The 72,089-nt window shown below is 45.3% G+C and overlaps 1 protein-coding gene across 1 annotated transcript; it reads left to right on the top strand.

The window, feature by feature from the left end:
• The first annotated feature begins 14,268 nt into the window (after window positions 1–14,268).
• MAVS (mitochondrial antiviral signaling protein) lies at window positions 14,269–38,474 on the top strand. The gene is made up of 6 exons (XM_063425751.1): window positions 14,269–14,352; window positions 30,990–31,114; window positions 32,246–32,426; window positions 34,418–35,103; window positions 36,131–36,613; window positions 37,660–38,474. Exons 2-6 carry the CDS (start codon window positions 30,998–31,000, stop codon window positions 38,437–38,439), a joined length of 2,247 nt encoding a protein of 748 aa, XP_063281821.1. The 5' UTR covers window positions 14,269–14,352; window positions 30,990–30,997; the 3' UTR covers window positions 38,440–38,474.
• The last annotated feature ends 33,615 nt before the right edge of the window (window positions 38,475–72,089 follow it).

Genomic DNA, 72,089 nt, shown 5'->3' on the forward strand with positions numbered 1-72,089 from the left:
AAGGTGGTTCTAAAGTCCCCACAACTTGCTGTTTACTAAACAAAGCCCTGCTGCCTGGAAAGCAGTGGGAAAAAAAATGTTATATATGTTGTTATTGTAGTCAACATACTGTGATTATTTTTCAGGAGCTAAGGACGTGTAAATTTAAGGTTGCAATAGCCAAACCCAGAAAAAATAGGGGGCTTCCTGGATTAAAATGGACCACTGATCCGGTATCTGATGCTGGATGTCCTCACGCTCTGCATGAAGACACCCAGCATCAGATTTTTCCACACTGGAAGCATTGATTCAATGGGGAGGTCTAATGTGCACCTGGCATTCGCGGGATGGAGGAGAACATTGGTGCTGGGATAAGATAAGCAGAGGGAAGGGGGAGGCAGAGGGAGCTATAGTGCCAGGAATGAAGCTTTATATTCCTGGCACTTATAGTTTCCCTTTGACAGGATTGCAATGCCCTTGTTCCAAGGGATTAATTACTATGAGAAAACACTTACCTAACATAATAAAGAAAAAACAACAAAGCGAGAGTGAACTGAAACTGAAAGCATTGCTGACTTAGAAAATCTTACCATTTCAGTATTTTTTTTACCCTTATTTGAAATTAACTTTAAATTCACTTTGAATTCTCACTTTGGTGAATAACTCTAGAACTCTGTAAAATGTAACAATTCTCTTTGGACAGGTCCCTCTTCACCTATAGTGATGTCGCGAACATAAAATTTTCGGTTCGCGAATCGCGAACACGAACTTCCACAAACATTTGCGAACCGGGCGAACCGCCATAGACTTCAATGGGCAGGCAAATTTTAAAACCCTCAGGGACTCTTTCTGGCCACAATAGTGATGGAAAAGTTGTTTCAAGGGGACTAACACCTGGACTTTGGCATGCCGGAGGGGGATCCATGGCAAAACTCCCATGGAAAATTACACAGTTAATGCAGAGTCTGGTTTTAATCCATAAAGGGCATAAATCACCTAACATTCCTAAATCACAATGGATATGGATTGACACCTGACATATGACATATTGACCCCTTGACATATGGATTGACACCTGTCCTCAGAGCCCCTGATACACACTGACACAGAGCAGAATAGGGACTGTTCCCCCTACATAGGGTCACTTGGCAGATATGGATTGACACCTGTCCTCAGGGACCATGATACACACTGACACAGAACAGAATATGGACTGTTCCTCCTACATAGGGTCACTTGGCAGATATGGATTGACACCTGTCCTCAGGGACCCTGATACACAGGGGCGGACTGAGAACCCTCAGGGCCCACGGGCAAAATAAATCAAGGGCCCCCTTACAGGCCCCACCCATGCTCCGTAGCAAGCCCCACCCTTGTCCCGCCTCCAGCCACACCCTACACAATCTTTAGACACAAGGAACAAAAGTGCAATAATCCCCTCAAGGCCCCAGTAGAGACTACAATTGAGGGCTAATGGGCCATGGAGGGGGGGTCTTTCTAGCAGAGGCTATCTCAGTGTTATTTAGAGAGTGTTAGAAAGAATCTACTCGAGCCCCATTAGAGACAACAATGGAGTCTAATGGGGGCCTGGAGGGGGGTCTCTCCAACACTCTGGTTCCTATTTACAATATAGCAACACAACATAGCTTGCTGATACCTAGGCCAAGTTGGCTCCTCCTACCTTAATTACTGTTGCTGGAAGGCTGTGGGCTTGCTGGCTGCGGCTGGCAGGCTGTGGCTTCCCGGCAGGCTGTGGGCTTGCTGGCTACTGCCGGCAGGCTGTGGGCTTGCTGGCTACTGCCGTCAGGCTGTGGGCTTGCTGGCTGTAAGCCTGTGGCTTGTTGTAAGTCTGTGGGCTGGCTACTGGCCTGTGGCTGGCTGCTGGCCTGGCTGGCCTGTGGGCTGGCTAACTGGTGGCTTGGTTGGCTTGTGGGCTGGCTGGCTACGGGGGCACTTGTAGATTATTTAAAGAAATAATCCATGCACAATAACCACTGCTGCTCTGTGTAGTGGTTATGGTGCCAGGAGGGCCAGGACCCCCTCCCAGAGTAAGTAGTCAAACCGTTTAAGAACAGTTTGAAAACTTACCTGGGGTCTGCTGGGATATGGGGCTGTAGTAGGGTATAGGAGCAGTGGTGCAATGTGTGAGGGGTGCAGTGTGTGTGAAAGGTTCAGTGTGTGTGTGTGTGTGTGTGTGAACATATAGGGTGTGTGTGGCAATGTTAGTATGGGGGGCTGTGTATGGGGGTCTGTGTATGTGTGTGTGTGAGGCAATGTGTGTAAATGTGTAGGGTGTGTGTGGGGACAGTGTGTGTGTATGGGGGGCAGTGAGTGAATGTGTATGGTGTGTGTGTGGGGGGGCAGTGTTTGTATGGGGCTAGAGTTCACTCTCACTACTACGACCACCAGGAATCCCTGGTGGTCGCAGTGTTGAGAGTGAACTCTAGCCCGTAGCTCCAGGGCTAGAGTTCACTCTTGCGAGAGCCGGAGCGTTGCCGTCAGGGCCGGCCTCAGGCATTTGGGCGCCCTGTGCAAAAAATCTTCACAGCGCCCCCCCTTCCCATCCCCCTCTCCCCCACTCCTTACCCCTTCCCACACACCCTGTCACACACACACACACGCAGACAGTCACACACGCGCAGACAGTCTCACACACACACACACAGTCAGACACACACACTCACTCACAGACACACACTAACAGACACAGACACACACTAACATACACAGACACACACTAACATACACAGACACACACTAACATTCACACACACACACTAACATACACACACACACACTAACATACACACACACACACTAACATACACACACACTAACAGACACACACTAACAGACACACACTAACATACACACTAACAGACACACACTAACATACACACTAACAGACACAGACACACACTGACATACACACACACACACTAACATACACACACTAACATACACACATACTCACCCACATTAACACATTTTTTAACATTTATTTAGACCCCCCCCAGCCTCCTTACCTTTGGGAATGCTGGGGGGGTCTCTTCCTCCCTGGTGGTCCAGTGGCTGCTGGGCTGGGTGGGCGGCGTTGGCGGCGGCTGGCGAGGGAGCACTTCCTCTGAGCTGTATGCTCAGCTCCCTCGCGCGCTGCAGAGTGAGGCTGGGAGCCGGAATATGACGTCATATTCCGGCTCCCAGCCTCACTCTGCGGCGCGCGAGGGAGCTGAGCATACAGCTCAGAGGAAGTGCTCCCTCGCCAGCCGCCCGCCAGCGCCGCCCGACCGCCCAGCAGCCAGGCATGTCTGTTAGCCGCAAGGCTAACAAGACATTTGCCTTGGGCATTTGGGGGCGGCTTTTTTTGCCGCCCCCTGGAAAATGCCGCCCAAGGCAAATGTCTTGTTAGCATTGCGGCTAACAGACATGCCGTGTGAGCTATGCGGCCGCAGGGCGCCCCCTGCACCATGGCGCCCTGTGCGGCCGCACAGCTCGCACACCCCTAAGGCCGGCCCTGGTTGCCGTGGTAACTGCGGCAACGCTCTGTGCTTGCGTGAGAAGGACCAAGAGAAGCTGCAGGCTAAGCTCCCGGGTCCTCTCTTCTTCCCTCCCTGCCAGCTGCCCTCACGGTGCCTGCAGAGATCGGCTGGGGCGATCCACCAATTATATATACAGCCCTACTGTGTGCCTTTTTGTCTCCCCCAGTCCCTCTGTATGTTTCTTTCTCCCCCTCACTGCTCCTCTGTGTCCATGTCTCCCCTCTCCTTCCCAGTCTCTCTTCCCCCTCTGCCTCTTTCTCCCCCTCCCCTTGTGGGTCTCTCTCCTTTCTCCCTGTGTCTCTCGTCCCCTCTGTCTCTTTCTCCCCCCTTTCCCTGTTTCTCTCTCTACCCCACATCTCTAGTCCCCTCTGTCTCTTTCTCCTCCCTTTCCCTGTGTCTCTCTCTACCCCACATCTCTCGTCCCCTCTGTCTCTTTCTCCCCCCCTTTCCATGTGTCTCTCTCTACCCCACATCTCTCATCCCCTCTCTCTTTCTCCCCCTTTCCCTGTGTCTCTCTCTACCCCACATCTCTCGTCCCCTCTGTCTCTCTCCCCCTTTCCCTGTGTCTCTCTCTACCCCACATCTCTCGTCCCCTCTGTCTCTTTCTCCCCCTTTCCCTGTGTCTCTCTCTACCCCACATCTCTCGTCCCCTGTCTCTTTCTCCCCCCTTTCCCTGTGTCTCTCTCTACCCCACATCTCTCGTCCCCTGTCTCTTTCTCCCCTTTTCCCTGTGTCTCTCTCTACCCCACATATCTCTTCCCCTCTGTCTCTTTCTCCCCCCTTTCCCTGTGGCTCTCTCTACCCCACATCTCTCATCCCCTGTCTTTTTCTCCCCCCTTTCCCTGTGTCTCTCTCTACCCCACATCTCTCGTCCCCTGTCTCTTTCTCCCCCCTTTCCCTGTGTGTCTCTCTCTCTACCCCACATCTCTCGTCCCCTGTCTCTTTCTCCCCCCTTTCCCTGTGTGTCTCTCTCTCTACCCCACATCTCTCGTCCCCTCTGTCTCTTTCTCCCCCCTTTCCCTGTGTCTCTCCCTACCCCACATCTCTCTTCCCCTCTGTCTCTTTCTCCCCCCTCCACCATCTCTCTATTCCCCTTCTTTCTCCCCCTGTGTCTCACTCTCCCCCCCTCTGTCTCTTTCCTTCCCCTCCCCCTGTCTCTCTATTTTCCCACTGTCTGTTTCTTCCCCTGCCTCTATCTTTTCCCCCTCTCTGTTTTATTTTTCCCCCTCCCATTTACCAAGAGAAGACTGAAGGGGCCGGGTACATGCTGGAGCCGCCGGGCCGGGTGGCAACCTCGCCGGTCCGGCGGCACTCCTGTCAGTCTGTCAGTAACGCTGAGGACGGAAGGAGGGGAGGAGCATGTCTCTCTCACATGCTCCTTTGCGGTTCCCACATCCTGTGCTGGGAATTGTGGGAACCGCAAAGGAGCATGTGAGAGAGACATGCTCCTCCCCTCCTTCCGTCCTCAGCGTTACTGACAGCCTGACAGGAGTGCCGCCGGACCGGCGAGGCTGCCACCCGGCCCGGCGGCTCCAGCATGTACCCGGCCCCTTCAGTGTGCCACCGGACCGGCCACCCGGTGGCACTTACATGCACAGATGCCGAGGCCGCGGTGGGGCAATCCGGCCCTGCCGCCGGGCCCCCTGATGGCGGCGGGCCCCCCTCCCAGCCGGGCCCTCGGACCATGTCCGAAGTGCCCGACTGGTCAGTCCGCCCCTGCTGATACACACTGAAACAGAGCAGAATAGGGACTGTTCCCCCTACATAGGGTCACTTGGCAGATATGGATTGACACCTGTCCTCAGGGACCCTGATAAACACTGACACAGAGCAGAATAGGGACTGTTCCTCCTACATAGGGTACCTTGGCAGATATGGATTGACACCTGTCCTCAGAGACCCTGATACACACTGACACAGAGCAGAATAGGGACTATTCCCCTACATAGGGTCACTTGACAGATATGGATTGACACCTGTCCTCAGAGACCCTGATACACACTGACACAGAGCAGAATAGGGACTGTTTCACCTACATAGGGTCACTTGGCAGATATGGATTCACACCTATCCTAATGATCCCTGATACACACTGACACAGAGCAGAATAGGGACTGTTCCCCCTACATAGGGTCACTTGGCAGATATGGATTGACACCTGTCCTCAGGGACCCTTATATACACTGACACAGAGCAGAATAGGGACTGTTCCCCCTACATAGGGTCACTTGGCAGATATGGATTGACACCTTGCCTCAGGGACCCTGATACACACTGACACAGAGCAGAATAGGGACAGTTCCCCCTACATAGGGTCACTTGGCAGATATGGATTGACACCTGTCCTCAGGGACCCTGATACACACTGACACAGAGCAGAATAGGGACTGCTCCCCCTACATTAGGTCACTTGGCAGATATGGATTGACACCTGTCCTCAGGGACCTTGATACACACTGACACAGAGCAGAATAGGGACTGTTCCTCCTACATAGGGTCACTTGGCAGATATGGATTGACACCTGTCCTCAGAGACCCTGATACACACTGACACAGAGCAGAATAGGGACTGTTTCCCCTACATAGGGTCACTTGACAGATATGGATTGACACCTGTCCTCAGAGACCCTGATACACACTGACACAGAGCAGAATAGGGACTGTTCCACCTACATAGGGTCACTTGGCAGATATGGATTGACACCTATCCTAATGATCCCTGATACACACTGACACAGAGCAGAAAAGGGACTGTTCCCCCTACATAGGGTCACTTGGCAGATATGGATTGACACCTCTCATCAGGGACCCTTATACACACTGACACAGAGCAGAATAGGGACTGTTCCTCCTACATAGGGTCACTTGGCAGATATGGATTGACACCTGTCCTCAGGGACCCTGATACACACTGACACAGAGCAGAATAGGGACTGTTCCCCCTACATAGGGTCACTTGGCAGATATGGATTGACACCTGTCCTCAGAGACCCTGATGCACACTGACACAGAGCAGAATAGGGACTGTTCCCCCTACATAGGGTCACTTGGCAGATATGGATTGACACCTGTCCTCAGAGACCCTGATACACACTGACATAGAGCAGAATAAGGACTGTTCCCCCTACATAGGGTCACTTGGCAGATATGGATTGACACCTATCCTAATGATCCCTGATACACACTGACACAGAGCAGAATAGGGACTGTTCCCCCTACATAGGGTCACTTGTCATATATGGATTGACATCTGTCCTCGGGGACCCTGATATACACTGACACAGAGCAGAATAGGGACTGTTCCTCCTACATAGGGTCACTTGGCAGATATGGATTGACACCTGTCCTCAGGGACCCTTATACACACTGACACAGAGCAGAATAGGGACTGTTCCCCCTACCTAGTGTCACTTGGCAGATATGGATTGACACCTTGCCTCAGGGACCCTGATACACACTGACACAGAGCAGAATAGGGCCTGTTCCCCCTACATAGGGTCACTTGGCAGATATGGATTGACACCTGTCCTCAGAGACCCTGATACACACTGACACAGAGCAGAATAGGGACTGTTCCCCCTACATAGGGTCACTTGGCAGATATGGATTGACACCTGTCCTCAGAGACCCTGATACACACTGACACAGAGCAGAATAGGGACTGTTCCCACTACATAGGGTCACTTGGCAGATATGGATTGACACCGGTCCTCAGAGACCCTGATACACACTGACACAGAGCAGAACAGGGACTGTTCCCCCTACATAGGGTCACTTGGCAGATATGGATTGACACCTGTCCTCAGGGACCCTGATACACACTGACACAGAGCAGAATATGGACTGTTCCTCCTACATAGGGTCACCATTTTTAGCCCCAGTCAGCTCATCTCATCAGGCATTTTTAGTCGAATGTATCGCCCACTGTCAGTCCCTTCGGGATCCATCCCTCATTCATCTTAATAAAGGTGAGGTAATATAGACTTTTTTGACCTAGGTGACTTCTCTTCTCAGTGACAATACCTCCTGCTGCACTGAAGGTCCTTTCTGACAGGACACTTGAAGCGGGGCAGGCCAGAAGTTCTATCGCAAATTGGGATAGCTCAGGCCACAGGTCAAGCCTGCACACCCAGTAGTGAAGGGGTTCATCGCTCCTCAGAGTGTCAATATCTGCAGTTAAGGCGAGGTAGTCTTCTACCTGTCGGTTGAGTCGTTCTCTGAGGGTGGATCCCGAAGGGCTGTGACGATGCGTAGGACTTAAAAAGCTCTGCATGTCCTCCACCAACAACACGTCTTTAAAGCGTCCTGTCCTTGCCGGCGTGGTCGTGGGAGGAGGAGGATTACTTTCACCTCTTCCCCTGTTAGATTCCCGTTGTGCTGTGACATCACCCTTATACGCTGTGTAAAGCATACTTTTTAATTTATTTTGCAAATGCTGATCCCTTTCCGACTTGTTGTAATTTGGTAACATTTAAGCCACTTTCTGCTTATACCGGGGGTCTAGTAGCGTGGACACCCAGTACAGGTGATTCTCCTTCAGACTTTTTATACGAGGGTTCCTCAACAGGCACGACATGTTGAAAGACCCCATTTGCACAAGGTTGGATGCCGAGGTACTCATGTCCCGTTCCTCCTCCTCAATGATCTCAATGAAGGTATGTTCTTCCCCCCAGCCACGTACAACACCACGGGTACCAGACAGGTGACAACGAGCACCCTGGGATGCCTGTTGTGGTTGGTCTTCCTCCTCCTCCTCAAAGCCACATTCCTCCTCTGACTCCTCTTCCTCACAATCCTCTTCCAGCATTGCCGCAGGTCCAGCAAGCGATGCTGAAAAGGCTGTTTCTGGTGGTAATGGTGACCACAACTCTTCCTCTTCCTCTTCACGCTCATCTACGGCCTGATCCAGCACTCTTCGCAGGGCACGCTCCAGGAAGAAAACAAATGGTATGATGTCGCTGATGGTGCCTTCGGTGCGACTGACTAGGTTTGTCACCTCCTCAACAGGATGCATGAGCCTACAGGCATTGCGCATGAGCGTCCAGTAACGTGGCAAAAAAATTCCCAGCTCCCCAGAGGCTGTCCTAGCACCCCGGTCATACAAATATTCATTAATGGCTTTTTCTTGTTGGAGCAGGCGGTCGACGATTAGGAGTGTTGAATTCCAACATTTCGGGATGTCGCAAATCAAGCACCTCACTGGCATGTTGTTTCGCCGCTGGATATCTGCAAAGTGCGCCATCGCCGTGTAGGAACGCCTGAAGTGGCCACACACCTTCCTGGCCTGCTTCAGGACGTCCTGTAAGCCTGTGTACTTATGCACAAAGCGTTGTACAATCAGATTACACACATGTGCCATGCACGGCACATGTGTCAACTTGCCCAACTTCAATGCCGCCAACAAATTTGTTCCGTTGTCACAAACCACTTTGCCAATATCCAGTTGCTGCGGAGTCAGACACTTTTCCACCTGTGCGTTCAGGGCGGACAGGAGTGCTTGTCCGGTGTGACTCTCTGCTTTCAAGCAAGTCAAACCCAAGATGGCTTGACACTGCCGTATCCGGGATGTGGAATAGTACCTGGGGAGCTGGGGGGTGCCAGTGATGTGGAGCAAGACGCAGCAGCAGAAGAGGACTCAGCCGAGGACGTTATGGAAGAGGATGGAGTAGGAGGAGTAGAGGAGGTGGCAGCAGGCCTGCCTGCAAGTCGTGGCGGTGTCACCAACTCCTCTGCAGAGCCACGCATTCCATGCTTGGCAGCCGTCAGCAGGTTTACCCAATGTGCAGTGTAGGTGATATACCTGCCCTGACCATGCTTTGCAGACCAGGTATCAGTGGTCAGATGGACCCTTGCCCCAACACTGTGTGCCAGACATGCCATTACTTCCTTTTGCACAGTCGAGTACAGGTTGGGGATTGCCTTTTGTGCAAAGAAATTTTGTCCGGGTACCTTCCACTGCGGTGTCCCAATAGCCACAAATTTTTTGAATGCCTCAGACTCCACCAGCTTGTATGGTAAAAGCTGTCGGGCTAATAGTTCAGACAAGCCAGCTGTCAGACGCTGGGCAAGGGGGTGACTTTCTGACATTGGCTTCTTACGCTCAAACATGTCCTTGACAGACACCTGACTGTGGGCAGATGAGCGGGAACTGCTCAAGGCGAGAGATGGAGTGGCAGATGGTTGAGAGGGGGCAAGGAGGACAGCAGTGGTTGACGTGGCTGAAGATACTGGACCAGGAGGAGGATGGCGGCTTTGAGTTTGTGTGCTGCTTGTACTCATGTTTTGATCCCATAGGCATTTGTGATGTGCGATCATGTGCCTACGCAAAGCAGTTGTACCTAGGTGGGTGTTGGACTTCCCACGACTCAGTTTCTTTTGGCACAGGTTGCAAATGGAATCCTTGTTGTCAGAGGCAGACACACCAAAAAAATTCCACACTGCTGAGCTCTGCAATGACGGCATTCTGGTGGTGGACACAGCATGCGTTGATTGGCGTGCTGTCGGGCTGACCCCGGGTGCCGATGCATGCTGTCTGACTGTGCCACTAGCTCCTTGCGATGACCTCCCCCTGCTTCCAACTCGTCTCCTCCTCCTCCTCTCTGTCTCCCCATCTGAACTTTCGCCCTGTTCTTCTTCTTGCCGAGCGGGCACCCACGTGACATCCATGGACGCATCGTCATCATCAACCGCTTCACTTGTATCTGACAACTCAGCAAAGGAAGCATCAGCGGGTACAACATCATCATCATCACACCGTACGTCCATGTGTGTAATGCTGCCTGCCTGAGACATATCCCTGTTATCTACATCCTCTGGCAATAATGGTTGCGCATCACTCATTTCTTCAAACGGATGTGTAAATAACTCCTCTGACATACCAAGTGAAGCGGCTGTGGTGCTAGTGTTGGTGGTGGCGGCAGGCGGGTGAGTGGTATCTTGAGAGGTGCCCGAAGCTAAGCTGGAGGAGGATGGTGCGTCAAGGTTCCGAACGGAAGCTGTAGAAGATTGGGTGTCCTGTGTTAGCCAGTCAACTATGTCCTCAGAACTTTTCAAGTATGTGGCACTAGAAAAAGTGCAGAGGCGGGCTACAAAATTAATAAAAGGAATGGAACATATCAGCTATGAAGAAAGGTTAACAAATTTAAACCTATTTAGTTTAGAAAAACGTCGCCTGAGAGGGGATATGATAACATTATACAAATACATTCGAGGCCAATACAAACCATTGTGTGGAAATCTATTCACAAACCGGACTTTACATAGGACACGAGGTAATGTGTTTAGACTAGAAGAAAGAAGATTTTGTCTAAGGCACATGAAAGGTTTTTTTACTGTAAGAACAATCAGGATGTGGAATTCTCTGCCTGAAGTAGTGGTTTTATCAGAGTCCATACAGATGTTCAAACAGCTACTAGATGCATACTTGCAAAAACAGAATATTCAAGGATATAATCTTTCAATGTAGGGTAATAACTGCTTGATCCAAGGATAAATCTGACTGACATTCTGGGGTCAAGAGGAAATTTTTTTCCTAGCTTGTTGCAAAATTGGAAGTGCTTCAAACTGGGTTTTTTTTTTTTGCCTTCTTTTGGATCAACAGCAAAAAAAATATGTGAGTAAGGCTGAACTTGATGGACGCAAGTCTCTTTTCAGCTATGTAACTATGTAACTATGTATGTGGCCTCTGAAAACTGGGAATTATTCTAGGGCAAAAGGGAATCACAGCACCACGACCACGATGGCCCCTGCGGGGTGGCCTGCCTCTGCCTGTCATTTTTTTTGGATTAGTGGTACTATGCGTGCAAGCTACTGTGAGACCAGATATGAGTGGCACTGTGCAGTGGCAGAGGTTGGCAGAGTACACGCTGTAGGCCTGACACACCCGCTTGAAGACAACTAACTGCTATTCAATCTATAACAGTGAAAAAAGTTTTTTGGTTTTAAATGCACGCTATTGTGACACCAGATATGAGTGTCAATGTGCACTTGCAGAGGTTGGCAGAGTACACGCTGTAGGCCTGACACACCCGCTTGAAGACAACTAACTGCTATTCAATCTATAACAGTGAGTAAAGTTTTGGGGTTTTAAATGCACGCTATTGTGACACCAGATATGAGTGTCAATGTGCACTTGCAGAGGTTGGCAGACTACACGCTGTAGGCCTGACACACCCGCATGAAGACAACTAACTGCTATTCAATCTATAACAGTGAAATAAGTTTTTTGTTTTTAAATGCACGCTATTGTGACACCAGATATTAGTGGCAATGTGCACTGGCAGAGGTTGGCAGAGTACACGCTGTAGGCCTGACACACCCGCTTGAAGACAAGTAACTGCTATTCAATCTATAACAGTGAAAAAAGGTTTTGGGTTTTTAAATGCACGCTATTGTGACACCAGATATGAGTGGCACTGTGCACTGGCAGAGTACACGCTGTTGGCCTGACACACAGATGCTTGCAGACAACTAACTGCTATTCAATCTATAACAGTGAAAAAAGTTTTTTGGTTTTAAATGCACGCTATTGTGACACCAGATATGAGTGGCAATGTGCACTTGCAGAGGTTGGCAGAGTAAACGCTGTAGGCCTGACACACCCGCTTGAAGACAACTAACTGCTATTCAATCTATAACAGTGAAAAAAGTTTTTTGTTTTTAAATGCACGCTATTGTGCCACCACATATGAGTGGCACTGTGCACTGGCAGAGTACACGCTGTTGGCCTGACACACAGACGCTTGCAGACAACTAACTGCTAATTAATCTATTACAGTGAAAAAAATGTTTTTGTTTTTTAAATGCAAGCTGTTGTGACACCAGATATGAGTGGTGGCACTGGGCAAGTGGGCACAGTATCCACTGTGAGCCTGACACACAGACGCTTGCAGACAACTAACTGCTATTCAATCTATTACAGTGAAAAAAAAGTTTGTGTTTTTAAATGCACGCTATTGTGCCACCGGATATGAGTGGCACAGTGCACTGGCAGAGTAAGCGCTGTTGGCCTGACACACAGACGCTTGCAGACAACTAACTGCTAATTAATCTATTACAGTGAAAACATTTTTTGTTTTTAAATGCAAGCTATTGTGACACCAGATATGAGTGGTGGCACTGGGCACAGTATCCACTGTGAGCCTGACACACAGACGCTTGCAGAGAACTAACTGCTATTCAATCTATTACAGTGAAAAAAAAGTTTTGGGGTTTTTAAATGCACGCTATTATGCCACCAGATATGAGTGGCACGGTGCACTGGTAGAGTACACGCTGTTGGCCTGACACACAGACGCTTGCAGACAACTAACTGCTATTCAATCTATTACAGTGAAAAAAAAGTTTTTGGGTTTTTAAATGCACGCTATTGTGCCACCAGATATGAGTGGCCCAGTGCACTGGCAGAGTACACGCTGTTGGCCTGACACACAGACGCTTGCAGACAACTAACTGCTAATTAATCTATTACAGTGAAAAAAAAATGTGTTTTTAAATGCAAGCTATTGTGACACCAGATATGAGTGGTGGCACTGGGCACAGTATCCACTGTGAGCCTGACACACAGACGCTTGCAGAGAACTAACTGCTATTCAATCTATTACAGTGAAAAAAAAGTTTTGGGGTTTTTAAATGCACGCTATTATGCCACCAGATATGAGTGGCACGGTGCACTGGTAGAGTACACGCTGTTGGCCTGACACACAGACGCTTGCAGACAACTAACTGCTAATTAATCTATTACAGTGAAAAAAAAAAATTGTTTTTAAATGCAAGCTATTGTGACACCAGATATGAGTGGTGGCACTGGGCAAGTGGTCACAGTATCCACTGTGAGCCTGACACAGAAGCTGGCAGGCAGGCAGGAAGGCAACTGCAATAAGATTACACAAAAAAAAAGCAGACTGATGTTCTAGCCCTAAAAAGGGCTTTTTGGGGTGTTGTCCTTACAGCAGAGATCAGATGAGTCCTTCAGGACTGTAGTGGACACTGAATACACTAGCCTAGCTATTCATTTCCCTATCAAATGAGCAGCAGCTACACTTTCCCTCCTCTATCTAAGAATGCAGCTTCAGAATGAATCTAAAATGGATGCTGTAGAGGAGGTGGGAGGGCCTGGAAGGGAGGGTCTGCTGCTGATTGGCTGGAATGTGTCTGCTGACTGTGAGGCACAGGGTCAAAGTTTACTCAATGATGACGAATAGGGGGCGGATCGAACCGCGAATGTGTTCGCCCGCCGTGGCGAACACGAACACGCTATGTTCGCCGGGAACTATTCGCCAGCGAACAGTTCGGTACATCACTATTCACCTACTGTCACCGAATGTCATACGTGTTTTGTTCTAATTGGATGTTTGTCTTGTTTATCTAGCGTACAGCTCTGCAGAATGCGTTAGCGCCATGTAAATAAATGCAATCATTGTATTTCTCCACAATATACACGGTTTCACAAATGAATCCCACAGAACTGATCTGGGTTATGGCTGACTAGCCAGAATGGTCTATAAATCTGGAATCCTCAGCTACGTGTGTCTGTGCCTGGAAGCTCTCCTTGAGAAATTCAATACAGCTGGCACAGGATCAGAGTACAGTGTGTTCTGTGTGATAATATAACTAGTAGGGGGGAGGAGTGAGTGACAGTTCTATTTAGCCAGTGGTTTACTTGGGGTGTTTCCACCCATTGCAGATTCACCCATTCAAATAAAAGATCATTTTAAAGGCGGGCCCAGGGTCTGCGATACAGTCATGAAAAAGCAAAGCAGGAAGTGTTGAAGAAAATAGGAAGCAAAGGGGATACTGTGTATCTGTTGAGCCTGCTTACCAAGAAATACAATAAGTAAGTAACAGAGATACTTTGCTGCAATTTCCAATAACATAATCTGCTGGAAGTTATGGGGTTAAACGGCCTTTTGGATTAGGGCCTTTAGGAGCGTAGCTTGGCGCAGGCTGATAACATTCTTGTAACAAAATAAAAATCGCTCCTTTACTTTACAAGCTCTGATTATTCACAGAATTCACAGAATGCGTTTTTTTTTAAATATTTTTTTATTATATGCTATTCCAGCAAAGCCTCTCAGTTTCAGACAATCCCTGGAGCTTCCCCTTCTGTGAATTACAACTATCATCACTCTTTGCCAGCCCAAAACTCTCCATGGCTCCCCTGATCCTTTCTACCTTTTCTAATAAACGCCATTATTTTCCGTTTATACGTGCATTGCATGTGCAGGCATAGAGCCATTTCAGTTTCTTGTATCACTTATGAAAACTTTTCCCATAAGGCTAAACCCCTTCACGACAAGAGTTTAAGTAAATACAATGATATCGTTACAGTGTGGGCATGGCATCTGACATTATTATTATTATTTTATTATTTATATAGCGCCATCAGATTCTGTAGCGCTGTACAATGGGACATGAAAGGGTTAAGAGAAAAGCATGGTTAATTCATTAAACTGAGAACCACGTAGAATTGTCCAATGAAGCAGCCAAATTTCATTTTATGATATACTTACTAAATCCTGAATTGTTGCAAATTATAAACCCGGATTGCAAATTGTAAGCAAACATAGGGGGTTTGGGAAAATTGTCCAGCTTCTCTATAGTCACAATTTAAGCCCTAATTTTCAATCCATATTTCAATTTCCTACCTTTTGAAACGTTTAGTGAATAATCTCTTATTTTTTACTACTTTTTTACTGTTTAGCTGTTTTGGACAGACAAAATGACTATGAGAAGCATATTTTATTCTTTTTTTTTTTAACGTACTCAAGTATATTTAAATATCTAGTTATCATTTCCCCTTTCTCATGAATGCTTTAAAATTTACAGTAATTACCAATCAGTATTTTTTTTTTATTAATTTTGATAAAATTGCACTTTGTATCTCATTTCCTGCTTACTTTGAGTTTGAAAATAAATATTAAAGGAAAAGTGTTGTTTCTGGTCCAAATGCTATGTGAAAGATGACAACTTTGGCTCTTTTTTTTTTTCAATTGGGCATAGTGTAGATATATTGATAATAGATTTATCGCACAGAGTGGCAATATTTTATCTTTGACACTGGTCCACAGCCTTACTTACCTGATCCTGACTCCCACAGAGTCTACTTTTACAGGGATTTCTGGTTCCACAGTGCCGTACAGGCATGCCAGCACGTGGTCTTAGGTACCAACCAAGGTTCTTGGTCCCCTGCTGCAACTATCGTCCTTCTCAGCCCAGGCGGTATGCTTGTCTGACTGAGACACGTTGTAAAGCAGGATATGTTAGAAAGCAGAGTCCCAGCCATCCTGGATTCCAACTGGTATTGGCTGCCTGGTGGTGGCTCACTGCAGCCTCCTGTCTGGGTTAATGCTGGGAGTTGGAAGCAGTGTGGGAAGGCTGATAGGGAGTGTGACTTTAATGGCACTCTATTTTAAATGTTCTGAAAAAACAGGCATTTTCACACTTAAATGGATACAAAGCTGTATTCCTGGCACTATCGCTCCTCCTGCCTCCCCCCTACCTGGCGCCCCCCTGCCTGGGTGAATAAAGGATTAAAAACCCTTTATTTGCTCTGCTTATCCCATCGCTGACAACCTGCGACGAGAGGGTGCTAATGCGATTGCGCTGCAAATGGGATGCACATTAGACCTCCCCATGAGAGACAGCCATTGGAGGCGGACTAAGAGCTGCAATGTAAACGTTGCTGTTTTCATGAAACTGCAATGGTTAACATTCCAGCATTAAGTGCAAAAGGGACACTGCACCCAGACCACTTCAATAAGCTGCCTATAGTGTCTCTCTAATTCTACTATGTTTCAATTGCTTTAATCCTGATTTTTCTCCTTAACTACTGGTGTACGAACCCTTAGCATTTTGTCTGACCTTAACATTGGATCGCTTGCTGAAGTGCTTTATGTTTGCATCATGTGTCTTTTTTCATTTTGTAAAAAGAGATGATTTCTGTAGAAATCAGCACTTTTATAAATTAACCTTGTTACACCTCCCTGGCTGTGAACCAGACAGAAAGCCCTGTTACTTCCTGGTTGTTTAACTCAATGAAGCTCCATGAAGCTAAGCTAGCTCAAGAGGATGGCAATTGATCAGAGCATCTGCCTTGCAAAGACTTTGTAATGGGCTGTAATACAGCTCATTGTGAAGCCTGTAACCGGACAGCCACAGAGAATGTGTGCTGAGGAAGGTGGGAAGGGCTTGCAGGAGCTGCAGACAGAAGATCTGCAGCTATCACTAGCCATAATTCCACATACCCCAAGGAAAAGATGCAAAGCAAATTATTATCCTTTCAAGGTGACAAATGTCAAGGATTACTAACACGATATGATTGACAGTCTGCCTCGGAATGTAGAAGTAACTATGCCAGCTCTTTCTAAGATTGCTCGCAGTATAAACAACATTTTAAGAAACAACAAACAGGGGGATTCCCGTTTAGAATTTCCTCAAAACTAAATACCATTACAGCCCGCATTACCTAATTTTCTATAAAATGTTATAAAAATCAGCCTGGATTCATGTTGTTTGAATAGCAAAGGCTGCTCTCTTCAGTTACATTATACACTCCTGTAGGCCCAGAATTCCCCCACCTCTTCCAAACTGATAGAAAAAGCACAAAGTGTGTGGGTGTGTAGTGCATAAATGTCTGTGTGTATGTATTTCTAAGTATGTGTTTGTGTATAGTGTGTATGTACAGTGAGTGTAGCCGTATACGTGTTTGGGTAACTGTGTTTTCATTAGTGTGTGTAATCGTGTGGGTAGTAGTAGTATCTCCCCCAATGCTGGGCATAACCCGCAAAGACATTAAAGGGACACTATAGGCACCAAAACAACTTTAGTGTAATGTATAGATTAGGTATATAGACATGCCTTTCATATAGATTATGCCTTTTGTATAGATTATGCCTCTTAATGTATAGATTATGCCTTTTGCACTCTCATTGCCTATAGTATCCATTTAATAATCAGCCCCTCCTCCCCCCCTCCCTCCCCTCCCCCCCCCCCACCATCACCAAGAAAATCGACAAGTAAAATGAGAAGGTAGGGAATGGGATCATCACTTAGATACATCTTTGATTTACTAAAATAGACTTTGTCTGTCATAGGGATCAATCCCAATAAGGGTTTCTTAGTTATTTGCACAATTCTTGTCCTTATACACTGCTTAGATACATCAGTACAAGACATAATTAATAGTCTAAGCAGTCAATGTATAGGTAGTAGGGTTGTTTTACCCAAGTAGTGATCCCATTCCCTTCTTCCTCATTTTACCGTTTGTTTAAATTTTGGCTGCCCAACTGCAGTATGTGGACATTGTGTGGGTAACAGTGGGGGCAGCCAAGTGTGCATGTGTAACAGTGTGTCCAGTAGTATGGGTAACAGTGTGTGTATGTAACAGTGTGTGCAGCAGTAAGGGTGGCAGGGTGTTTGTGTAACAGTATGGGTAACAGTATGTGTGTGTTACAGTTTATGCAGCAGTATGGGTAACAGTGTGTGCAGTAGTAAGGGTGGCAGGGTGTTTGTGTAACAGTATGGGTAACAGTATGTGTGTGTAACAGTTTATGCAGCAGTATGGGTAACAGTGTGTGTGTGTAACAGTGTGTGCAGCAGTAAGGGTGGCAGGGTGTTTGTGTAACAGTATGGGTAACAGTGTGTATGTGTAACAGTGTGTGCAGCAGTAAGGGTAGCAGTGTGTTTGTGTAACAGTATGGGTAACAGTGTGTGTCTGTAACAGTGTGTGCAGCAGTATGGGTACCAGTGTGTATGTGACCTTTGATTTGAGTTGTCCAGTCCTCTCCTCTCTCCCTCCTGCACATCACGGTGTTCAGTCTGAGGGCGTGGGGTCATACACAGATTGCTGTTTACAGGCTGAGGGGGCAAAGCAATGCACAGATTACAGTGTTCAGTCTGAGGGGGCGGGGCCCTATACAGATCACTGTGTTTAGTGTGAAGGGGCGGTGCTCTACACAGATCACTGTGTTTGGTGTGAAGGGGCGGAGCCATTCACAGATCATGGTGTTCATTCTGAGGGGGCGGGGCCCTATACAGATCACTGTGTTTAGTGTGAAGGGGCGGTGCTCTACACAGTTGACTGTGTTCAGTCTGAGGGGGCGGAGCCATGCACAGATCACGGTGTTCATTTTGAGGGGCGGGGCCATGCACAGATCACTGTGTTCAGTCGGAGGGGGCGGGACCATGCACACATCAGGCTTCACAGACTGAATACAACAATCCCAGAGTCCTGCAGCAGATTCAGGGCAGGAGCTTGGGAAGGGGATTTTAACAGGCAGAGTTGGTGTCCCCTACAGGACAGGTGCCTACTCTGGCTATTGAGAAATCCATCCATACTATACTCTTAACCCTATCCTGCCTACCAAAATCCTTCTTTAACACATTTTTGGATATTGATCCATGTAAATACAGTGTGGGAAATAGTAAAACTATATTTGTAAAAGTCATCATATAATCCTTTTTTTGTTCTTTTAAATGTAATATTTAAAGCTAAATTTTGCAATTCAGCTGTCAATTTACTACTATGGACATTTCAGTGAATACACTCCCAAGGTTAATCATGCAATGCAGTAATGATGGATTGCTTGGGTTCAGTGAAACAAATGGAGCCGTGCAATTGCCACAGTGAATTTGAAAGTAGTGTTTCCGATTGCACAGAGCGACACAATACATTGGTGCTGTGTAAACAAAACTAATTATGTCCCCTGTGATTACAAATTCTCAAGGTTATTCCCTAAACAGGCAAGGCTAAGCAACAAGAATGAGAAAGAAGACTGGGCAAGAAGGACCCTTACACCCTTTCTCTCTAAGGTTGGGTTCATTCAACCCAACTTTCCTGGACAGTCATGATGTGTGGATGTCTCCTACTGACATCCACACTTTTCTCATGTGTCTTACTTCTCAGACAGCAGGGAAAATGCAGAAAATGCATAGTATGCGTGCCTCATCAGATGCATACAAGAAGATGTCCCCATCTTAAAGGACCACTCTAGGCACCCAGACCACTTCAGCTTAATGAAGTGGTCTGGGTGCCAGGTCCAGCTAGGGTTAACTAATTGTTTTATAAACATAGCAGTTTCAGAGAAACTGCTATGTTTACCAATTAGTTAAGCCTTCCCCCTAATCCTCTAGTGGCTGTCTCACTGACAGCCGCTAGAGGCGCTTGCGTGATTCTCACTGTGAAAATCACAGTGAGAGCACGCAAGCGTCCATAGGAAAGCATTATGAATGCTTTCCTATGTGACCGGCTGAATGCGCGCGCAGCTCTTGCCGCGCGTGCGCATTCAGCCGACGGGGAGGAACGGAGGCGGAGAGGAGGAGGAGAGCTCCCCGCCCAGCGCTGGAAAAAGGTAAGTTTTTACCCCTTTCCCCTTTCCAGAGCCGGGCGGGAGGGGGTCCCTGAGGGTGGGGGCACCCTCAGGGCACTCTAGTGCCAGGAAAACGAGTGTGCTTTCCTGGCACTAGAGTGGTCCTTTAATGCTAAGTGGAGACTCAGACTTCTATCTTGCTGCTTGGACCCCAGCTTGGGAACACCAACAAAGACAGCCTCAACTGCAATTATCGAAATGTAAATACCTTTATTTCTTGATTATCAAAAAAGACACAGACTGTAGACCACAGGGTGAACATCAAGGTGAGGAAATATGAGACCACCTTCTAGTGCCATTCATGCTTGATAGCACTTCAGCTGAGACAAAGAGGACACGGATACATACGAGATGAGGCTTGCCTGACAGGGTGTTGTGATTGGTTGGCTTACAAATCAACCAATCAAGAGGCTTTGAATTCATGTTTTAAAGTGTGAGAATGAAGATCTGCCCTGCATTGAAATGTCACGTGGCATAGAGCCCTCAAAGGGCAAAACAGAATCTAATTTTGCTGCAACTGTTATTCTTTTTTTTTTTTAATTTGGGTCTTTTTTTATTTTTAAACCAGGTTATAATGGATTTTTTTGTCTTCATTGAGGCCCCATTATGATACGGGTTAGTGAATAACACCGAGAATGCTGTGTGCAAAGGTCATCTTTCCCTTGAATTTGTTGCCTTGGAGCTAAAAACATTATATAAAACATAACTCAACGCGGTTTGTCCCAGCTTGCCTTGTATTCCTAGATTTATTTTCTCATTATCATGTACATCTACCTTAAATAGCTGCTCAGCACATACGAACTGATAAGTAATAGCTATTTGAAATGAAGTTTTACTGATAAAAAAATACATGTAAGTACATGCAATGCACTTTATATATAGGTATTTGTCTGGTTTTTGGTGGCTTTTTTCATTGTTTCATTCAGTTGATATTACTTTTTTCTTTTGCAAACACTAAAATATATTAGCAATGAAACAGGTAATGTTTGAACAGGTATCTACTACCAGAGGGGATTACCGGTACCTGGTATATGGTGACGTGTTGGTGCATACAGACCTGTTAGAGTTAACTAACCATTTGATAATAAAATGCTGTATAATCTATACACTTTGGAACATGATTAAGTTATATATAGATATTCCATTTTAGCTTCTAGCTGCTCCTTTCAGAAAAGTCTACACATCAATGAAGGTCAGTTGCAGAAGCCATAAAGGGAAAATCTGCCACAATATCTCATTTTATATCTAAAAGCTAAATCTGAGGTTGTATTAGGCAATGTCTCAGCTTTACAGAGGATGGAGATGCTCCACTGGAAACCTTGTCCTTGTCTTGTTTCTACATTTTGTGTAATTTCCCTTTCAATATGACATTCCGATGACATTCAAAGTTTCTTCTTTTGTTTTTCAAGGCGTGTGGTTCAAGGCTCATGCACTCTCTTTTGTCTCCAAGCACTGATACATTTATAGGTAATCCTGCCAATAGTTTTGCTCCCAAATTACTGTATGTTGCCATTATTTCCGATAAGTAGATGTATTACTTCTTTAACCCCTTAAGGACACATGACATTAGTGACATGTCATGATTCCCTTTTATTCCAGAGGTTTGGTCCTTATGGGGTTAAACTTTGTTTTTTGCATACAGATTTCCCCTGTATTCACCCAAGATGCATAACAGAACGAACGTGGCTTGGACAACGATTCACTCCTGATTCTGATCTCCCCCAGCAGTAAAGAAAGAATGAACATTAAAATAACACTAGACACCAAAAACTAAAATAATTGCTATGGAGGACCAAAAAAGCATAATTAAAACTTTATTACTTATAAAACCAACTTGTGAAAACACATATATATCTAGAATCCATATATATACACATTATATTATGATAAATATTCCTGTTCTTAAAAAGGGTAAATGTGACGATAAGATAAATCGCCAAATATAGAAAAAAAATACAGTACACTGGCTGGAAATTAAAATGAAAATGTAAATTATATTAATAGTTTAGATCACAAGGTCAAAAATATGCTTGACTCTATACTACTGAAAACTAGTCCCTAGATGGCGCAATACCAACCAACAGCACTAAGGCTAGGCAACAGCATGAAATAAAAGGATGAATGAGAACATACTGTTCAATTAGAAGAAACTCGTATTATAAGTTCTTCTTGGTTCGAAAACACAGCTATATTTTGGAAGATATGAGAAATACAAAAGAGAGTTGAAACTGAGATAAAAAGTAGTAGAATAACAGAAGAAATAGGCTACTAGATGCTAAATAAAGAAATAACTAGACATGTGCAATTCGTTTCGGTCCGAATTGAAATTCGGCAGAATTTCGGGTAATTAGGACATTCGGGTGCTTCCGACTGTCCGAATAGTTGAATTGCCGAAGTGCAGAAGTGCCGAATTGCCAAAGTCCCGAAGTGCCAAAATTACTGAATTTCCGAAGTGTAGTAGTGCCGAAGTGCCGAAGTGCCGAAGTGCCGAAGTGCCGAAGTTTCCGAAGTTCCGAGGTGTCAAAGTGCCGAAGTTCCAAAGCACAGTATTGCCTAAGTACTAATATACTTACCCAGTTAAAGAAGAAGAATGTTACACTGTATACAATATCAAATAAAAAGTATACAAACATAGCCAGGATTCAGCTGTAAGCATTTGCAACACTTACAACAATCAAGTAACACACATTCATATAAAATGTAAGTTACTTGGCCAGTCAATGTAATGACAGGAATGAATAAGTAGATAACTCCCTAATTCCCACGGTATTAGGAAGCTATCTACTAAAAGGCTTAAAGACCTAAATTGATCTTTCAGCCAAATTTACTAATACTAAGTAAAGATTACTTAGTATTAGTAAATTATGCCCCTACTCGCTATACCGCGAGTAGGGGCATGTCTATTAAACAGTGAGCAGCCTCAGTGAGCAGCCTCCCCCCTGGCCCCCACCCCTGACCGGTATGTGGGGGCCCTAAACCAGAATAAGGGGGAGGGACCTAATGTCGTCCCCCTGGTCTCCACCCTTGAGCGGTGGGAGGGCGCCCTAAACACAAATTGGGGGGGACCTAATGTCCTCCCCCTGGCCCCCACCCCTCAGCGGTGGGTGGGGGCCCTAAACACAAATTGGGGGGGACCTAATGTCCTCCCCCTGGCCCCCACCCCTGAGCGGTGGGTGGGGGCCCTAAACAAAAATAAGGGGGGGGACCTAATGTCCTCCCCCCTGGCCCCCACCCCTGAGCGGTGGGTGGGGGCCCTAAATGCAAATGGGGGGGACCTAATGTCCTCCTCCCTGGCCCCCACCCCTGAGCGGCGGGTGGGGGCCCTAAATACATATTTAACCCCTCTCCCCCCGGGTGACTAGGGGTCCCCAAACCCCTAGTCACCCCCTCCCCCAAAAAATAAACTCCTATCTACCCCCCTCAGCCTAAAAATAATGAGGTGGGACCTTTAACTAAATACCTGTAAAAATAACAATAAACTTACCATTCGATGGTTTCTTTCTTCTAAAATCTTCTTTTTTCAGCCCCAAAAAAGGCCAAATAAAAATCCATAATAACCGACGCAATAAAAAAACAAAACAAAAAACGAGCGCCCCCCAAAAAATGCATCTTCACCCATGGAGGGCTCCGCGCAGACTGAGCTCTGCAGGGCGGGGGAAGGCTTATAATCCATCTTCACCCACGGAGGGCTCCGCGCAGACTGAGCTCTGCAGGGCGGGGCAAGGCTTATAAAGCCTTGCCCCGCCCTGCAATTAGGCTCAGAGCACTCTGATTGGTGGGTTTAAGCCATCCAATCAGAGTGCTCTGACAGGTACCGTATATACTCGAGTATAAGCCGAGTTTTTCAGCCCATTTTTTGGGCTGAAAAACCCCAACTCGGCTTATACTCGAGTCAAGGTCTGTATTATGGCAATTTACATTGCCATAATACAGACTGGGGGAGAGGGGGGCTGGCAGAGCTGTAACTTACCTGTCCTGCAGCTCCTGTCAGCTCTCTCCTCCTCCGCGCCGTCCGTTCAGCACCTCGGTCAGCTCCCAGTGTAAATCTCGCGAGAGCCGCGGCTCTCGCGAGACTTACACTGGGAGCTGACAGAGGGAGCTGCACGGACGGCGCAGAGGAGGAGAGAGCTGACAGGAGCTGCAGAACAGGTAAGTTACAGCTCTGCCAGCACCCCTCTCCCCCCCACTGAACTGCCACTGGACCACCAGGGAAGGAGAGCCCCCCTCCCTGCCATGTATCAAGCAGGGAGGGGGGACGAAAAATAAATAAAAATATAAATAAAATAAGAAATAATAATAATAATAATAAAAAAAATAATAATAAAAAAAGGGGGGTATAAGGACCACTGTGGGAGGGGGGGGGGGGTATAAGGACCACTATGGGAGGGAGGGGGTGGGATAAGGACCACTATGGGAGGGAGGGGGGGTATAAGGACCGCTATGGGAGGGAGGGGGGGGGATAAGGACCACTATGGAAGGGAGGGGGGATAAGGACCACTATCGGAGGGAGGGGGGTGGGATAAGGACCACTATGGGAGGGAGGGGGGGAGAAAAGGAACACTATGGGAGGGAGGGGGGGATAAGGACCACTATGGGAGGGAGGAAGGGGGGGGATAAGGACCACTATGGGAGGGAGGGGGGGATAAGGATCACTAGGGGAGGGGAGGGGGAAGTAAGGACCACTAGGGGAGGGGGAAGTAAGGACCACTAGGGGAGGGGAGGGTAAGGACCACTAGGGGAGGGGTGAGTCAGGACCACTGGGGGAGGGGGGTGAAGGAACACGGGGGTGGGGAGGTAAGGACCACTGAGGGAGGAGGAGGGGAGGTCAGGACATATGGGGGGGGGCAAATATCCTTGCACCGGCCCTGCACACACTGCATTCATACACTGCATTCATACACACACTGCATTCATACACACACTGCATTCATACACACACTGCACTCATACACACACACACTGCACTCACACACACTGCATTCATACACACACACACTGCATTCATACACACACACACTGCACTCATACACACACTGCACTCATACACACACTGCACTCATACACACGCTGCACTCATACACACGCTGCACTCATACACACACACGCTGCACTCATACACACACTGCACTCATACACACACGCTGCACTCATACACACACACGCTGCACTCATACGCACACACTGCATTCATTATACACACACTGTAAATAAAATTCAATTAATATATTTTTTTTAGGATCTAATTTTATTTAGAAATTTACCAGTAGCTGCTGCATTTCCCACCCTAGTCTTATACTCGAGTCAATAAGTTTTCCCAGTTTTTTGGGGAAAAATTAGGGGCCTCGGCTTATATTCGGGTCGGCTTATACTCGAGTATATACGGTAAATGAAGAGACTGACAGGTAAGTCTCTACATTTACCTGTCACAGCACTCTGATTGGTTGGTTTGAAATCCACCAATCAGAGTGCTCTGTGTCATTTTACACAGCGTGGGAAAGTTCTTTGGAATTTTCCCACGCTGTGTAATTTGACTCATAACTCTCTCATTGGTGGATTAAGTAACCAATCAGAGAGTTATGAGTCAAATCACACAGCGTGGGAAAATTCCAAAGAACTTTCCCACGCTGTGTAAAATGACACAGAGCACTCTGATTGGTGGATTTCAAACCAACCAATCAGAGTGCTGTGACAGGTAAATGTAGAGACTTACCTGTCTCTTTATAAGCCTTCCCCCGCTCTGCAGAGCTCAGTCTGCGCGGAGCCCTCCATGGGTGAATAAGGATTTTTTTTTTTGCGCTCGTTTTTTTTTATTTATTTTTTATTGCGTTGGTTATTATGGTTTTTTATTTGGCCTTTTATGGGTCTGAAAAAATAAGATTTTAGAAGAAAGAAAACATTGAATGGTAAGGTATTTTCTTTTTTAACAGGTTCTTAGTTAAAGGTCCCCCCCCTCATTATTTTTAGGGTGAGGGGGTAGGTAGGTGGATCATTTTTTGAGGGGGTGACTAGGGGTTTGGGGACCACTAGTCACCTGGCGGGGACGGGAATTTTTTTTTTAGGGCCCCCACCCGCCGCTCAGGGGTGGGGGCTGGGGGGGAGGACAATAGTTCCCCCCCTATTGGTATTTAGAGCCCCCACCCACCGCTCAGGGGTGGGGGCCAGGGGGAAGGACATTAGGTCCCCCCCCTTTATTAGTATTTAGGGCCCCCACCCACCGCTCAGGGTGGGGGCCAGGGGTGAGGACATTAGGTCCCCCCCCTTTTTTAGTATTTAGGGCCCCCACCCGCCGCTCAGGGGTGGGGGCCAGGGGGGAGGACCTTAGGTCCCCCCACCTTTTAAGGATTTAGGGGCCCCATCCGCCGCTCAGGGGTGGGGGACAGGGGGGAGGACATTAGGTCCCCCCTTATTTTACTGTAGGGCCCCCACCCACTGCTCAGGGGTGGGGACCAGGGGGGAGGACATTAGGTCCCCCCTATTACTATTTAGGGCCCCCACCCTCCGCTCAGGGGTGGGGGCCAGGGGGGAGGACATTAGGTCCCCCCTTTATACCAATTTAGGGCCCCCACCTGCCGCTCGGGGTGGGGGCCAGGAGGGAGGACATTAGGTCCCCCCTTAGTAGTATTTTGGGCCCCCACCCACCGCTCAGGGGTGGGGGCCAGGGGGGAGGACAATAGGTCCCCCCCATCATTTTACTTTAGGGCCCCCACCCGCCGGGGGGCCTATTTTTTTTTTTTAAGACAGTGAGCAGCCACAGGCTGCTCACTGTTTACTAGACATGCCCCTACTCGCGGTATAGCGAGTAGGGGCAAAATTTACTAATACTACCGTATATACTCGAGTATAAGCCGACCCGAATATAAGCCGAGGCCCCTAATTTTATCCCAAAAAACTGGGAAAACTTATTGACTCGAGTATAAGACTAGGGTGGGAAATGCAGCAGCTACTGGTAAATTTCTAAATAAAATTAGATCCTAAAAAAAATATATTAATTGAATATTTATTTACAGTGTGTGTATAATGAATGCAGTGTGTGCGTATGTGTGTGTGTATGAGTGCAGCGTGTGTGTATGAGTGCAGTGTGTGTGTGCATGAATGCAGTGTGTGTGTGCATGAATGCAGTGTGTGTGTGTATGAATGCAGTGTGTGTGTGTATGAATGCAGTGTGTGCAGGGCCGGTGCAAGGATATTTGCCGCCGTAGGCAAAAAAAAATTTGCCGCCCCCTCCCCCCCCCATATGTCCTGACTTCCCCTCCTCCTCCCTCAGTGGTCCTTACCTCCCCACCCCCGTGTTCCTTCACCCCCCCAGTGGTCCTGACTCACCCCTCCCCTAGTGGTCCTTACCCTTCCCTCCCCTAGTGGTCCTTACTTCCCCCTCCCCTCCCATAGTGGTCCTTATCCCACCCCCTCCCTCTCATAGTGGTCCTTATCTCCCTTCTCCCTCCCATAGTGTTCCTTATCCCCCCCATCCCTCCCATAGTGGTCCTTATACCCCCCATCCCTCCCATAGTGGTCCTTATCCCACCCCCTCCCATAGTGGTCCTTATACCCCCCTCCCTCCCATAGTGGTCCTTATACCCCCCTCCCTCCAATAGTGGTCCTTATCCCCCCCCTCCCATAGTGGTCCTTATCCCCCCTCCCTCCCATAGTGGTCCTTATACCCCCTCCCTCCAATAGTGGTCCTTATCCCCCCCTCCCTCCCATAGTGGTCCTTATCCCCCCCCTCCCTCCCATAGTGGTCCTTATACCCCCCTCCCTCCAATAGTGGTCCTTATCCCCCCCCTCCCTCCCATAGTGGTCCTTATCCCCCCTCCCTCCCATAGTGGTCCTTATCCCCCCCTCCCTCCCATAGTGGTCCTTATACCCCCCTCCCTCCAATAGTGGTCCTCATCCCCCCCCTCCCTCCCATAGTGGTCCTTATACCCCCCTCCCTCCCATAGTGGTCCTTATCCCCCCCCTCCCTCCCATAGTGGTCCTTATACCCCCCTCCCTCCCATAGTGGTCCTTATCCCCCCCTCCCTCCCATAGTGGTCCTTATACCCCCCTCCCTCCCATAGTGGTCCTTAACCCACCCCATCCCTCCCATAGTGGTCCTTATACCCCCCCTCCCCTCCCATAGTGGACCTTATACCCCTTTTTTTGTTATTAATTTTTTTTTTATTATTTATTATTTTATTATTATTTCTTATTTTATTATTATTATTTTTTTCGTCCCCCCTCCCTGCTTGATATATGGCAGGGAGGGGGGCTCTCCTTCCCTGGTGGTCCAGTGGCAGTTCAGTGGGGGGGAGAGGGGGGCTGGCAGAGCTGTACTTACCTGTTCTGCAGCTCCTGTCAGCTCTCTCCTCCTCTGCGCCGTCCGTTCTGCTCTTCTGTCAGCTTACACTGTAAGTCTCGCGAGAGCCGCGGCTCTCGCGAGATTTACACTGGGAGCTGACCGAGGTGCTGACCGGACGGCGCAGAGGAGGAGAGAGCTGACAGGAGCTGCAGAACAGGTAAGTTACAGCTCTGCCAGCCCCCCTCTCCCCCGGTCTGTATTATGGCAATGCAAATTGCCATAATACAGACCTTGACTCGAGTATAAGCCGAGTTGGGGTTTTTCAGCCCAAAAAATGGGCTGAAAAACTCGGCTTATACTCGAGTATATACGGTAAGTCATTTTTACTTAGTATTAGTAAATTTGTCTGAAAGACCAATTTAGGTCTTTCAGCCTTTTGTTAGATAACTCCCTAATACCGTGGGAATTCCGAAGTTCCGAAGTGTCGAAGTGCTGAAGTGTCGAAGTGCTGAAGTGCCGAAGTGCTGAAGTGCCGAAGTTCTGAAGATGCATAATTTCCTAAGTGTCGAACAGCCGAAGTGCCGAAGTTCCGAAGTTGCCGAAGTTCCGAATTGCGAAAATTCCGAATTTCGGAATGCCGAACCGAACCGAAAATTTTCCCCATGCACATGCCTAATGATTAGCGTATCCCCTTTAGATATTATAAATATGCTCTTATATCCTTATCTTAAGGGGCCTTGATGTTTTCCCCACGCATTGGAGGCCGCATGGGCATACGAGAACATATTATAGGTATTACAGGTAATAAAAGATTTAATAAAAAAATATATTATTAAAAAATTATTATTAAAAGAGTAAAAATGATCAACCTTTCTTTCTTTGTTTTTTTCTACCTTTTTCTACCTTCTACCTACACCCCATACGGTCACCACAATAGAAAAAGCCTTTTTGTGTATTCTTAATCTTAGATAAAAAGCCACTTGTTCTTTTTCTATAAAACTTGTAGTCAAATTTGTTTGAGATTTTGGGACTCCTAAATACAACTTTTGGTTTTGTCTCTACATATTTAAGGAACTATCCTGCTGCAAAATATACCAATTTTTTTCCAGAATTTTTCTTAAGTCACCTGCATTAGTATTGAATTCAAAGATTATTGGAACTTCCTCACTCGCTGTTAATTCTAGTTTAGACTTATACTTAAGGAGAGCAGGTCTCTCATAGTTTTTAATTTTCAAAATGTCATTTTTTTAATGCTTTTTTGTTATACCCCTTATTAGAGAATTGGTTACTCATAAGCTCGGCTTGTGCTGCTAAATCTTTTATATCAGTACAATTTCTCTAAAGTCTTAAGAATTGTACCTTAGGGATATTATCCAGCCAAGGTCTAAAGTGACAGCTGCTTCTATGTATGTAGCTATTTACATTGACTTGCTTGAAAAAGGTTTTTGTTTTAATTTGTCCCACTGATATAAAAATAGTCAAATCCAAAAAGTTAATATTAGTGTTATTAAATTCATTGGTGAGCTTAATATTCCAATCATTTAAATTTGAGGGATGGATAAAATCAACTGCAGAACAACAGTCTCCCTTCCAAATCATAAAGATATCGTCAATATATCTCTTATAAAGAACCAGGGTTTCCCTCAGCCATGCCCTGAATAAATAAAGGATTCCTCCCAGTGTGCCATAAACAAATTGGCATAGCTGGGGGTGAACCTGGTTCCCATAGCCGTGTCATAGCTGGGGACGAACCTGGTTTCCATAGCCGTATTTGTATCAGGTCCACAATGTTAGAGTTCCAATGTCTATATATAGAAGGATATATCCAAGTGGTTAGGGAATTACAATGGTTGCATGTATGTTCTGAAGTTGGAATAAATCATGTCCAATGCAACTTTGTATCCAACCTTAAATTAAAAGAGACACCCAAATCTAAGTGTATAATTAAAACAATATTTTATTCCCTTAAAAAAAAAAAAACTCTAAGTAAGTTTACAAGATAAAGTGGTGGAAATTATCTCTAAGTGCCACTACAACAACATTAGAGCACTAGTCGGAATGTATATGGTTACCGCTCTGTAATGGACTCCTGCAGACCGGTCCTGTGCACTGGAACCGATGCCCTTGAAGGAACGCTGACTTACACGTGCTGCTGTGATCACTTCCAATATTCAAACTCTAACATTGTGGACTTGATCAAAATATTGTTTGTTGCTTTTTCCCTATTTTCGGTCGATAAGGGAATATCTGCTAAGCACCGATACTGTTTTTTATTTAATTTTTGTCTATTTCATATTTAAAACTTGGGAAGGTTTTTATAGTATCTGGCACCATTTGTTATGTAGTGTCCTAGTATCCTTTTAATTTGTACTTCCACTCTTTTACTGCTGCTATCACTGGCTGCTATCAGTTTACACATAGCTCAGTTCAGTGTTTAGTGGGGGGAGAGAAAGCTCTAGTTGCATGTGTGGTTTGTTCATGCCATATGCACAACTGCTATTGGGCATCTGGGCCTGATGGTTCCCGCTGCTTGATTGACACCTCTGAAGCTCAGTCTTAAAGATGAAGTGTTTTTTACAAGCTGTAGAAGTTCTAAGCCAAACTCATAGCTGAATAATCTCAGGGTGTTCTGTGCAACATTTTTGATGGTACTTAAAATAACTCTTTAAGTACTCCATTAATATGTACAACCATTTTAGGAATACACTGTCCTCAATTTGACAAACCCTGGTATAGATAATCTATTCTGTGAATAGCAGACACTTTAATACTTAATGGTTATGTTTATATATATATATATATATATTACTGACAATATTTCTCTTTTAGATTGAAGAATGGGTTGGGCCGAAGATCAATTCCACAAATACCTAATGAATAATATGAAATCTTTAGAGGTGATAAATCTGACTGAGATTTTACAGTATCTACCTTGTCTCAGCACTCAAAACCAGGTAACATATGTCTCATTGCTTATAGTCCTTCATCTTCCTTTAACTTTGTAATTGGTACCAATATGGACCATGACAGCCAGATCATCTGCAGCCACTCACCGTAATCCATCCATGGTGGGTGGGAGTCCTAAACCATAAAATGGGGGATGGACCTATTTTCACCCACACCCATTGGTGGGGACCCTAAACAATAAAGTGGGAGTGGACCTATTGTCCCTCCCAGCACCTCAACTTTGGAAGCAAGTGGGGGCACTGAATAATAAAGTGGGGGTGGATCAATTGCCGACCCCCGGCCTTCACCCACTGTCAGCGGCGGTGGGGCTAGTAATAAAAATCACCATGTGTGGTGGAGTGCCAACCTCTCCGCTGTTGAGGGCTAGGCCTCTGTGGTATTTCCACTCTGATGCCATCCACCAACTTTTGTAGCATTCGCCACCAGAATGCTGCACAGAGCCGATCCAAGCATGCTGGCAGCCTGCCACAGTGGTGTGTGGGATCAGCGCTGTTTGCAGGAGCCGTCTTAGTGCAGGCAGCCGCCATCTTAGGCGAGTTGAGTTGCTTTGCTTTTTCTCGCTTGTGCCCATCTGTCTTGGCCTGTGTGTGTAGTTCCAGGTTTGTAGTAATGCCGTGGTGGACATGGATGACCCCCGCCAGTCCACAGGGGGAGGGGGGAAGAATCTGCGATGCCCGCCGCTTCTATTTTTAAATATTACAAGGAGTCTCTTTGTTATATAAAATGAACAAAATTTCGTCCAACAAGCAATTTGTTCTTCGCTCATTAGTTGTAATTTGTATTCATCTATTAGTTATTCGGATGAATAGACAAATAGCCGAAATTCGGACAAAAATATGTTCATCTGGAAACTAATTCCCAAGTCTTATAGATACCACACAATTCTGTGAGTTCTAGTGCTGCAAAACTCTATGGTATAGTCATACATGCCACCTATTACTATGAGTTTTATTAATGTGGAGCTTTGCGCTACGCCAGTGCACAAATTACTGTGAGTATTATGACCGTGGAGCTCTGCAATACACTCATATACATCAACAATTACATTACATTACATTTTGTTCCAGGTAGAAATTATACACTTAGATTTGGGTGTTTTTGTTTGTTTATTTTTAAAGGAAACTTTAAGGCGACGAATAATTTTGGAGGGTAATGAAGCCACCATGTGGGACTTCATTAATGACCTAAGAAAAAGAGATGATTGGGTGAATCAGTTCCTGCAAGCGATTCGATTGAGAGACCTTGGTTCGCTTGCAGACAGACTACAAGAAGTCTATAACAGTTTTCTGCTCCCAAGACGTGAGTCAAAATTATTATTTTTCTTAAAACATTTTTTTATGTAGTTGTCTTTGTTTCAAATTTTGAAATGAATAAAACAAACAATGAACAGTTAGACAGGCATTAGGTACAAAGAGAGAGTAACTGAATATCAGCCCAATACAATCAGACAAATGAACATCATAAATCAAACATTCTGTGGGACACTATAGTCACCTGAACAACTTCAGCTTAATGAAGATCTATAGCTCCCTGCAGCCTTTCTCATGTAAACACTGTATTCTGAGAAAAAACGGTGTTTACATTACAACCTAGGAACACCTCCAGTGGCAGTCACTCAGATGGCCACCAGAGGGACATCCGAGATCAGGGCTGCCTAACTCGCATTCATCATGTTTTCATGTCTTCACGCTTGGGTGAATACATCAAACGTGATGACAGCAGGCAGGAGGCACTGTGAATGCGCCTCCTGTTTCCTGTAGTAACCCAGAGAAGGCAGGAGGGTGCAGAGATCTCCTGACTTCAAACAGTAAGTACACTTATTTTAAAAATTGAGAGTGAGTGTGAGAGAGTGTGAGTGTGTGAGAGAGTGAGTGAGAGAGACAGTGAGTATGAGAGAGTGAGTGTGAGATTGAATGAGAGAGTGAGTGTGAGAGAGAGTGAGTGTGAGATAGAGATAGAAATAGATAGATAGACATAGATAGATATAGATAGATAGAAATAGATAGATGGATAGATAGTGTGTGTGTGTATGTTTAACAATATTTATTTAAAATTTGTGTATTTTTATACAAAAACTATATATAGAGATTTCTCTATATATAGTGTTTGTATACTTACTTTGGGCTGGAGGGTTGCCGATGGAGGGGGCCGGGCATAGACAGTGAGCTGAGCTGTCAGTCAGCTCACAAACCCCCATACCCCGCACATGCACGGTAGACCGCTGAGTTCATTCATAGGGCGCATTTGATGCCACTCTATGAAGAACGCGATTGATGCAGCGCGAAGTTGCGCATGCACACCAGATCGCTATGACACTTCTCTAAGAGAAACGTCTGATTGAGCCCTGGTACTTCTTAATTTTGCCGAAAAAGGGGGCGAGACTTCCTGAGGAGCTCGGCGCGGGAACGGATGAAAGTTTATATGAGAAATAGGACTTGGATTTATTTTTTTAAATGGGAAGTTCATATAAAAGCAAGAAAGAAGGCTAGGGGACCTGTTTTTCTTGCTTTTATATGTTCACTATAGTGATCCTTTAAACAATATCCACAACAGAAGAAAAAAGGGGATGAGGCAGACCAGGCCAGGAGGGTGGGCAGGGGTCATATTAATTGTTTAGATTGAACAAGTGAAATTTTGTTTATTATCGCATGTGTTGCATTTGGATTCCAAGAATAATTTTTTTTTAGCAGCATTGTTAAAGGACCACTCTAGGCACCCAGACCACTTCAGCTTAATGAAGTGGTCTGGGTGCCAGGTCCTTCTAGGGTTAACCCATTTTTTCAGAAACATAGCAGTTTCAGAGAAACTGCTATGTTTATGAATGGGTTAAGCCTTCCCCCTATGTCCTCTAGTGGCTGTCTCATTGACAGCCGCTAGAGGCGCTTGCGTGCTTCTCACTGTGATTTTCACAGTGAGAGCACGCCAGCGTCCATAGGAAAGCATTGTGAATGCTTTCCTATGTGACCGGCTGAATGCGCGCGCAGCTCTTGCCGCGCGTGCGCATTCAGCCGACGGGGAGGAGAAGAGGAGGATCGGAGGAGGAGAGCAGGAGGAGATCTCTCCGCCCAGCGCTGGAAAAAGGTAAGTTTTTACCCCTTTCCCCTTTCCAGAGCCGGGCGGGAGGGGGTCCCTGAGGGTGGGGGCACCCTCAGGGCACTCTAGTGCCAGGAAAACGAGTATGCTTTCCTGGCACTAGAGTGGTCCTTTAATGTATTCAGCTAATTGAAATAATGAGGATTATATGTGTTCATTTAGTTTAAAAGGATTATAAAATGATTGTCTTTCTTCAGAACCAGGCAATCCTCGACCACTTCCTCCACCAGGAGTCCCCCAAGCATCAAGCTTATATTATTCAAGTCAGTCTAGTCCACAACAGCCCCAACAAAACCCAACAAATATACAACCTTTGCAACCTGTATCCATTCTGCCAAATGCGTTGAATTCAGAAATGTTTCAGTCACCTGTTCCAGTTCAGTCACAACCTTTTTCTTCATTGCCATCTGAGGGGCTTCCTGGAGCTTCCATACAACCAAACCAAGTTGACGTACAATCTTTTTCTTCATTACCAACTCTGGCGGCTCCAGAAACCCCTCTTTCAAAGCCGCTAAACAAGGTTCAGCCACAACTTTCTCCTTTGCTATCTCAGGGTGTTCTTGACACGCTTTCATCAAACAATGTTCAGCCACAACCTTTATCGTCCCCTCACAGGCTTCCTGAATCCTTATCTTTGGTGCAGCCAAACAATCCATTAGTCCAAGAAACAGGTCCAGCCTTATTACCATTAGAAAGTAAATCCAATCTGCCTCTCTCCAAAATGGAAACAACCCCTGAACCTAGTATTCAATCATTTTCACTTACAAAACGGGACAACAAAGTTTTACAAGCTAGTACATCCAATCAAGAAAATGTTCCAGTTAATGAGATATTTCCACTACAAGATACAGACCAGAAGTCCATCAATAATACTTTAATCAAGGTAAGTTCATTAACATTAATCAAAACAATCTACACATTTTAAAGGGTATGTGTGTAGTGCATGTGTATGTGTGTAATGTGTGAGAATGTATGTGCAAGTACCTATTTATGTGTTTGCAGGATGAATTAATGTACTGTGGATAGACTTGTGCAAGGAAAATTTATGAACAAGTTTGTCCAAATCAAATTACTTTTAATCCATACATGGATGAATTGATCCATCCAGGAGTTACCTGTGGGGTGTTATTCAATAAATAAGACTTCACAGATAAATCCCAGATGGCTTGATTAATTTCGGTGTGGATTAAAAAATTTGATTCAGAAAAACCAGCTCAAACTCATTTTTGCACAAGTCCAGTATGTAATGTGTTCGTGTGCATGTCTTTGTTTGTGCCTATGGGAATACAATGCATGTCTGTGTGTAACGTGTGTGGGGGACAAAAGAGGGACGAGGTGTCTCATAGAACCTCATTGTAATTGTAAGCAGAGGTAGTATTTTGCCCCTATTACTTGTGTTTCCATTCTACTATACTATATGTATAGCTTAATTTCAATATCTTAATTGTGATAAAGTCCATTTAAAGACCAAAACGTTTCTAATTTGGGCTTTAGACTTCTATAAGCACCACTGCATCTCATTGCAGTGGTTATGGTAAGATTAATCTTTGGGTGCTGTCCCCTGTTTTTGTCAAACTAAGGTAATGTACCTTACAATGGACAAACATAAAAATTGCAAAAGCCTAAAATTTTACATGTGCCTGGAAATTAGTTAAAGAATCATTCCTCTCAACTGAATTATTTTCATGGTAAAGTAAAAATCTTCTTTTGCTATTATCTAAAAAGACATGTTTTGCTTATAAAATAAGCATAAGTATATATCTTATAAAATGTATGTTGAAATTTATTACATAGAATTATAAATAATACTATGATGATGAGTATTATCAGATTACATATTTATGATCATCCTATATTCGTATTTATTCATTAACTCTAGTAATTCACCTTCTGTTTTGTGTTTCTTGAAGGTGGCAGAGAATCCCCATAAAACCCTCCCTAATTTCCAAAACACTCACCTGGAACACAGCAAAGACAGCTCCCAGCAATCTGACACCCCCACCCCTCTTCCAGACCTCGGAGCAACCAACATGCAGCCTCCCTTGATTAATCACCCTAATCCCAACACCATTGCATCATCATCATCATCATCATCATCATCCCAGATTACTCTACCTGCTCACAGCAGTCACACTGCTCAATCATCACCTGCCCAGATGACAAAGTCGAAACATATAACGGCCAGCACTCATCCATCATCCTCCCCAATCAAATTCACTGAGAGCATTCAGGCCAAAGACCAAATCACATCTGCCTCACCCACTCATACTAAACCAATCAACCCAGTCACACGCACTAATGCATCAACCAGCACCTACTCACCATCCACCCCAATCACTCGAGCGGACCATGGCACAGGGAGCAGTGCAAGACATAATACTGAAGTTCAGCAGGTAAGATATAATGATATGAAGATCATAAAACTATTATTATTTTTTTTACAACATGAAATCCATATGACTTACCTCAACCCGAGTGCTTCTATCACAACTGGGACTACTACAGCATTCACTTTCCATATCCTTCCTAGCTCTTGTTTCAGTCCTTGGTATTTGTCCATATTTTCATGTTCCTTCTCCATGATGTTATAGCCACTGGATATTGCCACATCCACCACGGCAATCTTCCATTCCTTGTCTACCACCAAGATGTCAGATTGGTTGCGCACTACTTATTATTTTTTTTGTTTCAAGCGCACTACTTGCAAGTCTGTCTGGATCTGAAAGTCCCACAAGATGTTGTCATTCTAAACTACCAATTGTGGTATCTCCCATCTGGACTTAGGCAGGTCCAGCCCATATTCTGTGCATATTTTTTGGTATTCAATCCCAGCAACTTGGTTGTGCTTCTCAGTGTATGGTGTCCCTGCTAACATCATGCACCCTTGCACCCGGCTACTTTGTGCTGGAGTAATATAGATACATAGACAACAGACAGACAGACATATTGACATATACATATTTCAACAATTTATATGACACAATGTTTATAAAATTAGAAATGCACCGTTCAGGAAGATTAAGATTAGCTACACCAAGTGTGTATGAGCAACCGGTAAAAATGTACACTTAATTGATAGATACTTATATAGCTGCAGTACCTAGAGCTTTCAATTAGTTCCTATACGGCAGCCATTAATATCTGCATTCATGAAAACATTAAGGAAGCTATTCAGTAAGCTTTTAGAAGGTTGATTATGTGATTGCGGCTCACAAAATGTCCCGACATAATGCCCTACTGTAAAATGAGACAAGACTCATTCACCTTCTTACTCCCAGGCTGATAGCAAAATGGTAATGCACATGGCATGGATTGCTATTCAATAAATATTGGTTTTGTCCCACAGGTACCGGAATAAGTAGAGAGATTGTTAATGCATTTGATGGTTAAATTCATGATTAACTTTTTTTGTTTGTTTGTTTTTGTTTTTGTTTTTTAGGTTAATCCTCTCGGAAGCCAAGCAGCTGCTAGTTCATCCGTGTGTCCAATGCAGGAAAAAATCGAAGATGAAGATGAGAATATTTTGAGCAAGCCTGGTGTACTATTATCAAGTGCAGAGGCTAACATACGTATCGGTGGGGATATAAATGGTTGTAGTGCATTATCAAGAAATGATGAATTGATGATCAGTGAAAGTTTAAGTGAAAATAACCATGATAATCAAACTCGTCCACCTGTGCTTCCTGAGCAGAGACCTGGTACAAGGCTAGACCGTGTCAGAGACACAAATGTTCCAACGCGAGGAGGCACAAGGAGCAGAGATCAAACTTCACCAAAACAACAAGCCAGCAGCAACACTCCAAAGCGTGCAACTGAATCTTCTCAAGGCTCTACAACAACAGAATATCATGACAGTCCAGAGGAAAATGAATACTTGCTTAATAATTCACCAAGGCATAACGAATACTTCAGAGTACTGTCCTCATCAGTACCAGCGCAGGAACCTGAAGAAAGCAGTTTCGATGAAGATACAGGAAGTTTCACTGTGAACGTTACAGGAGAAGCCAACATTGATCTTGGAGAAGGAAATGATCGACTGAAGTCTCAACAATCTTCAAACAATCTTCAACTATCCTCAAACAAGCAGCACATTGGGAAGGATGAGAAAGAGAGCAAACACTATGAAACCCAAACAGATAACAATTATACAAAACATCTTTTAATTTTAAGTATTTTTGTTGCTGCTATCGGCATATGGGTATGGAAAAAGAAAAACTAAATGTCATAAAAGTAAATATGTATGTGTATATGTATATATATATATATATATATATATATATATATATATATATATATATCTCAAGCGATAAACTGGAGCACTCAAAAGGACTTTTCTGTAGTGGATTTATTGTACAAAAAGCTTACATCAAAGTGTAAATCCACTACAGAAAAGTCCTTTTGAGTGCTCCAGTTTATCGCTTGATCTATATTTGGACGGTGGACACACCAAAGGCAAGATTTATCTGAGTTTATTCAGGGGTGAGTGCCTAAATTACAATTGTTTTACTATATATATATATATATATATATATATATATATATATATATATATATATATATATATATATATAGCAGGCCTCGGTATCCTGACTGGATCCTGTTAAGTTGGCCTCACTTGCAAATCACCAACCGCGAAGAGTATAGATAGTGACAGTAAATACAAACAATAGCCGATGCCAGGAAATCTTTATCCTCACTGATGCCAGGAAACCTGTACAATAAAACAAACTTTCTTATAAATTTAAGGTGCAAAACAGCCTGCAAAACCCCCTTTCAAAACACAGAACCCAAATACCTTAACAGAGCTCCGCAGCCCTGAGAGACTCGTAGTGCTTGGGTAAATGTGGTAAACCCGAACCAGGGGAGAAGAGTAGACCGATGGTCCCCGGTGAACCAGCCTCCCCAAATAGAACCCCCTTGTAGGCAAAGACCCACAGTTTGTGGGAAAGAGGCTAACCTGCAGTCCTCTCAAAGTACCAAGGTGACGGAGCCTTCCGTTACAATATATATATTGTTTTGTTTTTTTTTTATTGTTTCTTTTTTCGTATTACAAAACATTTTCTGATGGTTTCAATGTCCTGTAATTTTTTCCCCCCAATTTTAATGACTGTTTAAATATGAGGGATATTTACCAGACTGGAATTCACCTCTGTGTTTGAATACTCAAAATATTACCCGTACACCCAAGAATGGTTTAAGCCCTAAAGGTAAGCGTTTATTTAGATGAAGTTGTTTTGGTCCACGGAGCACCCCTTTAAGACAGTGAAATGACACAATAAATATATGCATGGAAGTAACCTCATACGTACACACCGACTGCTATCGTTTTGTGAACCTACACATTATATTTTACATCAATCTTTTCTCTATTGTCCATAACTATCTTACACTAAACATTACATAAATAAAGACTGCAAAAAGAGAAAAAAAATCACATAAGGGTTATATTTATGCCACAACACTGCATGGTCAGCTTTTTTTAATGGGTTAAACGCTAACGCTAACAGTTTTTAGACAAAGCATACTGACACCTTCAGAAATATTTTACTTATATCTTATATACAGTTGCAAGAAAAAGTATGTGAACCCTTTGGAATGATATGGATTTCTGCACAAATTGGTCATAAAATGTGATCTGATCATCTTCTAAGTCACAACAATAGACAATCACAGTCTGCTTAACAGTGGCGTACACATGACCTATGGGGCCCCGGTGCGAAAATTGATCCGGCGGGCACCTGGTCGCAGGGGTTGCGACCCCTGCGACCGCGGTATGTACACCAGTGCATGCAGATGCACACACACATAACCCCTTAAGGACCAAACTTCTGTAATAAAAGGGAATCGTGACATGTCACACATGTCATGTGTCCTTAAGGGGTTAAAGGACCACTACAGACACCCAGATCACATCAGCTCAATTAAGTGGTCTGGGTGTCAGGTCCCTCTAGTTTTAACCCTGCAGCTAAAAGCATAGCAGTTTCAGAGAAACTGCTATGTTTCACTGAGGGTTAATCCAGCCTCTAGCGGCTGTCTCACTGACAGCCGCTAGAGGAGCTTCCGCGATTCTAAGACACTGAACGTCCATAGGAAAGCATTGAGCATTGAGTAATGCTTTCCTATGGGCGGTTTGAATGCGCGCACGGCTCTTGCCGTGCATGCGCATTCGGAGCATGAGCGGCGGAGGAATCCCCAGCGCCAAGGGAGTCCGGCACTGGAGAAAGGTAAGTGCTGAAGACACACACACACTCTCACGAACAGACGCATACACACTAGCTAACAGACACACACATTTACTGACAGAGACACACTCAGCGACAGACATACAAACACACTCACTTACAAAACATACACTCTCACTAACACACACTCACTAACAGACATCAAACAGACTCACTAACACAAACACACTCAGTAACAGACACACACAGTAACACACTCACTGACACACACATTAACACTCACAGAAACACTCACAGTAACACTAACACACACACTAACACTCACATTAACAGTAACACACACAGTAACAATAACACTCACAGTAACACTAACACACACAGTAACACTAACACACACACTAACACTCACAGTAACACCAACACTCACAGTAACACTAACACACACACTAACACTCACAGTAACACTAACACTCACAGTAACACTAACACACACACTAACACTCACAGAAACACTAACACACACAGTAACACTAACACACACAGTAACACTAACACTCAGAGTAACACTAACACTCACAGTAACACTAACACACACACACTAACACTCACAGAAACACTAACACACACAGTAGCACTAACACTCACAGTAACACTAACACACACACACTAACACTCACAGAAACACTAACACACACAGTAACACTAACATTCACAGTAACACTCACAGTAACACACACACACACACTCACAGTAACACACACACTAACACTCACAGTAACACACACACAGACACACTAACACTCTCAGTAACACACACACAGACACACTAACACTCTCAGTAACACACACACACACACACACACACACTAACACTTTTTAAAAAAAAATTTAATCCCCCCAGCCTCCTTACCTTTTGGAGTGCTGAGGGGATTCCCTGGGGTCCAGTGGTGCTGCTGGGCTCCTGGGGGGGCGGTCACCTGGCGGGCAGTCAGGCTGGCTGGTGCACAAGGGAGCACTCTCCCCTGACTGCTTCCTCTTCAGCTCCCTCGCGCGCTGCGTACTGATACCGGCGCCGGAAGATGACGTCATCTTCCGGCTCCAGTATCATTGCGGTGCGCGAGGGAGCTGAAGAGGAAGCAGTCAGGGGAGAGTGCTCCCTTGCGCACCAGCCAGCCTGACTGCCCGCCGGGTGTAAGCAGGGCCAGCCTCGGGGGGCCCGGAGGTGGCCGGCTCCTGGGCCCCCCAGGAGAAGAGTACATACCGGGTCGACCCTGGTATGTACGCCACTGCTGCTTAAACTAATAACACACAAAGAATGAAATGTTGCCATGTTTTTATTGAACACACCATGTAAACATTCACAGTGCAGGTGGTAAAAGTATGTGAACCCCAAGACTAATGACATCTCCAATAGCTAATTGGAGTAAGATGTCGGCCAACTGGAGTCCAATCAATGAGATGAGATTGGAGGTGTTGGTTACAGCCCTGCCCTATAAAAAACACACACCAGTTCTGGGTTTGCTTTTCATAAGAAGCATTGCCTGATGTGAATGATGCCTCGCACAAAAGACCTACGATTAAGAATTGTTGACTTGCATAAAGCTGGAAAGGGTTATAAAAGTATCTCCAAAAGCCTTGCTGTTCATCAATCCACGGTAAGACAAATTGTCTATAAATGGAGAAAGTTCAGCACTGCTGCTACTCTCCCTAGGAGTGGCCTTCCTGTAAAGATGACTGCAAGAGCACAGCGCAGGTGCAATGAGGTGAAGAAGAATCCTAGAGTGTCAGCTAAAGACTTACAAAAGTCACTGGCAAATGCTAACATCCCTGTTAGCGAATCTACAATAGGTAAAACACTAAACAAAAATGGATTTCATGGGAGGATACCACAGAGGAAGCCACTGCTGTCCAAACAAAACATTGCTGCACGTTTACAGTTTGCACAAGAGCACCTGGATGTTCCACAGCAGTACTGGAAAAATATTCTGTGGACAGATGAAACCAAAGCTGAGTTGTTTGGAAGAAACACACAACACTATGTGTGGTGAAAAAGAGGCACAGCACACCAATATCAAAACCTCATCCCAACTGTGAAGTATGGTGGTGGGGGCATCATGGTTTGGGGCTGCTTTTCTGCGTCAGGGCCTGGATGGATTGCTATGATCGAAGGAAAAATGAATTCCCAAGTTTATCAAGACATTTTGCAGGAGAACTTAAGGCCATCTGTCTACCAGCTGAAGCTCAACAGAAGATGGGTGTTGCAACAGGACAATGACCCAACAACAGAATGGCTTAAACAGAAGAAAATACGCCTTCTGAAGTGGCCCAGTCAGAGTCCTGACCTCAACCCGATTGAGATGCTGTGGCATGACCTCAAGAAAGCAATTCACACCAGACATCCCAAGAATATTGCTGAACTGAAACAGTTCTGTAAAGAGGAATGGTCAAGAATTACTCCTGACCGTTGTGCACGTCTGATCTGCAACTACAGGAAACATTTGGTTGAAGTTATTGCTGCCAAAGGAGGTTCAACCAGTTATTAAATCCAAGGGTTCACATACTTTTTCCACCTGCACTGTGAAAGTTTACATGGTGTGTTCAATAAAAACATGGCAACATTTCATTCTTTGTGTGTTATTAGCTTAAGCAGACTGTGATTGTCTATTGCTGTGACTTAGATGATGATCAGATCACATTTTATGGCCAATTTGTGCAGAAATCCATATCATTCCAAAGGGTTTACATACTTTTTCTTTTTTGATTTAAATTCCAAATGATACAGGTAAACACGGATATTTACGTTTATTATTATTATTATTTATATAGCACCAGCAAATTCCGTAGTGTTGTACAATGGGTGGACTAACAGACACGTAATTGTAACCAGACAAATGGACGCACAGGAACAGAGGAGTTGAGAGCCCTGCTCAATGAGCTTACATGCTAGAGGAGGCTTCCCTAAACTCCGGCCCTCCAGATGTTGCTGAACTACAACTCAGTTTGGGGAAGCCTGTGCTAGAGGGAGTGGGGTATAGTGACACAAAGGGTATAAGTAGGAGTGATGAAATAGGTTGCTTGAAAAGTATTCACTAAGAACTTGTCATGGGGTGGGAGAGGAATTAATACCCGCTAACAGTTTAAATGAAGAAGTGTGTTTTTAAAGATTTTTTGAAGGATTGGAAACTGGGTGAAAGTCTACCGGAGAAGGGAATGGAGATACACAGAAAAGGTGCAGCCCTGGAGAAGTCTTGGAGGTGAGCATCAGATGTGGGAGTACGGACAGAGGATAGACGTAGGTTATCGGCAGAGCACAGGGGACTCGACGAGGCATACTTGTGTATTAGGGAGGATAGGTAGATGGAGCAGCATTATTTAGGGACTTGTAAGCACCAGAATCTTAAATTGAGCCCTATATCTTACTGGAAGCCAATGGGAGGTGCTGGCGGACAGGAAAATGAGCCTCACCGCCGCATTCATTATAGATTTCAGCGGTGCACTCTGGGAACACGTAAGACCACGGAGAAGGGGATTGCAGTAGTCAAGGCAAGAAAGAACAACGGCATGGACCAGCACCTTGGCAGCGTCTGGTGTTAAATAAGGGCGGATGCGAGCTATGTTAATCCCATATTGGAGAACAAGCCTGATTAAAGGTAGTAAAGAATATTTTTGAAATAAATATTACATTATTTGAATAATGTATATGTAAGGAAGAGTGTATGCAGGACCAGTGCATGGATTTCTGCTGCCCTTGGCAAAAATCCGTATTGCCGCCCCCTCATGTCACTCACTTACTGACAGACACACACTGGTAGACACACACATACTCACTGACACACACACACATAAAAACTCACTAACAGACATACACTCCCTCGCTGACAGACACACACACACACACTCACTGACAGACACACACACACACTCACTGACAGACTGACAGACAGACAGAAACTCACTAACAGACATACTCTCACTTACTGACAGACACACACACACACACACACTTACTGACAGACAAAAACACACTCATTCATTGACATACACACACACACACAGACACTCACTCACTCACTGACAGGCAGACACTCACAGACAGACACACACACACACTGACAGTCAAACACTTACACACTCACTGACATACATACACTCACTCACAGACACACTCACAGACTCACACAATTGTATTTTTTGAGGCCTATCCAGCCTCCCTACCTCCCTGTGGTCCAGTATGGGGCAGTTCCTCACTCCTCCAGCGCGCTGTTTAGTATATCAGGGCCAGAATTACATCGTATTCCGTCTCCCGGCATCGCGTGTGAGGGAGGAGTGAGAGGCTGCAAGAACAGCTCCCTCGCAGCCTGCCTTCTCCGTCCCCCTCTCCCCAGGTCACCTGCATTTGTTGGCAGAGCAGGCACCTGCCATCAATGTAATCAGGTGCCTGCATCTGGTGCGATCTGGGGTGGCCAAATGGCCACCTCGTGGCCCCCCTGTGACAGGGCTCTTCTCTGCGCCCCCACCTTTGGGCGCCTTAAGGATTGGCCCGGCGTTGACGGCGGCTCAAGAGTCGCTCACCCAGCGCTGTAGCCCCAGACAGGGGCAGGCAGCCCACCAGAAAACATCCCGGTTGGCGCCCGCAGCAGCCCAGTGCCCTAGACGAATGCCTAGTTCGCCTAATGGTTGCGCCGGCCCTGAGTGTATGAACTGTTAATCTGAAGTATAAAAGTCACAAAATAAAAAAAAATCAAAAAAAAATCTCATTTACCTAAATAATTCATGTAAATAACAGTCAGCATAATTCTAATGTTATCAACTATTAAGAGTACAATTCAAATTTTATTGAACAAACCTCCTGATAACAGTATTTTTTTAAACATAAAAAACTTACAAGGCACTGTTCCAAATTATTACGCACAGTAAGTTTCAAAACACTTTATAGGTTGTAAAGAACTGAAAATTGTCATTTGTTGTGTTTGCAGCATATTTACTGAAATCAAAAGCTATTTCAGTCAAACTTATGACAACATTTTAACTTTTTAAACATTTTCACAGGTCACGTTACATTTTAACAAAGGACCCCTTATTTGATAGCAACTTCACAAGTCTTGCATCCATTGAACTTGTGAGTTTTTGGACAGTTTCTGCTTGAATTTGTTTGCAAGGTGTCAGAATACCCTCCCAGAGCTGCTGTTTGGATGTTTGGATGTAAACTGCCTCCCACCCTCATAGATCTTTTGCTTGAGGATGGTCCAAAGGTTCTCAATAGGATCGAGGTCAGGGGAGGATGGAGGCCACACCATGACTTTCTCTCCTTTTATCCCCATTGCAGCCATTGATGCAGAGGTATTCTTTGCAGCATGAGATGGTGCATTGTGTTGCATGAAGATGATTTTATTACAGAAAGCATAGTTCTTCCTTCTGTACCAGGGAAGAAAGTGGTCAGTCAGAAACTCTACATACTTTGCAGAGGTCATCTTTACACCTTCGGGGACCCTAAAGGGGCCGACCAGCTCTCTTCTGATGATTCCAGCCCAAAACATGACTCCACCACCGCCTTGCTGACGTTGCAGCCTTGTTGGAACAGGGTTGCCGTCCACCAACCATCCACTACTCCATGCATCTGGACCATCCAGGGTTGCATGGCACTCATCAGTGAACAGGACTGTTTGAAAATTAGTCTTCATGTATTTTTCTGACCAATGCAGCCGTTTCTGCTTGTGAGCATTGGTTAGTGATGGCCGAATAGAAGGTTTATGCACAGTTGCAAGACTCTGGAGGACTCTACACCTTGATGTCCGTGGGACTCCAGAGGCACCAGCAGCTTTAAATATCTGTTTGCTGCTATGTAATGGTATTTTAGCAGCTGCTCTCTTGATCCGATGCATGGATCTGGCAGAAATCTTCCTCAATGTGCCTTTATCTGCTCTGAATCTGCCACAAATCTCTTAATAGTGCGATGAGCATGCTTAAGTTTTCGTGAAATATCTAATGTTTTCATACTTCGTCCAAGGCATTGAACTATTTCACTCTTTTCAGCAGCAGAGAGATCCCTTTTCTTCCCCATATTGCATGAAAATGGTGCTGTGCTTAATAATGTGGAACACCCTCCTTTAGTAGTTTTGGCTCACCTGGCAATCTAATTATCACAGGTGTCCGAGATTGTTTTCAGTGATCAAAAGAGCCCTGAGACACAATGCCATGCATGAGTTAAACTGAAAAACAAAATATTTAATCTTTGTGACACTTAAATAGAATTTGTATAATAATTTTGAACAGGGTGTATATTCTCCTCAAGGGCCATGTTGCCTACCCATGTAAGGTAATCCAGTGTATCCTGTTTGCTGATTGGTGTAAGGGTACAGATGGGGAATGCATAGCTTATGAAAAACCTCTACTTTATGTGTTCAGTGCTCAGACCTTTTGAGTTGTTTCCTGAAATGACCTGTGTCCGGACTCTCTGTGCGTGGCTTCTTCAGTGTTCTCCTACAACATATCTGGTGCAATTGGCTCTGGAAACCATCGCAGAGACCCCCGAGATGGTAAATATTTTACCCACCTCTCCATGGCAACACCCCTGGACCGATCTCGGCGCCATTAGGCCTTCTTCATCCAAGAGACCAATGGCTTCTGCGCAGTGGGTATCGGGGTGTCCCGTCAATGAATTTCGAACCCCAGGTCTAGGAACTTCAGGTAACCCACTAGAGGTAAAATCTGTATCTGGTATCTGACCTTCTCCACTGGAAAGAAGAGGCAGCCGATCTCCGCCTTACGCTAAACGCTCTGTAGCTATCCCATTAAGCATATGTTCTGTTTGTCCGGCTGAATTCTGATGTATATATGTCCAGTCGGATTCTGGTTTCTGGACTAGTTGAACTCTGTTGTAAATTCCGTTCACTAGATCGCAGATTCTGGAGCGAGTAGACTAGCCGAATTCTGTTGTAAATTCCGTTGGCTAGATCTCAAAGTAAGTTCTGATTCTGGTTTCTGGACTAGTTGAACTCTGTTGTAAATTCCGTTCACTAGATCGCAGATTCTGGAGTGAGTAGACTAGTTGAATTCTGTTGTAAATTTAGTTCACTAGATCTCGAAGTGTGGAGCTATTTGATTAACTGAACTCCAGTATCAGCTCTGTTCAATTTAGAAAATAATATTTAGTTACACCCTGATGTATGTATATTGTTTAGTTAGATTCTGGTGTAAATATTGTATAGCTAAGCTCTGGTTTATAATATTTTATAATCCCCTTTTTTGCCATTTTGGTAATGGGACTTATAATTGTCAGGATTACAAGTTGATCCAGCACGCAGAACTGTGTCACACCTAGGACTAAGGATAACGTATAAATGGCCCTTAGAATGGCCGGGCTTAACGTATCCAAGAATAGTCAAAATACTTGCCAAGGTCAGGAACACAGAATCAGACACAACGATGAGGGAAAGCCAAAAGTCAAGGATACCAGAATTCAGGGAAGTCAAAATGAAGCCAAAGTCAAATATCAGAAAATCAAGATCAGGAACGCACTCTCGGATTACCATCAGGATGAAACCTTGACAGGGCAATGAGCAAAAGGAAAATTAAGTTTAAATACCCCTCCTGTGGATCTGATTGGCCGTAACTGACCTTTGACCCCAAAAGCAGTTACCAGGTTTCCATGTGCCTGATTGCTGCTCGGCACAACTTTTTATGTCAGGACAGTAATGCTGCTCGGCACACCTTTTCCTGTCAGGACGGTAAATGCCATTAACCACATTTTTATGTGCAGATGAATACGTGACAATAATGGAGGAGAAGTTCTTTCTATAGTAATTTTCAAATCCGATAAATCTTTGGATTGCCTTAAGCCATTGGGGGAGTTGCCAGGATGTGATTGCCTCTAATTTAGAGGGATCCATACTGAAACTTTCTTCAGAGATTATGTTGCCCAGGAACTGTACTGTAGTTTGGTCGAAGAGACATTTCTCAAGTACATTTCTCAAGTTTACAGTGTCGTCCGTTCCGGAGCAGCTTTCTCAAGACCATTCTTACATGTTGGTGATGTGTTTCAGGATCTGGAGAATACATGAGAATGTTGTCCAAGTACACCACTGCACATATATGCAAATGATCACAGAGGACATTGTTAATTAGGTCTTGAAAGACCACAGGAGCATTACACAGGCCAAAAGGCATCACTAGATACTCGTAATGCCCACTGTGAGTATTAAAGACGGTTTTCCATTTGTCATTTTCCCTTATTCTTACCAAATAATAAGCTCTCCTGAGATCAAGTTTGGTAAAATACTTTGACCCCTTTACACGATCAAACAGTTCTGTAATAAGAGGAATGGTATAAGCATTCTGGAATGTGATCTTGTTGAGATCCCTAAATTCGATACAGGGCCTCAAATCCCCCTCCTTTTTCTATAGAAAATAGAATCCGGTACCCGTTGGGGTCGAGGAACTTCTACTGAATCCTTTCCTTAGAGAATACTCTATGTACTCCTCCATAATTCTATTCTCTTTCTCTGTGAGAAGATATACTCTACCTTTGGGGAGCATAGTACCCATTAAGAGGTTAATTGCACAATCATATGTGCGATGAGGGAGTAGTTTTTCAGCCTCTCTTTTCTCGAATACCTGTGTTAGGTCAGCATACTGCGGTGGCACAGCAGTCGAGAGAGGAAAGGCTGTGAGTAAGAGAGGATTTCTAAATTTTTCCAGTCGAACACGGGGTTGTGTTTCACCAACCAGGGGAAGCCCAAAACAACTGAACAGGAAAGGGAACTTAAAATTTGGAAAGTTATCTGTTCCATGTGTAATGCCAATAGACATATGCGACTCTTGGATTTCGTGGGTAACCAGAGTCTCGTTTAATGGTCTACCATCTATGGCCTCAATGGCCAAGGGTGTGGTCTTTCGGATCAGAGTAAGGGCAGCAGCTTTAGCAATGTTTTGGTCCATAAGATTATCCACAGCACCTGAATCAATCAAAGCTTTAGTGGTGATAGGGTTACCATTGACTAACAGTTTGACCATAATGAGCAGTCTGATGGCATTAGCAGGAGGGGATAGCGTCATAACACCCAAGGCCTCACTAGGCCTTAGGTGCTCAAGTTTCCCGGAAGGCTAGGGCATGCCTTTCTTAAATGCCACTTTTTCTCACAATAAAGGCATAATCCTTCCCTCCTACTGTAAGACTTTTCAGCCTCTGTTAGCTTAGTGGGGCTCAATTGCATGGGTTCAGGTGGAGGACCTGCTGGAGGTAGGGCAAGCAAAGGTGTAGATGGCAAAGAGGGGAATGAGTGTGAAGATATTTTTCTATAATTCTTTTGTTGAGCACGTCTCTCCCTTATGCGGTTGTCTATTATAATACAGTAAACAATGAGATCATCCAGTAGTTTAGGTGTTTCTATGGATGCTATCTCATCCAATATATATCTAGTCATGCCTTCCTGAAATGCGATTACCAAGGCATCGTTGTTCCACACTACCTCTGCCGCCAGGGTACGGAATTCGATAGCATAGTCTGCTACCGATCTAGAACTTTGTTTGATCCCTAATAGGGATGTACCAGTGGAGGTAACCCTCCCTGGCATATCAAATGTCCTCTTGAAGGCAGACAGGAAGTCTGAATAAGACATGGTTGTACCTGATTCCCGTATAGGATTAGCCCAAGCTAAGGCCCTACCCGAGAGGTGATTAATCAGGAAGGCTATTTTAGACCTGTCACTGGGGTATGAACGTGGGTTCATAACCAGATGTATATCAGTCTGGTTAAGAAACCTGCGACATAGCACAGGATCGCCACTATAGCCCTGAGGAGGTGTCATCTGAACAGTATGAGCCGGAAACAAGTGGTGCTGGCTCGTAAAAAGGGACAATAGCAGCAGCTACAGTCTCCTGCAGCTCAGGTTGCTAGTGAGCGGGACGTTGTAAGATGGTCTGCAACGCTTGGGCAAACTGGTCCATGAGATGGTCGAAACCATCCATCCTGGAATCCTGATTAGCAAGCTGTTGTGAAATATCTGTAGGTTCCATGTGGCCCTGTTGTAATGTTATGGTTTCCAGGGAACCAAACACACAGAAAGATCACAACAAACAGAATTGCAGTATCGGTCTTTAGAGTGGCCGGACTATGCAAACAGAGAGAAGTCAGAATACAAGCCGAAGTCAAGGGGTGGAGAAATACAGAATAACAAAGAACTAGCCGAGGCCAGGGATCAGAGAGAGCAGGATAATCAAGAGACAGAGCCGAGGTCAATAACAAATAATCAAACAGCATAAACGCGATATTGGGCTATCACAAGACCACAACAGGGCAACAAGGTATAACATCTGCAAGCTTAAATAGGCAAGACCTATTTGTGATTGGTCAGCCTCCAACTCGAATTTATAACTACTCGTGGAAGGTATTTGCCCTTCTTAATCTGAACCTTTGCGTCATCGCTGTGCACTGGATTCGGAAGGTCACACGGGCGCATATTTAATGACGCTGCACGCAAGCATGCCGTGTCAGAGAGAATATCGGCGGAGACCTCGTCAACCAATTTCTGCGGTGTTTGTGTTTAGCTGTAATTTTCCTCTTACTCATTTACTGTACCCACACATATTATATACAGTTATTCTCGCCATTAAATGGTCTTTCTAAAGATACCATTATTTTCATCATATCGTATAATTTACTAGAAAAAAATTATAAAATATGATGATAACCCTTCACATGTATATATTTTTTTAAAGTAGACAACCTAAGATATTAAACTTGGGGTATTTTGACTTTTTTCATGCAACCATTTTACCACCAATCTATGCCAAATTTAAAAAAAAGAACAAAATTGGTTACTCCCAAAGAACAACCCAATATGTGTTAGGCAACATCTCTTGTACAATTTACAATGATACCACCTATGCATAGGTTTATTGGGTTGTTGGGGGGTGCAATGCTAAACTTCTGACATGTGTTTTTCAAATTTGACATATCTTCTTTGCCTATCTTCTTTTTGGGGGCCTTTTTACAGATCCCAATTTATTTTCTTGCCCTGATCGTGCATATATTTGAAAAGTTGACACCGTAAGGTATTGTATATAGAGTGGTTTGATGCCTTTGATACAACCGTTTTAGCCAAAAAAAAAAAATTGGATAAAATGTGTGGTGGTAATTTTTACATTTTCATTTTTACACACACATTTGTGTGTGATTTAGGGGAGCCAGTTGTTGGTTATTGCAAGAAAACACTCCAGGTAGTTTTCTACAAGGCCTCCTGCGTACACTCATGCACCCATGCATAGGTTGAACTTGATCAAAAAATAGTCTGGCGCAGTTAAAGTAAAAAAAAAAAAAAAACGGACCAGTGTTTTATATTGCTTGAAGCAGTCGCCAATGCAGAGTCCAGGCTGTCCAGGGCAATCAGGACAGTAAAATACGGTGTCCTTTCTCTGCCCTCTTTTGAAACAGACTCTGCATCTTTGAGGATTCTGATTTGCCGTAGTAGGGGGATTTTAAAAATAAAGTGGGTAGCCCCAACTCTGCTCTCTCCCATCACCGCCCGGGTAACAGATGCATCTTGGTACAAAATCCACGAAATGATCTGGAGTAGTAATGTACCGAACTGTTCGCTGGCGAAGAGTTCCCGGCAAACATAGCGTGTTCGCGTTCGCCACGGTGGGCGAACACATGCGCGGTTCGATCCGCCCCCTATTCGTCATCATTGACTAAACTTTGACCCTGTGCCTCACAGTCAGCAGACACATTCCAGCCAATCAGCAGCAGACCCTCCCTTCCAGACCCTCCCACCTCCTGTACAGCATCCATTTTAGATTCATTCTGAAGCTGCATCCTTAGATAGAGGAGAGAAAGTGCAGATGCTGCTCATTTGATAGGGAAATTGATAGCTAGGCTAGGGTATTCAGTGTCCACTACAGTCCTGAAGGACTCATCTGATCTCTGCTGTAAGGACAGCACCCCAAAAAGCCCTTTTTAGGGCTAGAACATCAGTCTGCTTTTTTTTTTTTATGTGTAATCTAATTGCAGTTGCCTGCCTGCCTACCAGCTTCTGTGTCAGGCTCACAGTGGATACTGTGCCCACTTGCCCAGTGCCACCACTCATATCTGGTGTCACAATAGCTTGCATTTAAAAACAAAAAATTTTTTTCACTGTAATAGATTAATTAGCAGTTAGTTGTCTGCAAGCGTCTGTGTGTCAGGCCAACAGCGTGTACTCTGCCAGTGCACAGTGCCACTCATATCTGGTGGCACAATAGCGTGCATTTAAAAACCCCAAAACTTATTTTTCACTGTAATAGATTAATTAGCAGTTACTTGTCTGCAAGCGTCTGTGTGTCAGGCCAACAGCGTGTACTCTGCCAACCTCTGCCAGTGCACATTGCCACTCATATCTGGTGTCACAATAGCGTGCATTTAAAAACAAAAAACTTTTTTCACTGTTATAGATTGAATAGCAGTTAGTTGTCTGCAAGCGGGTGCGTCAGGCCTACAGCGTGTACTCTGCCAACCTCTGCAAGGGCACATTGCCACTCATATCTGGTGTCACAATAGTGTGCATTTAAAACCAAAAAACTTTTTTCACTGTTATAGATTGAATAGCAGTTAGTTGTCTGCAAGTGTCTGTGTGTCAGGCCAACAGCGTGTACTCTGCCAGTGCACAGTGCCACTCATATCTGGTGGCACAATAGCGTGCATTTAAAAACCCAAAAACTTTTTTTCACTGTAATAGATTGAATAGCAGTTAGGTGTCTGCAAGCGTCTGTGTGTCAGGCCTACAGCGTGTACTCTGCCAACCTCTGCCAGTGCCAGTGCACTCTGCCAGCGGCAAAACAACATGCCAGTGAGGTGCTTGATTTGCGACAGCCTGACACGTTGGAATTCAACACTCCTAATGTTCGACCGCCTGCTCCAACAAGAAAAAGCCATTAATGAATATTTGTATGACTGGGGTGCTAGGACAGCCTCTGGGGAGCTGGGAATTTTTTTGCCACGTTACTGGACGCTCATGCGCAATGCCTGTAGGTTCATGCGTCCTTTTGAGGAGGTGACAAACCTAGTCAGTCGCACTAAAGGCACCATCAGCGACATCATACCATTTGTTTTCTTCCTGGAGCGTGCCCTGCGAAGAGTGCTGGATCAGGCTGTAGATGAGCGTGAAGAGGAAGAGGAAGAGTTGTGGTCACCATCACCACCAGAAACAGCCTTATCAGCATCGCTTGCTGGACCTGTGTCAGGATCGGGACAGGGATCCAACACGCAGAGTACAAACAGGTGGTAGGTACGTATACCGGACCTTAGAATGGCCGAACTTAACGTAAGGAGTAAGTAGAGAATGGTCTAGGAACAAGCCGAGGTCGAGGGAACGAGAGGACAGGTAAGCGAGAGACAAGCCGAGTCAAAGGGTAACAGAGATAAACAGGGTAGTACAAACAAGCCGGGTCAGAACCAAAGAGACAACTAGAATACAAGAGCACTGAGTGACTAGACAGGCTAGAACCACGACAGGGCAATGAGCAGATGCCGAAAGCCTTACTTTATACCTTGATTCTAGAGGGTAATCACGCCCCCGACGAGTCCTGATTAGTGCTCGGGACTTGACTGACAGGTCGACCCGGGTTGGCGTCATGACGTCGACTACTGAGCGTCGCGTCATATAAGGAAGTGGATCCCTCGCGGTCGGCTTGTAAATGGCCGAGAGAACCGCGAGGAACGGAAGAAACAATCCCTCTGGGAGGATAAACATCTAAGTCTCTCACCTCCTCTGAGGTAGAGACTACAGGTACCCTGACAGTACCCCCCCTCTCAGAAACGCCCACCGGGCGGAAGGAACCGGGACGAGATGGAAAACGGGAGTGAAAAGCCCTGCGGAGGCGAGGAGCATGTACATCCTCCTGAGGTACCCAAGTCCTCTCCTCAGGACCATATCCCTTCCAGTCAATAAGATATTGTAACCTCCCCCGGGAGATTCGAGAATCGATGATGGAGTTGATTTCATACTCCTCCTGACCCTCAACCTGAACAGAGCGAGGAGAGGATATAGTGGAGGAAAATCTGTTACAGACTAGCGGTTTCAGTAAAGAAACATGAAAGGAGTTAGGAATGCGTAAGGCAGCTGGAAGAGCTAGGCGATACGCAACTGGGTTAATTCGAGTCAGAACCCTGTAAGGGCCAATGTAACGAGGAGCGAATTTCATAGAAGGAACCTTCAAACGAATGTTTCTAGTACTCAAACATACCCTATCACCTGGAACAAAAACCGGAGCCGCCCTTCTGTGCTTATCAGCGTGTTTCTTGAACAACATGGAATTATGTAGGAGAATTTGTCGAGTCTGATCCCACAACTTCCTCAAATTGGTAACATGAACATCAACCGACGGTACCCCTTGGGAAGGAGAAACCGAGGGAAGAATGGAAGGATGAAAGCCATAATTCATGAAGAAGGATTCATGAAGGACTGGAACGAGTAGAATCACAAACGAGATTATTGTGTGCAAACTCCGCCCAAGGAATCAAACCGACCCAATCGTCCTGGTGTTCAGAAACAAAACAACGCAAATATTGTTCAATCTTTTGATTGGTACGTTCAGCAGCTCCGTTAGACTGAGGGTGATAGGCAGAAGAAAAATTCAATTTGATGCCTAGTTGAGAACAGAAGGATCTCCAAAAACGTGAAACAAATTGGGAACCTCGATCGGAAACAATTTCGGAAGGTATCCCATGTAAGCGAAAAATCTCTCTCGCGAATATCTCCGCCAATTCAGGAGAAGTCGGGAGTTTAGTTAAGGGCACGAAATGAGCCATCTTAGTAAACCTATCAACCACCGTGAGGATCACAGTCTGTTTTTTAGAAACAGGCAAATCTACAATGAAGTCCATAGCCAAACAGGACCATGGTCTCTCTGGAATGTTCAAGGGATGTAACAACCCACATGGAAGCTTATGAGATTGCTTAGTCTTCATACAGACCTCACATGCTCCGATGAAATCCCTAATATCCTTCCGTAAAGAAGGCCACCAGAAATCTTTAGAGATCAAGGAACATGTCTTGCGAATACCCGGATGCCCAGCCGCCTTACTGTTGTGAAAACACTGTAAGAGTTCCAGTTGGAGTTCAGGAGGAACGAGATGCCTTGCCCCAGGAGTCTGTCTAGGCGCCAGATGCTGCAACTTCATGATCTGACCAAGCAACGGAGAGTGAATCTTAAGACTCGGGTTGGCGATAATATTGCACCTGGGTACTATAGAAGACAAAACCGGCTCAGATATCGCAGAAGGTTCATATTGTCGAGACAAAGCATCGGCTTTAGAATTCTTAGAACCAGGTCTATAAGTGAGCACGTAATTGAAATGCGTGAGGAATAAAGACCAACGAGCTTGCCTGGAGGACAAGCGCTTGGCCTCCCCAATATAGGACAGGTTCTTGTGGTCTGTCAAAATAGTAACAGGATGTAAGGTGCCCTCCAATAAATGTCTCCACTCCTTTAAAGCCATGATAACTGCTAGTAGTTCCCTGTCACCAATGTCATATCTGCTCTCAGGGCCTGATAGTTTCTTGGAAAAAAAACCACATGGATGTAAGGGCTTATCCACACCTAACCTTTGGGACAGGATAGCACCTATACCTGTCTCTGAGGCGTCTACCTCGAGTAGGAAAGGCAGAGTCGTATCAGGGTGAACTAAAATTGGTGCAGAAGCAAACAGTTCCTTGAGTGTTTTGAAGGCAAGAAGGGCTTCAGTAGACCAGTTCTTAGTGTCAGCCCCCTGTCTGGTCATATTGGTAATAGGAGCTATAATTGAAGAGTAACCCTTAATGAAGCGCCTATAATAGTTGGAGAATCCAATAAACCTCTGAATGGCCTTGAGGCCCCTGGGTAAAGGCCAATCCAAAATGGACTGGAGCTTATCCGGGTCCATCTTAAACCCTTCCCCAGAAATCACATAACCAAGAAAGTTTATCTGGGATTGGTCAAAGCTGCATTTCTCCAATTTGCAGTACAGGCCATGTTGAAGAAGCTTGCGCAATACCCTTCTGACTTGTCTGTGGTGAGTCTCAATCTCTCTAGAGTGTATAAGTCTATCATCCAGATATACAATAACGCAGTCATGTTGAAATTCCCTAATAACTTCATTGATCAGGTCCTGAAATACTGCCGGTGTATTACAGAGGCCAAAAGGCATTACTGTGTATTCATAGTGCCCATAACGGGTATTGAACGCCGTCATCCACTCGTGTCCCTGCTGAATTCTCACCAAGTTATACGCCCCTCTGAGATCTAACTTGGTGAAAATCTTGGAGCCTTTTAGACGATCAAAGAGCTCGGTAATCAAAGGAATTGGGTAGGCATTTCTAATGGTTATTTTGTTCAAACCTCGATAATCAATGCAAGGTCTTAGTGTACCATCCTTCTTTTTAACAAAAAAAAACCCAGCCCCGGCAGGAGAGGAGGATCTCCTAATGAATCCTTTTTCAAGGTTCTCACGAATATACTCCTCTAAGACTAAGTTCTCTTTAGTGGACAAAGGATATACATTACCCCTGGGGGGCATAGTACCAGGTAGTAGATTAATCTTACAATCAAAAGACCTGAGTGGAGGTAAAGTATCAGCATTCTTTTTGTCAAATACTGCCTTTAAATCCAGGTACAGGGGCGGTATTTGTACCTCTGTAGAGTAGGTAGAATTAATCGGTGTGTTAACTGCGCAAAGCGGTGACACTGTCCGTAAGCACCTGTCCTGACAACCCTGACCCCATGAGATTATCTCCCCTAATTCCCAATCAATAATAGGGTTATGCTTTTTAAACCAAGGGTACCCCAGGACTATGGGAACAGAAGGAGAAGAAATAAGCAATAAAGATATGTCTTCCTCGTGTAAGATACCAACAGTTAATTTAACGAGTATGGTTTCACGGAAAATAACAGGCTCAACTAAAGGTCTACCATCTATGGCCTCAACGGCCAAGGGTGTCTCCCTTAACTGGGATGGGATAGCGTGTTTGGTAACAAAAACTTGGTCGATAAAGCTCTCAGCAGCTCCGGAATCTATCAATGCCATAGTTTCTAGTACTCCCTTCTCCCAAGTTAAAGAAACGGGTAGCAGAAGCCTGTGATCTTTATAATTAAGATTAGAGGACAAAATAGAAACACCCAAGGCCTGTCCTCTAGAGAAACTTAGGTGCGAGCGTTTCCCGAGCGATTAGGACAATTTAGGCGTAAATGACCTCTGACTCCACAGTACATACACAACCCCTCCCTTCTCCTGTACTGTCTCTCCTCTTCTGAGAGGCGAGTATTGCCTATCTGCATAGGTTCTGGAAAAAGTGAGGTTGTGGATTCAGAACTTTGAAATGAAAGAGCTAGTTTAAAGGAAGGTCTACGGTTTCTCTCTCGAGTGTTCTGCCTCTCTCTTAAACGTTCGTCAATGCGAGAAATAAAAGAAATTAAATCCTCCAAATTTTCAGGAAGCTCTCTAGTAGCAACCTCGTCAAGGATTATGTCTGATAACCCGTTTAAAAATACATCTATATATGCCTGTTCATTCCACTTAACCTCTGCCGCCAAGGACCTGAACTCTAGTGCATAATCCACAAGTGTTCGGTTTTCTTGTCTAAGGCGCAACAGTAATCTAGCTGCATTGACCTTTCTACCTGGAGGGTCAAAAGTTCTTCTGAAAGCAGCTACAAAGGCATTATAATTATATACTAACGGATTATCATTTTCCCACAATGGATTGGCCCATCTCAAAGCTTTCTCAACAAGTAATGTGATAATAAATCCAACTTTCGCCCTATCTGTAGGATAGGAGCGGGGTTGTAATTCGAAATGGATACCTATTTGGTTTAAGAAACCACAACACTTCTCTGGAGAACCACCATAACGTACAGGTGGAGTGATACGGGAAGAAGCACCTACAGTGGCTACCTCTAGACCTGAACTCACAGGAGAGATAGAAGTATTACGCATCTCCTCTGGTTGATTACCAGAACGAGATAGTAACGCCTGTAGTGCTAGAGCCATCTGGTCCATTCTGTGATCCATGGCGTCGAACCTAGAGTCAGAAGGACCAACCTGAGTGTTTGTACCTGCAGGATCCATTGGCCCTGTCGTAATGTCAGGATCGGGACAGGGATCCAACACGCAGAGTACAAACAGGTGGTAGGTACGTATACCGGACCTTAGAATGGCCGGACTTAACGTAAGGAGTAAGTAGAGAATGGTCTAGGAACAAGCCGAGGTCGAGGGAACGAGAGGACAGGTAAGCGAGAGACAAGCCGAGTCAAAGGGTAACAGAGATAAACAGGGTAGTACAAACAAGCCGGGTCAGAACCAAAGAGACAACTAGAATACAAGAGCACTGAGTGACTAGACAGGCTAGAACCACGACAGGGCAATGAGCAGATGCCGAAAGCCTTACTTTATACCTTGATTCTAGAGGGTAATCACGCCCCCGACGAGTCCTGATTAGTGCTCGGGACTTGACTGACAGGTCGACCCGGGTTGGCGTCATGACGTCGACTACTGAGCGTCGCGTCATATAAGGAAGTGGATCCCTCGCGGTCGGCTTGTAAATGGCCGAGAGAACCGCGAGGAACGGAAGAAACAACCCCTCTGGGAGGATAAACGTCTAAGTCTCTCACCTCCTCTGAGGTAGAGACTACAGGTACCCTGACAACCTGCTGCAACGCTGGAAGAGGATTGTGAGGAAGAGGAGTCAGAGGAGGAATGTGGCTTTGAGGAGGAGGAGGAAGACCAACCACAACAGGCATCCCAGGGTGCTCGTTGTCACCTATCTGGTACCCGTGGTGTTGTACGTGGCTGGGGGAAGAACATACCTTCATTGAGATCACTGAGGACGAGGAACGGGAAATGAGTAGCTTAGCATCCAACCTTGTGCAAATGGGGTCTTTCATGCTGTCGTGCCTGTTGAGGGACCCTCGTATAAAAAGGCTGAATGAGAACGACCTGTACTGGGTGTCCATGCTACTAGACCCCCGGTATAAGCAGAAAGTGGCTGAAATGTTACCAAATTACAACAAGTCGGAAAGGATGCAGCATTTGCAAAATAAATTAAAAAGTATGCTTTACACAGCGTATAAGGGTGATGTCACAGCACAACGGGAATCTAACAGGGGAAGAGGTGAAAGTAATCCTCCTCCTCCCACGACCACGCCGGCAAGGACAGGACGCTTTAAAGACGTGTTGTTGATGGAGGACACGCAGAGCTTTTTAAGTCCTACGCATCGCCACAGTCCTCCCGATCCACCCTCAGAGAACGACTCGACCGACAGGTAGACCACCTCACCTTAACTGCAGATATCGACACTCTGAGGAGCGATGAACCCCTTGACTACTGGGCTTGACCTGTGGCCTGAGCTATCCCAATTTGCGATAGAACTTCTGGCCTGCCCCGCTTCAAGTGTCCTTTCAGAAAGGACCTTCAGTGCAGCAGGAGGTATTGTCACTGAGAAGAGAAGTTGCCTAGGTCAAAAAGGTCTAGATTACCTCACCTTTATTAAGATGAATGAGGGATGGATCCCGAAGGGACTGACAGTGGGCGATACATTCGACTAAAAAAGGCCTGATGAGATGAGCTGCCTTGGGCTAAAAATGGTCCACACGCTGCTGTATTTTAGCTCTGAATGCCGGTTGACTTGCGTGACTTATCCGCCACCAACTAGGGTTCAAGCCGCAATGTTTTAGGGCACTTTCTGCCTTGGAAACAAACATCAATTTTTCTGGCCGCTGCTACAGCAGCGGCTGCAACAATACCTAATTTTTCAGGCATGTGTACATGCCTAATTTCTCGGGCCTCTGGTGCTGCACTGTGGCTTCAAAAACCAAACCAAAAAAAAGGCACATAACAGGGATTAAACTGATAGGAATAGTACTACTTAACACACCACTCCTATCTGGTGGCACATTAGAGTGCACGCGCAGTGCCCCAAATTTGAAGTAGGAGGACCGACCAAGCATCTTTTTCCATCTCCCGGTTCCAAAAATCAATGCCATATACATGTCCCCTGATAGGGCGCCAGCTCGTTATTCTCTTGGGCGCCTGCTCGTTATTCTCTTTTTCACTTCACTAGGGACACTTTACTGCACTATGGGCACTTAGACCCACTCTTTGTCTTGCACAGTGTTATTCCTAGCCAGCATCTGTGATGGGAAATCAGGCAGTCATCTAAACGTTTAGATTGAGCTTTAGCTTAGAACACCCTTGAAGGTGCTTAAGGAGATTAGGGCTAGTTTAGAGGATTCTTCTTAGACCTCTCTGAGTCTTTATAGCCCTTCTACCTATCCAGCATTTCTGGAAACTAGCCAAGAGAAAGGGTGGCTGTGTGTCTGTGATACATTTAACTTTATATCACTTTATATTGACACTTTTTATGACAGCATCACTCCGGTCTCCATACTCTCTGCCTATACCCATCTATTTAGAGGGAATTTCTTTGCCCCTGGCAATATTGTATAATAGGTAATAGTATTACCATGATTACACAATTAGCCACTATAGGGGAATGAGTATAGTATCCCTTTGTTATTTATAAATGATACAATAAAGACTTTTGTCCATTACTCAATTTACTTTAACAAAGGGTACTAACCACGGTATTAGGAAGCATTACTCTGCTTTCCCTTTCTCCCTCTATTATACACCTATGCTCACTAGGATTTGTAGGTATCACTTTATTATAGTTGTCTAACCTTTTCTTATGCCAGTTTTAGATCTCCTTCTTGGGAGATTTTTTCTTTTTTCAGTTTTCAGTTTATTAGCATACCTGGGTACAAGCCCTAGGTGGGGCTGGCACCACCACCTGACCACATTTCCTCGTTTCTTCCACTCATACCGCTTTTTCCATCTTTGAAGGGGTTTGGCGAAACAAGGAAATAGTCCTCTACTCGTAACAGGGATTAATTAAACTGATAAGAATAGTACTACTTAACACACCTTATAATAACGCACAGAGAGGCAATGCAGAGAGAGGAGTCTGAAGAAGAGGAGTCAGAGGAAGAAGGTGGCTTTGAGGAGGTGGAAGACCAAACACAGCAGGCGTCCCAGGGGGCTTGTTGTCACCTTTCGGGGACCCTTGGTGTTGTACGTGGCTGGGTGGAGGAAGAGACCTTCAATGACATCAGTGAGGACAAGGAACGGACATGGCTAGCTTGGTATCCAACCTTGTGCAAATGGGGAGTTTGCGGTTGTGCAAATGGACTGTTTGCGGTTGTTTGCGGTACGTTAAATGGGGAGTTTGGTCTGTCACTGTGAAGCGGGCGTAACCCTTACACTACCTGATCGATACAACATCATACAGTAGGTCCCCCCCCCTCATTATTTTTATGGCCCCCACCCACCGCTCACGGGTGGGGGCGGGCAGGAGGACAGTGGTCCCCCCCAATTGTGATTTATGGCCCCCACCCACCGCGCAGGGGTGGGGTCCGGGGGCGAGGAGAGTAGGTCCCCCCACCTTATCCTTATTTACTGAATATTCCCCTGTATAACAATGTTTGGCATTTAGTGAATATTCCCTATTCTGCTCTGTGTCAGTGTGTATCAGGGTCTCTGAGGACAGGTGTCAATCCATATCTGCCAAGTGACCCTATGTAGGGGGAACAGTCCCTATTCTGCTCTGTGTCAGTGTGCATCAGGGTCTCTGAGGACAGGTGTCAATACATATCTGCCAAGTGACCCTATGTAGGGGGAACAGTCCCTATTCTGCTCTGTGTCAGTGTGTATCAGGGTGTTACGCTACAAGGGGTGATTTGGGTTGGAACTCAACTGCAGCTTGTAAACTCCCTAATTACAAAAGTGAAGAAATGGAGAATCCTTAAGTATCAATACTGTAGCTTTAAGAAATGAGAGATTCACTAGTAACTTGATTCAACCGAAGTTTTAATAAGTGTTAAAGCGGCACTGTCATTCCGAATTCCGTTTTTGTTTTTTTAACCCCCCTCCCGCCTCAACTACATCCAATCGACCCCCTAGTTACCCTCAAATGCCCCTATGCCCCCCACATTACCTATTTTTTATTCTTTATTTTCTGCCCCGATCTATATTCAGGGCGCCGCCATCTTTGTGTGGGTAGGTGAAGTCCCTGTGGGACACGTCATCTGCCCACACTAGATAGACTGTGAGATTCCCGCACATGCCCAGTGAAACATCTGGACATGCGAACGGGAATTTCACCTATTCATTCATTCATCAGACAGACGAATGAATGAATAGAAAAAATCAGATGAACAAACTAACACTGTGTATCAGTGTTCGTTTGTTTGTTCGGTTTATTACAAGGAGGGAGCTACCGGCTTGCAGCTCCCTCCTTGTAATATGTAACTATAGAAGCGGCAGGGAGCAGTGCTCCCCACCACTTCATAAGCCCCCCAGGTCCCCTCCTCACTCTATGGGGGTCAATATGACCCCCATAATAGCACAAGGGAGATTAAAATCTCCCCAATGCCCCTACTCGCTATATCGCGAGTAGGGTCATGCCCACTAAACAGTGAGCAGCCTGTGGCTGCTAATTGTAAAAAAAAAAAAAGGGTAATAAGGGGGGGGGGGGGACCTACTGTCCTGCCCCGCCGGGCCCCACCCCTGGACGGCGGGTGGGGGCCATAATGGGAATGAGGGGGGACCTACTGTCCTCCCCTCAGGCCCCCACCCCTGGGAGGCGGGTGGGGGCCATAATAGTAATAAGGGGGGGGGACCTACTGTCCTCCAGCCCCCGGCCCCCACCCCTGGGCGGCGGGTGGGGGCCATAATGGTAAAGGGGGGGGACCTACTGTCCTCCCCCCGGCCCCCACCCCTGGGCGGCGGGTGGGAGCCATAACGATAATGGGGGGGGACCTACTGTCCTCCCCCCGGCCCCCACCCCTGGGCGGCGGGTGGGGGCCATAATAGTAATAAGGGGGGGGGGATCTACTGTCCTTCCCCCTCCCCCCGGCCCCCACCCCTGGGCGGCGGGTGGGGGCCATAACGATAATGGGTGGGGACCTACTGTCCTCCCCCCGCCCCCACCCCTGGGCGGCGGGTGGGGGCACTAAGTAAATTCCCCCCCCCTATCAAGGTGACTAGGGGTGCCCAAGCCCCTAGTCACCCACCCCCCACGCAAATAAAAATGCCCCTACCTACCCCCCTCACCCTAAAAAATAGTGAGGGGGGAATAAAATTGCTAACCTGTAAAGTAAAATGAAACTTACCATTCAACGTCTTCTTTTTTCTAAAATCTTCATTTTTCAGCCCCAAAAAAGGCCAAACAAAAAACCATCATAGCCGTCGAACTAAAAATAAAATAAAAAACCCGAGCGCAAAAAAAAACCCAACGAAAAATAAAAAACCCGAGCGCACAAAAAAATAATCCATCTCCACCCATGGAGGGCTCCGCGCAGACTGAGCTCCGCAGGGCGGGGCAAGGCTTATAAAGCCTTGCCCCGCCCTGCAATTAGGCTAAGAACACTCTGATTGGTGGGTTTAAGCCAATCAGAGTGCTCTTTGTCATTTTACAAGCGTGGGAAAGTTCTTTGGAATTTTCCCACGCTTGTAAAATGACACAGAGCACTGTGATTGGATGGCTTGAAATCCATCCAATCACAGTTCTCTGTGTCATTTTACAAGCGTGGGAAAATTCCAAAGAACTTTCCCATGCTTGTAAAATGACACAGAGCACTGTGATTGGATGGCTTGAAATCCATCCAATCACAGTGCTCTGTGTAATTTTACAAGCGTGGGAAAATTCCAAAGAACTTTCCCACGCTTGTAAAATGACACAGAGCACTGTGATTGGATGGCTTGAAATCCATCCAATCACAGTGCTCTGTGTCATTTTACAAGCGTGGGAAAATTCCAAAGAACTTTCCCACGCTTGTAAAATGACACAGAGCACTGTGATTGGATGTATTTCAAGCCATCCAATCACAGTGCTCTGTGTCATTTTACAAGCGTGGGAAAATTCCAAAGAACTTTCCCACGCTTGTAAAATGACAAAGAGCACTCTGATTGGCTTAAACCCACCAATAAGAGTGTTCTTAGGCTAATTGCAGGGCGGGGCAAGGCTTTATAAGCCTCGCCCCGCCCTGCAGAGCTCAGTCTGCGCGGAGCCCTCCATGGGTGAAGATGGATTATTTTTTTTGTGCGCTCGGGTTTTTTCTTTTTCGTCAGGTTTTTTTTTTGCGCTCGGGTTTTTTATTTTATTTTTAGTTCGACGGCTATGATGGTTTTTTATTTGGCCTTTTTTGGGGCTGAAAAATGAAGATTTTAGAAAAAAGAAGACGTCGAATGGTAAGTTTAATTTTACTTTACAGGTTAGCAATTTTATTCCCCCCTCACTATTTTTTAGGGTGAGGGGGGTAGGTAGGGGCATTTTTTATTTGGGTGGGGGGTGGGTGACTAGGGGCTTGGGGACCCCTAGTCACCTTGATGGGGGGGGATTTACTTAGTGCCCCCACCCGCCGCCCAGGGGTGGGGGCCAGGGGAGGGGAGGACAGTAGGTCCCCCCCCCTTTTTACTATTATGTCCCCCACCCACCGCCCAGGGGTGGGGGCCTGGGGGGGAGGACGGTAGGTCCCCCCCACATATTACCATGATGGCCCCCACCCAGGGGTGGGGGCTGGGGGTGGGGGCAGTAGGTCCCCCCCCACCCCTTATTACTATGATGGCCCCCACCCGCCGCCCAGGGGTGGGGGCCGGGGGGGGAGGACAGTAGGTCCCCCCCCCCTCTTATTACCATTATGGCCCCCACCCGCCGGCCAGGGGTGGGGGCCAGGGGGGGAGGACAGTAGGTCCCCCCCCCCTCATTATCTTTATGGCCCTCACCCACCGCTCAGGGGTGGGGGCCGGGGGGGGACAATAGGTCTCCCTCCCTTATTTTACTTTACGGCCCCCACCCGTCGTTTAGGGGTGGGGGGCAATATTTTTTTTTTACAGTGAGCAGCCACAGGCTGCTCACTGCTTACTAGACATGCCCCTACTCGCGGTATAGCGAGTAGGGGCATATTATTTACTAATACCAAGTCATTTTTACTTAGTGTTAGTAAATTTGGCTGAAAGACCAATTCAGGTCTTTCAGCCTTTTAGTAGATAGCTCCCTAATACCGTGGGAATTAGGGAGATATCTACTAAGCGGCTGCAAGATGCAGCCGCTGCAATGAATAGGATCGGAGTTTCATTCATTAGAATGAAATTCCGATCCGAACAAAGTACCGAATTGCATCCTAACACCAATGGAGAAACTCTTCTCATTCTGTTAGGATGCAATTCGGCAGTTTTGCCGGCGTTCTGTCTAAGTGACAGGACGTTCGGCAATACTGACAGGAAGCATTGTGGGAACTGGGAGGAAAGCTAGGGATCATGGGAAAATTGCTCTGACCAGCGGAAATGAAGCACACTTTGCTCCTCCTCTGGTCTGAGCTGGTCAAGCGGAGAAATCCTCCATAAGACAAAGAGTCCCTACTTTGTCTTATGATTTTAAAGAAAACTAAAGAAGACAGGAAGAAAAGAATAACAGATCCCGAGAGAGGGGGAGAAGAGGAAGAGATTGAGGAAAGGTAAGTTCGGCATGACAGTGCCGCTTTAAACTTAAATGAATTGCATTTAGGCAATAATCCAATAATAAGAAGTCCAAGTAATTCAACAAAACAAAGTTCAGTATTAAGTATTTCTTCAGAGATGCATCAAGTAACATTGGTTCATGAGAATAATCTTCAATAGGAACAATAATCAATTAGCAAAGGATATTTGCAAAGCAAGAACAGTTCATAGTGAATAAGCATGATGGGAGTTGTCCTTCATGAGATTAGTAATTTGTAGCAATGGAAGTATTTGCAATGCAAGAGACAGTTCATAGTGAATAAGCATGATGGGAGTTGTCCTTCATGAGATTAGTAACTTGTAGCAATGGAAGTATTTGCAATGCAAGAAACAGTTCATAGAATAAACATGATGGGAGTTGTCCTTCATGAGATTAGTAACTTGTAGCAATGGAAGTATTTGCAATGCAAGAAACAGTTCATAGTTAATAAAGTTATACTTAAGGTTTATATGGGTAGTCCTCCAATAGTCCAGACATAATGTCCACTTGTAAAGTAGAAACGTTTCCTTTCTCCAGTAATCCTTTATGGCTTGCAGCAATCCTTGCATTTGCTCAAAGGCTGGAAGGGTTTGTCTGGTGGAATTTGTTCCCAGTAGCTGAGCCTGTGGAGCTCCAGGAGGCAGCTCACACGTTATCTCAAACAATCAATCACCAAGCACCCTCCCTCTGGCCCAGTCTCCCTAAATACTGTCAGAGCTCTGTCAGAGGGGGACGGAGTCAGGCTCCTCTCTACTGAGTGTTTGACCCTGAAGTGTTACTCCATGACACAGGGTCTCTGAGGACAGGTGTCAATTCATATCTGCCAAGTGACCCTATGTAGGGGGAACAGTCCCTATTCTGCTCTGTGTCAGTGTCACGATTCGGGGAACCCAACACGCTAACACACACACAGACACACACACAGAAAGTGTGCAGTACCGGTCCTTAGAGTGGCCGGGCTAAGCACACACAGAATAGTCAGGAGACAAGCCGAGTAAGGGGAACCAGAAAACAGAATAACGAGAAACAAGCCGAGGTCAAAGGGTAGGAGAAAGTCACAAAGTCAGTATAACAAGCCAGAGAGTACGTAACCAGAAATCACACGTTCAGAATCAATACTATAAAGCAAAGACCACAACAGGGCAGGGAGGAACAGGAAAGGTAAGTATATAAACCATCAGGTTAATTCTGATTGGATAATTTCCAATCAGAATTAACAATCACACGTGGGAGATATCTAAACCTCCCACTGTGATTGAGGCACTGTGCCTTTAATGCCGGGTCAGGTGACTGACCCCGGCGTGACATATCTTGGGCAGTCTTCCAGCGTGCAGCGTCATGCATGCTGCCGCTGGGGGGCGTGGAGGAAGACGCGGGCGGCATCCGAGGCTGGAGGGATGCCGCTTGCCGAGCCCACGTGGAGAAGGGGACCGCGGACGGCTGGAGGGTGAGTGCCGCGAGCGGACTGCAGCCTCCCCTTGCAGCCGCCCGCGGGATCCTGACAGTCAGTGTGTATCAGGGTCCCTGAGGACAGGTGTCAATCCATATCTGCCAAGTGACCCTATGTAGGGGGAACAGTCCCTATTCTGCTCTGTGTCAGTGTGTATCAGGGATCATTAGGATAGGTGTCAATCCATATCTGCCAAGTGACCCTATGTAGGGGGAACAGTCCCTATTCTGCTCTGTGTCAGTGTGTATCAGGGTCCCTGAGGACAGGTGTCAATCCATATCTGCCAAGTGACCCTATGTAGGGGGAACAGTCCCTATTCTGCTCTGTGTCAGTGTATCAGGGTCTCTGAGGACAGGTGTCAATTCATATCTGCCAAGTCACCCTATGTAGGAGGAACAGTCCCTATTCTGCTCTGTGTCAGTGTGTATCAGGGTCCCTGAGGACAGGTGTCAATCCATATCTGCCAAGTGACCCTATGTAGGGGGAACAGTCCCTGTTTTGCTCTGTGTCAGTGTGTATCAGGGTCTCTGAGGACAGGTGTCAATACATATCTGCCAAGTGACCCTATGTAGGGGGAACAGTCCCTATTCTGCTCTGTGTCAGTGTGTATCAGGGTCTCTGAGGACAGGTGTCAATTCATATCTGCCAAGTGACCCTATGTAGGGGGAACAGTCCCTATTCTGCTCTGTGTCAGTGGGTATCAGGGTCCCTGAGGACAGGTGTCAATCCATATCTGCCAAGTGACCCTATGTAGGGGGAACAGTCCCTATTCTGCTCTGTGTCAGTGTGTATCAGGGATCATTAGGATAGGTGCCAATCCATATCTGCCAAGTGACCCTATGTAGGGGGAACAGTCCCTATTCTGCTCTGTGTCAGTGTGTATCAGGGATCATTAGGATAGGTGTCAATCCATATCTGCCAAGTGACCCTATGTAGGGGGAACAGTCCCTATTCTGCTCTGTGTCAGTGTGTATCAGGGTCCCTGAGGACAGGTGTCAATCCATTTCTGCCAAGTGACCCTATGTAGGAGGAACAGTCCCTATTCTGTTCTGTGTGAGTGTGTATCAGGGTCTCTGAGGACAGGTATCAATCCATATCTGCCAAGTGACCCTATGTAGGAGGAACAGTCCCTATTCTGCTCTGTGTCAGTGTGTATCAGGGTCCCTGAGGACAGGTGTCAATCCATATCTGCCAAGTGACCCTATGTAGGGGGAACAGTCCCTATTCTGCTCTGTGTTAGTGTGTATCAGGGTCTCTGAGGACAGGTGTCAATCCATATGTCAAGGTGTCAATATGTCATATGTCAGGTGTCAATCCATATGCATTGTGATAAAGGAATGTTAGGTGATTTATGCCCTTTATGGATTAAAACCAGACTCTGCATCAACTGTGTAATTTTCCATGGGAGTTTTGCCATGGATTCCCCTCCGGCATGCCACAGTCCAGGTGTTAGTCCCCTTGAAACAACTTTTCCATCACTATTGTGGCCAGAAAGAGTCCCTGTGGGTTTTAAAATTCGCCTGCCCGTTGAAGTCTATGGCGGTTCGCCGGTTCACGAACGTTTGCGGAAGTTCGCGTTCGCCGTTCGCGAACCGAAAATTTGATGTTCGCGACATCACTAATCTGGAGCTGAAAATGTAAAAAAGCACTTACTCCACACCTCCGTGTCATCTATGCACCAAACACCAAAATCGTAAAGGCTCCAGTTACCATAGTGATAACATCTAAAACTCTCTGGTATAGCATGCTCTTTTAAGTGTTAATTTGAGCTGTATGTTACAAATGAAGCAAATTAAAATTAATTAGATTATTAAATAAGTTTATATAAATAATAAAATTATTTTATTTAATGAGTGCTTCGACCCCTCAAGGCACTCAGCACACAGGCAGAGCTTCCGATGCTCTGCTACACTGCCAGGCGCCACGTACATGCGCCCAAATCAGCACAATGCTCTGTGTGTTATCTTGTTGTGGACTCCATTTAGCCAATATTTACGGGCCAGAAGGAATTGTTCTGAAGATCATACTTATTACAAAGAATGCCAACTCCTAAGGTCTAAATTCAAAGAACTAGGTTACCCGAACCGTGTCCTAAAAAAAGCTTTCCAAAGGGCCAGTGGCATTGATAGATTCCTAGGTGTATTGCCACTTTTGATCAAGGCTGGAACACAATGTCACATATACTTGACAAGAATTGGCCCATTCTACTCCACAATCCATTTCTCAAAAATATTTTACCCATCCATACACCTCTTACGGCACGTAGACCTACCAATCTTCAGGACCTTCTCGTCCATAGTCATCTAACATCACCCGCGCTACCCACTAATTGGCTATCAAACACCAAGGGAACGTATAGATGCGGTCACTGTAAGGCATGTCAGTACATCACTCCTTCTAAAACTGTTCAATCCACACAATCCAAAATCAATGTAACCACCAACGCTTTGGTGAACTGCAGTACTACACGGGTTATTTATACATTGGCAAGACATTCCAACAGTTTCGGAGGAGAATTTTACAACATATCAACTCTATCAACAATATCATTTCTCCCACACCAGTGGCCAGACACATTATGAATTTTCATGAAGGCAATGTTGAAAACTTAAGGTTTCAGGCAATAGAAAGATTATTGCCTAACCCAAGAAAAGGCAACTTTAACAAAATTCTGTTGCAAAAGAAATCCAAATGGATTTATCTCTTCAAGACATTGGTCCCACACGGACTGAATGAAGGATTTAATTATACTGCATTTATTCATTAATCACTAGCGCTTTTTTAGCGATTGCAATTTATTTATTTTGTATCTCATTGGCACTTTGTTACAATGAGCAAAATACTCCTTAATCTCCCTTGATCAAATTTATATTCCCACTAAACTACTTAGACAATTCTATGTTCACCTAGGAGATATTCTCGTATTACTTGAACTACTCTCTAATTACTTGAAGATCTCACTACTTGGACCATTTATTATACACTCCTAGTTAACTTCTAGGAATATGGGTATCTCTCTGTATTACAATTGTAGTTATGCACTAATCTCTTGGTGACAACCATTTAATCTCAGAAAGTCAATACCCTTATCCAGTGTTGGGAACATTTGAATGAATTCTGTTCCCTTCTAACCCAAAGGACCTGCATTATCATGATTATCATATCTTTATTTCCTTTATTTTCACATAACATGAGAAGTAAATACCCACTAGCCTCATCACTGTGGGTAATTTTGCATTACCACTTCACTAGGCATCATACAAGGCTACTAACATAATTACTACCTACACCTATATTAAGATGCTTTTTTCCACTCTTTTTGAGCGTATAGAGCCACCATAGTCCGTAATGCTAGTTGATGACGTCATCGCTGTGGTTGGTCCAATAAGGATTTCCGGCGGGTTATTTAAACTTATCCTGTTTGGGGAGTCAGTTCCCCCTGATGAGCCTCTGTTCGGCGAAACGCGTGTCGGGGCTTTGGACATTGGATCCGGCTTAACATTACATGTTTTCGGGCTACCGTGTCCGTTTAGCATTCAGCTATATCGCTACTGCCCGGATCCCCTTGCTGAATACCAAATCAGACCAATTTCTACAGATTACTCTATTAGCTTTATTTTTAGCCTAGTCCTGACATTTATATTGATAGGTGCCCTTGAAGGCACAACCTAGCGGTGCAGACAGATTAGTACCTCAGCAGTTTTATTACCATAGCTTCCTTCACTAGTTTAGTCTAGTATAGCTCTGCCACGTCTACTGATAGGTGCCCACGAAGGCACAGTTTAGGTGTTCTACTACCGTTTTCCGCTATCCCAGGACTATCTCGCTATCTAAGCTTCTCCCAGTACAGCTAGCCAGATCCTTTTTCAGCCAGGTGCCCTCGAAGGCACAGTTCAGCAATTTTGCAGCAATTAACTGTTAAGTCACGTCTATTAGGTGCCCTTTGAGGCACAGCTCAGGATTTTCTCAGTGACCAATTGCTGAGTAACGCTTATCATGCTGACTGGGTAGTATTTCTGTTCTTTTTATATGGGGCATTTACCGATTAGTCACAGCTATACATTAGCAACATACTTTCCAGCTATTGTGTTATCATCGTACAGTACTTTAACTTTACACTCTCTGTGCTGTGCATCTGAGATTTACTCCAGCAGCCTGACAGTTCAAGTTACACTGTATCGATTACCATATAGCTGGGGATTTTGCAACCTTCTTACTCAGCAACACTGTATGCCATTGGGTTGTAAACCGATTAGCCACAGCTATACATTAGCAACTTACTTTCCAGCTATTGTGTTATCATCGTACAGTACATTAATTTTACACTCTCTGTGCTGTGCATTTGAGATTTTCTCCAGCAGCCTGACAGTTCAAGTGACACTGTATCGATTACCATATAGCTGGGGATTTTGCAACCTACTTACTCAGCAATACTGTATGCTACTGGGTTGTAATCATATCACTTGCATTGTGCAGCGACTAACCCCCCTTTTGGGTGGGTTTCACTACTTTTATGCCCGCTTCTTTTATTTGTGTATGTTTTGTTTACTCCCCTCCCGTCTGTGGATAATCTTTACGTAGTATATTGTATTAGTCACACCTTCTGCCTCAATTATTGTCTATTGAGACATTAACACCTAGTGACTTATTATTTGTTTGTGTGAGTTTTTAGTTTATTAATAAAGCATTTATTGTT

Source organism: Pelobates fuscus, chromosome 6, assembly GCF_036172605.1.
Source record: "Pelobates fuscus isolate aPelFus1 chromosome 6, aPelFus1.pri, whole genome shotgun sequence".
NCBI lineage: Eukaryota > Metazoa > Chordata > Amphibia > Anura > Pelobatidae > Pelobates > Pelobates fuscus.

What these genes read in the sequence shown, in the direction of transcription:
- MAVS (XM_063425751.1), top strand. Translation starts at nt 30,998, where the DNA reads ATGGGTTGGGCCGAAGATCAATTCCACAAATACCTAATGAATAATATG. An exon ending in CAGTTTTCTGCTCCCAAGAC is followed by an intron (nt 32,427 to 34,417) that starts GTGAGTCAAAAT and finishes GTCTTTCTTCAG; the next exon opens with AACCAGGCAATCCTCGACCA. An exon ending in TCAATAATACTTTAATCAAG is followed by an intron (nt 35,104 to 36,130) that starts GTAAGTTCATTA and finishes TGTTTCTTGAAG; the next exon opens with GTGGCAGAGAATCCCCATAA.